Source organism: Platichthys flesus, chromosome 19 (assembly GCF_949316205.1).
Source record: "Platichthys flesus chromosome 19, fPlaFle2.1, whole genome shotgun sequence".
NCBI classification, from domain to species: domain Eukaryota; kingdom Metazoa; phylum Chordata; class Actinopteri; order Pleuronectiformes; family Pleuronectidae; genus Platichthys; species Platichthys flesus.
The window spans coordinates 15,261,736-15,327,334 of record NC_084963.1 but is presented as its reverse complement, the minus strand read 5'-3'; the positions used below and the strand labels follow the sequence as shown (position 1 = coordinate 15,327,334).

Genomic DNA, 65,599 nt, shown 5'->3' with positions numbered 1-65,599 from the left:
ATGGAGGTGTGTTTGGGCGCATGGCATCTGCATGTAGATCTGCGGGCGCTCCGTTAATGTTACACATGCAGCATGTGCCTCTGTCCAGACGACGTCTATTTCAGGAAACTTTCCGTTTCTTCCAGCCACATAATACCAAGCTGCATTCTGAACGTGTAACTACAAGCGTGGCCTCGTAGTATAAGAGTGTGGGTACTCCACTGCCCTGTCTGCAGTCCACACCTGTCTAAATGCTAAATGTGCATCGTGTGGAACCAACTCTGTGGTTGTCGTGTGCAAAACATTTATATCTATAGGTTATATGAGCAATTTATTTACACTTAATGCCGTGTTTTTTTGTACATTTTTTTGTACATGTCACACTCAATTTCATGTATTTTGAATGCATGTGTGTTAACAATCTGGCATCTACAGGCTTGCTTCCCCCAAACGTTGTTGTACTTGTACAGAAAACAGGATTCTCTGGAATCTTGACACAGAGTATTTTAAAGAGCGAAGCAACATGACAGACTGTGGGTGGTGGTTTGGTTCATGTTAAGTTATCGCAGGCTACTTAGTCTTGGATCTGCGGTGGTGGATGTTAATGGACTCGTACAATTGTGATTAATGGACGTAATCTGCAGGGAATATTTAATGACAGGGATTTGCAGTGGCTCAGGGTTGATATCAGGACACACACTGTGGCTCCAGATATTTTAAACTAAAACGTACATTATTATGATACTGGGCGTCAGCTTGTACAAGACGGTCTGGTTGAGTTAAAGGGAGCTGCTGCAGAATTCCCTTGATGATAGACGTCTAAGAACTATCATTTTGAAGCTTCACGGGAATTCTTCCTCTTTCAGGTCAGATGCACAAACTGTAATGCAGCCACACCGGTTACAGAGCTGTAAAGGATGAGGTTTAAAGATAAGGCAACGGGTTCAGACGGCTTATCTTCAAAACGCTGATAGAGGGAGCAGAGGCTTTGCCATCGCACAGCACTCTGTTAATATTTAACCAGTATATCTGCAGCATTGACGAGCAACTCTCAGAACCAGATCTCAGGGAAGTAATGACTGGGCAAAGTCCATCAATCATCACCCCGGAAAATATTAACACGACTGCTGGGATCCCTGACACATTTCTGACTTCCCTTCAGAAGAAGACTTTTCCTCATTTGGTTCCTGGTGGACGTGCAACTTGACAAAAAGTATTTCAGCAGTAAACCAAATCCTCACAAGTGCGTTTTAACTTTAGTCTTATACATATGAAGACATGTCCATAGTTGCATCAACGTTTAAATCACATTTTATTCAAAACATAACAAAGTTGGCAAATTTCTTTCCCGACATTGGTCCACTCTAAACATAGAAAGAAAGAAAAGAAAAGTATAACTATATTTGTGTTACCCCTTAATTGAGATGATGTTGGATGTTGGACATGGTTGAATGCACTTATCATAAGTCGTATTGTATAAAAGTGTCAGTTAAATGTAATGTAATGTAATATGACATAGCCTCTCACACTGTTAATTATCTCAACTAAATGTGTATCCCCAGGCCTAAACCGAATTCGAACCCAAGTTTTATTCCTCAAACAGCCACCAAAATAAGGTTGCTCACACACACACACACACACTCACAACTTCAGTGTCCCCACTGTAATGTAGTCAAATATGTACATTTATTACTTACTGCTCATTTGTGAGGATCAATTTGAGCATCGTTGATTTTAGCAGGATTACACAAGAGCTACAGAAGCGATTGGATTGACCCTTGGAGGGAGGGTGGGCTGTGAGCAGAAGAGCCCAGTCACTTTTGGAGCAGATTTCAGATCTTAGTTTACATGGAAGCTGATACCTTTTGCTGTGAAACCTCTTTGATGTCTGAAAGGTACAGACTCTGTGGATGATCAGATACGCAACAAAACAAAAACACAATGTCAGCTGGAACATTTCCTCACCAGATTGTAGCCACTGATCTTACTTTTCATAAAGGCCCATCTGATGTCGGCTGCTGGAGCTGGGGTTGGAAAGTTACCATGAACATTTATGCCAACATGATTGTTTCCAGAGGGAGGTGTTGTCATTTACTCTAATATATTTATCTGACAGCTTTAGTTCCAAGAAACCTTAAGATACTCTTGTGTGTAAAATATTTGTCTTCTGTGTTATTGATTCAAATATTTTAGTGCAAAAGTGCAAAAGTAAAGGATCTGAATTATTCTTCCACAACTTTACAAACAGCAACAACATACTGTAAAGGAATTACTTTAGGGGTAAGCAGTAATCTTTTTTAATGAATAGTTTGTATTAATGTAAACAGATATGATTAAGTCTACAGCAAATTCTACTTTTGTACAAGGAAATGCTAATTATCTTTTTTTTTCTTTTCCTTCTTTCCTGTACCAACTTCTGTTTTGTCAAGACTTTGAAGCTTGTTTTTGAACTCAGTCAGACAAACACTGAACTGAGTAGTTTGTGTTTTCAAGGATTTCAGGAATTCACACACTGGGGGGGGTTAGGTGAAGGATCCTGGAATGTTTTTCTCTTTCGTTACATTGCAAGATCATTTTGGTTATCTTTTATTATTATTTTTTGATATTTCTATAAAATTCTCAACAAATGATGCAGAGCTCTAGAGGACTCATATCTATGACTGTGTGAGATTCAGTTCATCTTGAGCGAAGGAGACTGTTGGGCCTTGGAGAAGGAACAGACTCTATTCTCATCTATTTTTTGACGAAATTGTCGTGCAACCCTTATGTGAATCCACAGAACAGCTCAAATCTGTGTTTTGATAATGTACATGTACACAGGAAACTGCATGCATGGAGTTATAAGCTAACAAAAAAAAAAAATCATAATCTTCGACATTTGCACAGAATAGCCTGGGTTCTTGAAAAAACTCCTCACAACCGTCTTCTTAGAACAGCTTCAAAAAAGAGTCTAGAGCTCTGACTGAAGGTTAGTACAGTGGAAACATGGTGAGGTTGTCATGGTTGTTCTCAGTTTCACATCTCGCCCCAGTCAACTGTTCCACGAATGCATGTGGCCTACACACAGACACGCACACACGCACGCACACAAACACACACACACACACACACACACACACACACAAACACACACACACACACACAAGTTTGTGCAACTATCCTCATTAGGACTTTGTACTGACTTGCATTCACTGTGGACAGCCACACCAAAAACGTTTCCCTAACTTTAACATCGACCAATGAACAAAAGTTCACATCTTATCTCGAACTACGATTTCGGAAATAATGGTTCTTGTTATGCATTTTCTCTCCAACAAAGTGTAAGCTCTGGGAACTGTTGGGTATCCCAATAATTGTGTGTGTGTCTCTCACACACACACACACACACACAAAGAGACTTTTGGTCCTACAAGCCTCCAGGTGTGTAGCTCTATCAGTCCGTGACCCAGTTAGTCACAGTGAAAACAATACTGACAAGATATCTAAAAATGAAATTAGACAGATCTAGCATTAGTCACATGCAGCTGAGCACATTTCACCCTGCAGCAGTGTACACACTGTAAACACTCAGATCGTTAATCAATAATCAGCATCCTGACTAAGCGACTCTTGCAGGAGCAACACATGGCGTGTGGCAGATTTGAACGCGTCTATCTCGATGACAATCGTTTTAACATCAGGCGACTAGAGGCCTTTGAACTTGAGTAGGCGGGTCAAAACCTTTTTATGGCGTCAAAGCACATTTTTTTTTTATATAGCGGCAAATCATAACAGAAGTTATCTAAAGGCACTTCTCATTCAGAGCAGGACTAGGCTTGACAATATATTGATAATAATAATAACCTTCTGCTCTAACAGATATTTTTTAATGGTGTAAACATCATTTTATAAAAACAGCTTTGATTATAGCCCAATTTCAATATTTACTTTTTTTTCAAACTTTCAATGTTGCTTATTTAGTCATGAATATTTTTGATAACAAAGGAATACTTCAGATTTGAAAGTAAGTTCACCGGAGGTGCCAGACAAAGGGCAAAGCAAATCTATAATTCAAAGAAATGGACTACATTGAAAGATAATGCTTAGTGCCATTATCTAATTGCTAATGTGTAATATGGGTCTCTCAATAATTGACATGGTTCACCCTGCTGCAGGGACTTCGGCTCTGATTAGGGAAAGTGAGTGGATGGGAGTCAGAGTGCTGCTGTCTGGGAGCAGACGATAAATTATTACAGATCAAACCATCACAGCTTCATTTATTCATTTCATAAAGAAACCTGTCGGGTCCTAGACTGTAACCAGGAACAACAGAGTCCCTGCTGCCTCACACACAAAGACATCCGACTGGTCCTTTCAGTCAGATATTAACTCTGCTGGAGACTGTGCTATCTTTATAGACTTTTTTCCTCTCACTTGTTAAAGCGTGGTCCTCCTTCAAACCTGAACCAACGGCCATATTGAAGGATCTACTCTCAGTTACTGTCGCTGACTTTCCATTTAAGTGAACCCGTCAGAAAATTGGCTGATCTTAAAAATGCGGCGTCCTTGATTTCAGGTATAAGATGTTAAACTGTGAACATGACCTCAACAGAGATTTGCAATTCAGAGCATGTTGGGTTTTTACAGGCTTTAACCACAAGGTGCTCACACACTATCATTGGTCATGAATTTGATCTCAGAGATATTTGGTTAGAACCGGTGTTGGTTTTCGTGAAGCTCACTGCTGACAAGAAACCAGAGCCATGATAGCGGTAAGCTCAGGTGGCACCTCGGCAAAGTCATGTTCCTTCGTTCAAATGAAAATGTTCTCCATGGTCAGATGGCTCAGTCATTTTAGGTAGTTCTTATCACACTGATGGTTGTTCAAATGTTTTCCTGTAAGTTTGAACTTGCACAAGATGGCAGAGTTTGTATCAGGGATATTTTGGCCTTAATTCTGGATAGCGGGAGAAAGTGGAGACAAAACCTCCACTTTGATATAGCGTCTATGGTTCAGGCAGGTCAGAACAGGACAAAGACAGCTAATAGCACATTGACTCACAGTACAGAGTAGTTTAACATACACAGTCACACAAAGTGGAGCGGTCAAGACACACCCAGCTCTACACACAAATGCATACACACGGATATCCTCATGAAAAATTAAAATCATTAGGTGAACGTCAAAGTCCCTGAGGGCAGATCTGAGCAGCTTTTAACAGGCTGGATTTTAGAAAGTGCTGAACGAGCTGCAGCGCCTCACATCACCAGGTAGTGTTCCAATTGTGTGTGGCTGCTACAGAGAAAATACTCTGCAACAAAGTCGTGCGGCCCAATGTCAGATAGAGGATGTTCTGCTGTAAAACCCTCAGGGCTCCTTTCCCACAATTTGAGTCATAAATCAAAGTCAAGCCTCAGTCAGATCAGGACACACCAACGTGATATACGTGTTTACAGATTCAAAGAGACTTTCCAAGTATATAAGTATATATAAGTAGTATTCATAAAATGAAAGCCTTCATAGAAATCTGAATAAAACACTATTATATACTCTTGTACTTTTATAGTCATACTATCTATAAAATGATACACTTCCATAGAAATGCACTCATTTGACCCACCTTTCAAGCTTTTCAGTTTATGGCCAGTATAGCCAAGGGCATGGAGCCGAAGAGAAAGATAAACTTACAACAAACACTGGATGTAACTTATCAACCTTGGTGAACTCTAATTCACAAAAAGGTAATTTGGTGTTTTAGTAAATGCATGTGTGAAATAAAAAACAATCCACCCAGCTATCAGGTTCGAGGTAAAGTAGTAATTCAAGAAATAGTTTAAGTGAAGTGCCAAACTCTCAGCCAGTGTTTATCTACATTCATACACAGATAGCTGTTTATAGAGATTTGCCTAAATGTTGTCTGGACCCGGCTGATTAGCAATTTCTATCAAATAATGATAGAATAAAAAAAATCACATTGGTGTAAAGGAATGTATTTTTCACATACATATCTTGGTAAATTGCTCTTATTGCCAACACTGGAAATGGAGCAACAGTTAAATCTTGCATATATCCCCCTGTATGGAGAATGCAGTAAAACCGCATCAGTAGATACCTGTCAGCACTGGACCGACACTCTAAAAGAACACGGCTCTTATCAAAAGTGGACACCTCGCTGGAATGACAGCTGATCAAATCTATATTTAGCTATCACAACACAGTTGGAGTTTTATAAGCATTTCAAATGTCAAAGGCCACGGAGGAGATGACCTCTGGGTTCGAATGCCTGCTGATTCATTGTGATCCTAATCCTGTTTTATCCAGCCGGACCCTAAAATAAACCCAGCGCTCTGAAGAATGAGCCGTAATCCCCATCAGCGAGCCAGTGTGCTCCCGTTCTGAGCCGGGCTGTTATGTCACAGTTCGAGCTGCACAGTTAAAACCATCATCAAATGAGAGCAGGTACAACACAGGGTATCAAGGGATTTTCAGAGGCTATTTGAATTCTCATCTCTGAAACATATAGTATAAACAAATGCATGACCCTTGTTTTGTGTAGGTTAAACACAAACCTACAGGCGCTACAGGATCATCCTCCTTCAATAATGAGTCTACCGTTTAAAATGAAAAGTTTAACATTTGAAAGAAATACAGCAGGCCCACTTAAAATATGAATTACAATACCGCATCTGTCATTTGGTGGCTAAATAAAAGTTGACTTCAGACATCATTTCATCAAATATTGACCTTGGCCTCACGAAATAAATAAATATATATATAAATACATTCACCTCTTTAACTGAGGAAGACCAGCTGCGGTTGCAACATGTCAGTAACATGTTCGTAACATGTCAGTAACATGTCAGTAACATGTGAGTCCACAAAAACGTTTAAAAAACAAACAGACAGTCACATATATATATATATATATATATATAGTCAGGGGCAGTTTGGCGTTCAGCATCTTGCCCAAGGACAGGGAATGGGGAAGACTGGGATAGAACCGCCAACCTTCTGGTTAGGGGACGACCCACTCTACTACCAGAGTTCATCAAGAGTCAGCAGCTGATTAACTTAGCAATCTTTTCAACAAACTCTCTGCAAGAAAGTGAAGTATATTTTCCAAAATGATTCAAAACTTGACAGGCAGTCAGTGACTGATACATATCCATATAGTGCATTTTGCACTATATGGATATGTATCCATATAGTGTATATACTATCTATATGGATAGTTTATTTTCAGAGAAATGGGACGCACATGCACATATGTGCAGTAAAGCAAAGTACAGCATGTCTTTTGGCAAACAAGTTGTTAATCTGGATTACCACTTCTATTCCAATTTGATGGACATATATGACTTGTACTATACATTCCCTAATGTATAGGCTGATTGAATTTGCTAGAATTTGCTCTAAGGAGCTTTCAACCAAAAAGCTCCCCAGGTCCAGATGGCCACTTGATGAGGTAAAGAAATTGGGGTTGCGATCTCTGTAGTATGTAGGAAGCAGCTTGAGCGAGTCATCTGGGAGGCCCAACATGCTACATGGCCTAAACACGGCCGCAATCCTCTTAGGCTCAGGTCCAAGTCGATGTACATCTCCAGCGATCTAATGAAATGTATTTCGCCATAATGCTCTCAATGTAAAGCGAACGAGGCCCGGCCATGTGCCGAGGATTACAAGTTCCAATCATTTGGGCTAAAAGGGAAATTACTGTACACAAAACAAAAGACATCAAAAGTAGAACGTCTCCAAACCCCAGCAGATGATTCAGTTTAATGCCGCTCTGCTTTCTTGGTTTTTAACAAGAGGTCAGACATGTGGCCTTGGGGCTTTCGTGTAATTGCTCTGCTTTTTTTTAAAGGGGACAATGGCATTAAACCTTTACATTGGAACAGATCAACTAAATGAGCCCTGCTGTTAATCTATTAAATAGGGATCCATTAGAGGAGATCACTCACCACCTCCATAGGCTGTAAACCCCCACATGTGTTAGTGTATACACGAGAGGTCACTGACACGGCCCGAACACATTAAACCCATTCTCATTTTACACACTTTCATTTTGATGACACATCTGATGGATGTCCGGAGATAATCACAACGATTAATGATTCTAATGGGATAATCGACCCCAATCCTCATGTGTCATGTATGTGACTCTGCAGCGCCATGCACGTAAAGAGCTTTATATAAGATGAGTATTCAAACTGGTGATCGCTCTGGATGTATGAGACACAGTTATGACATTTTGGGCCTTTAAATGCATTTCAATAAGTAAAAGAATAATTTAGTACCTGTTATGTGTCTGTGTATGTTTGTTAGCATGATGATTTAAAAACTATTTAATGGATTACCACAAGAACCCATTCAGTTTGGATGCAGCTCTGGATAAAGTGGTGGACCTGCTTTAGCTGTAAAATTACAGTTTTCATTTATACAATCAAATTTCTTGAAAACCATCAGATGATTGACACTTTATGGAGAGATTCAGTACAAAGAGATTTTGTCGATAGGCTGACTTTTCCTCCACTGTCACCATGAAACTCCCATTTGGGTTTTGGGTCAAAATCTGGTAGTTTAATTGTTATATAAGCTCCCAGTGCACAGGTAACAATGTACGTACTGAGTCGCCAGGTGTTAACATTTAGCTTGGAGCAGAACGTAGTGGGTAATGTTGTGTTTCCTGTTCAGCCTCATGTTACACAACTGATATGTTAAATCAACACAAATTTAAAGACAGGTTTAAAGACGAAACAGCGTCGGTGTGTCTGGTCGAGCAGAGCAGAACGTTCAGTGATGTTCGATGGATTCGATGACAGAAGCTAAGAAAATAAAGGTGTGGCTGAATGCACCTGATGATGTTATCAGGTGCTTTCAGGTTATTATATATGCCAGGTTGTCAGAGTACGACTGTTGCACAAGCCATTGGTAACGGAGCAGAATGTGCATCAACATAAAGTATTCACACAGTTTTACACATGCAGTCATCTTAAGGTCATGAACCACAACATTGCATGAATAAAATGAACGCTGAGATAGTTTCCACATTAGTTTGATGCATATTGGCCTCAGTCAAGTTGGACTGTACCACACAGGCTTTTCCTTCTGTTACTTGATATCTACTGCAGCATATTATACACATGCAGGAATAAGCAATGTTCAGTTATGTTTGCTGTAGTGTACAGTGCTATGTGCAAAGTCTATTGTTTATAGTGTGCGTCGAGCAATCCCTCAGGCAAGATATGTGAGGCGAGCATGCTGCACTGACAGCTCGGAGTCGAACTGCTTGGGTATGCGTTTTCTGAATTATCTTTAGCAAATAACTCTTGGAATCCTGACCGTCAGAATCCCCTGCCCAAACGTTCAGGTTTAAAAGTGAATTACATCAAATGAAAGTACAGCCTTTACGTCACAGTAATCTGAAGCTTACAGCACATGCAAAGAGCATTTACTCTACAGATAGAATAATCAGATAGAGCATGAAATTGACTATTTTTCAATTACACATGTCTAATGGGGGAGTGGAAAGTAGTGCGGAGTGCAGTGACAGGGTCGAGGCGGATGATTTAGATGCATGTTCGCGCAGCGCCAGGGACTCTACACCGAGAGCGGAGCCAATTCAAATATAGCACCGACTCTTGGGAAAAAGTTTCCTTGAAAAACATGATTAATGGCAGGCCAGCATGTTTCAGCGAGGCTGCATGGCGTGACTAATGCAAACAGGTTTTTCTCAGGCAACACAGTAACCGTTTGCTCAACTGGCATATTCGGAAATCACATTTTTATTTCAGCTCCTATTTGACCCCATGAAGTGAAAGGCACCATAGTCTGTGCTGCGCTGCTTCCAGGATACATATTTGCTCACAAGAAATTTACAAAATGACTGCACCCAATCACACTGTTACAATAATACTCTGAAGATTAATAAACCTTAATTTCTTTACAGTGAACAGAAACTGGGCTGTGGAAAGCCAGAGGGAGACTTGTTTTATTGCATCAGCAGGAGAGAGTTGGCTGAGCAAATCTGAGGCTGCTCTTTGAGTAAACAATGATATAACGCTGAGCAAATACTGACAGTATCACAATGTGTCGCAACACCATGACAGTTCTGAGAACTGTTGGCTAATTTTGGTTCATATGGAGGCAAGTCCCCATTGAACTGCCTGGAATGTCCACTTTACCCTGGGGAGGAATACCAAGTAGCTACAGTACCGTGTATGAAACACGTGCATAGATATAATAGTATTCTAACTATTTAAAACACATTTAGCATTTTTATATTTTTGGAAGGCTTAAGAGGCTGCAGCTCTGTGAGGCCTTGATTTGAAATAACTGACCCCAGAGTCGGAAGTTGCAACTAGCAGCACCAGTCAGTTCAGACTTTGGACTCGGACGGTCGGAGGAACCTCACCACCCCCGATTTAGAAATCCAAGATGGGCGCTTCGCCTGTCAACAGTAGTGAAAGCTGAAGTTTTTACCGTTTATTAGCACTTCTGTCTTTAAATTTGAAAATTGGACAAATTCATTTCATCATCTAACAAGGGGCACAGAGTGCATTTATAACACCGGATGAAGCTTAATACGTAAAGGTCTCACAGATCGGATGCAGCACTTCGGATCAGAGTTGGGGACGAACAAACCCCACTGTGGGATATTGCTATTCCCATTGACCCTAACCACTATCCCAGCTTTTAAAACCTAAAATCTGTATACACTGTTATCTGCAATTTACTTCCAACTCCCTCCGATTTGGGACACATGTAGGGAATGGGTTTACAGGACCAAACAGCAACAATCTCCCTCACCAAGTAGCGTATCGTCTCTTATCAATACCAGCTCTTATCTGTCTTCACCACAGGGAGAAACAGGGGTCATAAGAAGTACGGTCCACAACACAAGTGGTAGACAATTGTTCGAACTCTCAAAACTGATCTTTTAGAGTATTCCTATCCCCAGTTCCCTCTGGGGCAAGGACACTTGACTGATGACCTCCAAGTCCCCATTTAGCAACATCTCAGGGTGAAATTAGAGCTCAGCAATAGTCATAGGCGTTAATCCAGGGCAAGTTATTTCTATGTGGAAATCTCCCAGCTCTGTGCCAAATGACATCTAGTGTCTCGTCACACCTCCTCACATTCCTCATTGTCAAATTCACACGAATTGTTCCAAATTCCCAAAACCTTTGGCAGCTGAGGGAGTGGCAGGCTCCTCTGAACACACAACTGTTTACCCTGAGCAGGAATACTGAGAATCTGAAGCCGTGATCATCAGTGCCGGTCTTTCCTACAGGCGACATAGGCGGTTGCCTAGGGCGCCATTCAGAGGGGGGCGCCAAAAACTGCGCAAAGCAAAAAATAAAATAAAATAAAATATATATTTCTTTTGCTAGGCAGAGTTTTAGGCGCCCCCTTCTCTATGTGGTATGGCCAAAAATATTGTATTTAATTACTCTGACAGTAATTTAAGTAGTTTCATTAGAGAAATCAGTGAATGACAGCAGCACTCAGGTGGAACGTTTGGCACTGGAGCAGTTGCACCCCGTCCTGTCAGGTACAGTCTGGATGAGGAACTGAATGCTCCGTGTCGTTCCTGCTGCTGCTTCCATCCTGTATTCTACAGGTTAGTAGTTGGTGAGAGTCACCTACGTTAGCTCCTAAATCTTCGCTTGATCACCATGTCATTGAGACGTGTTGACTGGTAAAACTTAGAAACTCCGCTGGGCAGTGAGGAGAGACACTCGCGCACTAGGTGGGCGGGGCTACATTCGCCTGTATAGGTGTTTATTTTACCTGGACGTCGTCTTGCAGGCGCGTCGCGATAGTATATTGTTTACTTTACAGTGTGTAGTTCAGCTCCGACACACAGACTCTGTAATTCATGTATTCTTATTGTGCCTTATAAAGACCAGTTATAAGCTAATATTCAATAGGTCTATATTGTAAATGTTTATATTTCTTTATGAGTGATAATGTATATTAAGATGTTTGGAGGAAAGAGACACCATAATAATTGAATGTATGTTTTATGCACTTAAAAATGCAGTTACACTCAAAGAAATGCTTGTACTTGAAATTGTGTTTAATTTGAATAAGATACAGTCTGGATGAGGAACTGAAGCTCCGTGTCATTACTGTATTCTACAGATATACTTTGTTGCTGTCGTATCAATTTTGGGACCCATAACATATATCTCCAACCAATACTTTGACATTAAAAAAATTAATCTAACATCAGGGTAAAATGAGGCAAAAATTGAGGTACGAACCTCCTTGGTGTTGTCAGAACATGCTAGCACATTGAGGCTTATGGTTAGAGTGTGTGTGTCCAAGCAACTTCGACGAAGAAAGAAATAATTTTATAATAAGTTTTCGTGTGTGGGGGGGGGGGGGGGCGCCAGGAGTGAAGCTTGCCTAGAGCGCCAAATGTGCTAGGGCCGGCCCTGGTGATCATGACCGGATGAAACATCCAGTCGTCTCTGGGAGGATCGGATGCTATAGGCCCGAAATGTGCCCATTAAAAGCGTGCAGAGAGGACATGGACACAGAGGAGGATGAGACAACTGGGTCACCTGGCTGATGTCGAAAGACAAGACTGAGAGGACTTCAGGTTTACTTGCGATGCAAATGCAACTAAAAGTAGAACTTGTAGCCGAGTCATATTTTATTAAATTATCCCTGTTTAAAGGCTCTAATGATTTCTGCCCGCGTTACAGTTACTCTGTGGTACAGAGCCACAGGTTTCCCTTCAGATCTGGATGAAAAGATATTTATTATACAAATGTCTTCAGGAAACTTTTTGATTCTCAAAGTGAAACAAAAAGAGGTTAAAGTTTTTTATTGGTTGGAAGTGAAAGCTTCCTCCTGCAATAACGTTTACAGCTATTTAATTTTCTTTAACTCAGAGATTGTTTTCTGATAGCAAATGATGTTATGACGAGGTTTCTGCAATGTTCGGGTAATCGAATCAAAGTTTATTCAAGACCCAATAGGATGTCATTTAATACGTGTTTTGGGGTCATACTGGTCACAGAACGAGGAAAACAATGGAAAGTAGGAACAATATTGCCAACAATGACTTACTCTAGAAATGAAATGCTATATATGCAACATTTTTGTCACAACTTCTAAACTATATTTAGAATAATTCCTGCGATGTCACATCTTTTTAACACGACCTGAAATTATATATAGATATGTTGTAAAACTAACATATTGAAAAAAATGTAAGTTACATTTTTTCCTGCCCGAGTTTGTGTTGATAAGTGGTAGAAAAAGTAAACAGACCTATAACAATTCATTTACAACCTTAGACTGTAACTAAATATGGATATGACTGCTCCCCAAAAGTGATGCCAAAGCATCTTGATTGCCTCCTGGTGGCTGGCTGCAGTATAGGTGATAAATCCCAACACAGTTTTATCTAGTTATATATGAGACTTTTTTGTTGATTTACATTATCTGTCAATATTGAAATCCTCATTAAAATGTGATACCAGATTAATGAAAGTCTAAAGGCAATTTTTTGTTTGTGTTTACCTCAATCAGATTTCCAAGCCCTGCAGAAAACCTGAATAATCAATATTTAAGATTTTTGCTTTTTAAACGCAGCTTGTGAGAAAACCACATTCATCACACTGTTCATGCCCAACCAGTGTTGAACACAAAGTAAACACTGCCATCTGCTGGACTGAAACCATGGAAACGGTTTAAATGTGTGCTGTTTAAAAGGAACAAAAGGCTCACACACGCTTTTATCAAACAAAAGTTTTATTTGTCTTGAAAGTTACAGGTCATCCAATTTGCTCTTTTTTAAATCAAAATATGCTGATACAGTTTTTTACTGTATTAGTGGCCTACAAATACATAGTTGTACAGTTAATATGTGGCAACATTTCTTTAGGTTTATTATGCTGATTAAAATGTATGATTTCATTCACATTAGGCCTCATTTAATTAATTTAAATTTAAACTTTATGTAAGTTTCTGGGAAAGAACCGTGAAGTTTGGCTCTAATCAGTGGAGTAAAACACAAAGCTCATGGATTGTCCTTTTAGTTCCTAACCAGAGTTCAGTATTTACTTACTGATGGACTTCCATGAAGGATTTCGCTCCACTTAAACACCAGTGAATATTTATGACTAATTTATTATTGGAAACATTATTTTTCATTTGTCAGGGGTGAAGCCAGGGGTGGAACCAATGGGGCACTGAAATCTGATTGGCCCTCCAAGTGGCCCTGTTCTCTCAGTAGTCTTTAAAATATTAGTAAGTCACCTACCAACAATAAATATGATTTTTTATTTTTTTTTATTTCTAATCTTTTTCTGATAAGGAATTCTACTGGTCTTTGTAAATTTTGGCCCCTTATGTAAAACATTCCTAGATCCGCCACTGACTACTGAACTGTATGCATGTTATTTGTTTGCAGACACATACAAAATTTCTGCGTAGCTCAGCCGATCTCCTCTGAACAAAAGTCTCATAGTTGTTTCTTCTTCGCCTTTATTAAAGTGATCAGTCTATTTTAAATATTATTATTAACAAATAACACAAATAATATGGTTCTTTCCGAGAAACCTAGCAGAACTTTTGGAAATAAATCAAACAAAATTTACATTTTAATTGATCGATCTTTGTAACATTACAATGTCGAGGATGGAGGAACTGAACTATTTCAACACATATTGCATCTGAGTTTGATTCCCATGAACTCAGCGAATGTGAAGGATGTGGCCCGATGCCTTCCGACTATATGTGCCTTTGACATGTTACTGATTCAGTGGATTCATTTATACAATTTTACGATTAACTCTTATATGAATACTGCTGTTTAGGTCTCGATTACACATGTACTATTATGTCAATTCACACTTAAACTCAACAGCTACTTTTCCCTGGAACACACAATATATATTCACTCACACATCGGTGCCAGACTGGGGCGATTACACAAAATCAACCAATTGTTTTATTCTTTGGTGTAAATTTACCAAGTTTGTCTCTCACAGCCAGAATTGATTACATTCAGTGTGATTACCTTGGATTGTGAGTAATTTAGAGAGAACTTAAAAATGAGGGGACACCGAAGTTCATGACAGCTGGTGAGGCAGAGGAGGAGGTGAGGAAGAGGAGGAGGTGGAGGGGGTTCACAAGTCTATGATCGTTTTTTTCTGCTCTCGAAGTTTCTGAAGTTGGCTGGTCTGATCTTCATCTCCGCAAATTCAATCGAGTGTTCGTGGCCTTTCCAGTGGAACCAGTTGATCCCCTGTGAGAAAGAGGAGTCTGTCACTACATCATACATCCGACAATTCACCAACGTGGATCAAAGTCTTCTTTTGAATCTGAATTGTTAATCCTTAGAGGGATTATGTTGTCACCTCCATCCTTTTACTGGATGGTTTGTAGGATTGTAAGCAGGAATTAAACTTTGAGGAATTTGTCAATCACTCACACATATTTTGGAAACATCAGATAAAATGTTTTTAGGAATGCGATTACAACAAATACTAGTATATAAGATCATAAGTTGTATATCACTTTATTTACTAAAGATGGTATGATGGATATTTGGGTAAAATATTAAAAGTAGCACGTGAAAAGGCCTTTTATGGAGAAGTAGGGGAAGGCAGAAGCCCCGATAAAGAAGAATTGACTGAAACATCTAGTATCTTGGAAGAAGCAGAACTGGAATTTAAATAGGAAAAAGTGGATTTTTGAAATACTGGCATAAGAATGAGCAATCCATCATCTTGAGGGGTGATAGAAAAATATAAATAAAGTCCAGGAAACATGTTGGAACTGTACATACCTTACTGTGACTGCTGTCGCCGTATTTCCCCATGAGGTTGACGCGATGACAGTTTTTATACCAAAAGGCACCTTTATAGGACAAGGCGCAGTTGGTGACAGCGATATCGTTGTCGTTGTCATAGGTAGAGAACGGTCGACCCTGGTGGTAAGTCATGGAGTCACCTGCGAAAGATGGGAACTGATCAGTAAAGCTCATCCTTCTATCATTGATTCAATGCACAGAAACATGTGAGCTCAGTTCTACTGGAAAAACTAAGCAAGGCAAATAGACATTTTTGGAAATATACTTGTTCAATTTCTTTAGAGATGTGGATGAGAAGATAAAAAGCACTCTCATATCTGTGTGTTTAGTATGAGGCTTTGCATGAAGACTGGAAACAGGGAAACCGCTAACATGGCTCCATTTTCTAATCAAAATTTGCAGAAACTAACAACAGGATTTCCATGAAACTTGGAGGAAGGATGTGTCAGTAAAGAATCCAGTAAAATTTGGAATCAATCTGGATCAGGGGCTGGAACCAGTATTTATTGTTTACTTTCTCTCTAACATTGAGAGATTTTTTGGGGCATTTTTCAACATTTTCTTTATTTCTCAGAGAATACTTGAGGGGAAAAAAGTTTCCAAATAATTCATGATTTGCTAATCCAAATAAAAATCTCTGTCTCTGCTTTGTGTTGGGTGACCTACAGTGGAAGGAGACCTGCTACAGATCAACAGGGATGGTTCAAATTGATCCTTTTTCCTCACTTCCATCTTTCATCTCTTCAGCTGGCAATAAAGTATCATGCCACTTGTGCTTGATGATTTACTCTAAGCCTGTTTCCATTTAGTTATATTTGGCCTTTTCTTTCCTTGAGTTTCTGATGTTTCCAGTCAAGTATTTTGTTTTTGTGCAAAGCAGTTAAAACAGGTGGATGGAAACTCATATTTATTACAAAATGGATCTTCTCTCCTCACTCTTGAGAATAAAAAGCCCATGAGAAATTCTTCCCAAAATGTACAACTACTCATTGAAGTAGAACCTACCTGCTGTTCCACTGTATGCCCCTATGTAGATTTTATAACGTGTTCTTGGTTCTGCAAGCGTGAACTTGTCATACTGGGCGTAGGCTGATTCCCCTTTGTCCCTCAAGTCCACTCGCAGCTCATAATGACCAGAGGAAGTGATTTTATAAAGGTTGGAGAGACCTGCAACACAGATTTAACATGTCTGAGATGTTAATAAGAGAGAGGGAGAAAGGTGTGTAGTGTATAGGGTTAAACATCGGGGGTTCTTACCCAGCCAGAACTCATCATTCATGTTCCCAAAGCCAGCGGTATAGTTCTTCCAGTTCCTGAAGAACTCCAGCTTTCCATTCTGGCGTCTGAGGGCAACCTGCGGAGGACTAACTTTCATGAGTGTCACAACAATCGACCAAGCACGACCGAGGTCACTGTGATGCTGTATATAATTAAAAACAGGCATTGCATAACTGGTTTGATCAGATATGATTCAATATGAAACATGGTGTCAAAATGGTTGTTAAAAGTTTCCAGCGGGTTGATTTCCTCACCGTCCATCCTCCGCCATCTGTGACCATGTCACAGTAAACCTGGATGGGCTGGCCCTCCTCTCCTCCCACATAGATGGTGTATAGACCAGAGGTCGTCTCTCCATTCAGGTATATCTGAGCACAGTCCCTGGGTCGTCTGAACAACTGTCCAACTACAACGCACATATTAAAAAGAAATCATCTTCAAGACCTCAGAGGACACAGTTGCTTTATCTTTATCCCTGTTACAGGAAAATGCACAAGACTGGTGTTGAGAGAGAGAAAGGACCTTCGAGAGAAGAAGGTTGAGACAAGGAAAGAAAGGAAAAACAAAAGATTTTCCATCAGCAGCTGCTCAGGCAGAATGAAAAATAAGCGCAGGTGATGTGACTGGGGTATCGAATTGAATGAAAATAATTAAGGTTAGGAGAAGTTCTAACTCTCTACTGTGCATCTGGACTGTTGCATAACCCTTCAAGAGAGTAGCAACCACAAGGCTGAGGTTTAAATATTACCTAACTTAGGCAAAAGCAACTACAACACAGAATTTAAATACTGGTTGTATACTATTACTAATATAATACGTAATAAGTAAAAGCGCTGCATTCTAAATGATCACAAATTAATATAAAATTGTACATAAAAGGTCATCAACAGTATATGACTTATTCTGGTCCCTGTAACGATTTAACTTCACTGGACGTCAACTAAAGTAGTATTTATAAGCGTCACAAGTGGAAACAAATTGTTAAATCTTCTTTTATGATCTCATCATGTGTAGTTATGCAAAATCTTAATCTGAAAAAAGACACTATAGCTATTGCATAAATGTAGTGCACTAAAAAATGCAATATTTATCATTGAAATGGAATAGAATTTATACGTAGCATGAATTGAAAAATACAAGTACCTCAAAGTTGTACTTAGGTACAATACTTCAGTAAATGGTCTTATGTTCGAGCACTGCACACAAATGAATAGAAAAAGTACATGCATGATGTTTTCATGCTTACTGGTCGTGAAGACAGTGGCTACATGTCGACTCCTGTGGGGCCCAGCGATGGCCTGCAGTTTGACACTGTACTCTGTGGAACCACTGAGCTGAGCCATGCTGTAAGAGGAAGCTGTCGGGCTCAGCACCACTTCCTGAATCCAGAAATACGCAAGTAAACACAAAAAATGTACTAAAAAAGCAGGACAATTTTTGAGATTCTACAACAATTATTATAATATAATATCAAATCATATCATGTCTAGCAGCAATATTATATTATTATTGCTGCTAGTTGCTGTTGTTTTGTTTAATAACAATAACAACAGATCAGGTATCAGTTTCAATAAGGGTGTTAATTTATCATTGGAATAAACTCAATTATGTCTGCCAAGAGTTAAGGAAATCAATCTGAAAGTTAATGTCATGAATAGCATCCTCAGTAAAATAAACACAATCTTTGTGAAGTGAAGCCAGCATCGCTGACAGTGATTCAACTGATGCAGGTGCGAACGTACCCTGATCACACCATCAGCAGAAGAGAAGCTGAGTGTGTAACCGGTCACAGCAGCCTGCGGGGGTTTCCATGTCAGAGTAGCACTGTCAGTTTGGAGGTTTATAGCTGTCAGATCACGAGGAGGGTCCACATCTGCAAATACAGAGTCACACTGCAGATTAATTATTCATTCAAACTAAAATGACGTATTAATTTGGCTGTGTGCAGCATCAACATAGTGTAAAAGACAAGAAACCAGTTAGCAAAAGGTTTCATTTACACAATATAATAAATTTGGAGTCCGATATTCACTCTCTCAACTCTGTTAAGTTCTTCAGATGATTAAGGCTTAATCATTTTCACCAGTGCAAAAAGACACAAAGAGACAAAGTAGTGCACTTAATCCAGGAAGCCTTAAGGTGCTCTTAAGATACAAATCACTTTCTTAACATTTCAAGATTGGTTGTTTTTCAAAAATTTTTCCATTGTCATGGGGATAATTTAAGGATCTTGATCAGGCCAATCCAGAGGACTGATATTTCAAATTTTGCGTAATATGGTTCACCTAAAAGGATTTTAAAGGATGTGTTGAGCCTTGGCAGAGTTACAGAACATTCTCTACTGAGTCACATTTGCCCTCTGCAGCTGAAAAACAACACATGGTGACGGTTGAGAGTTAACCGTGAAGCTGTGGACCAGACGGGTAAACAATGAGCTGAAACGGAAACAGCTGTAGATTCAGGTGAAAACTATTTGTCGGTTCTTCACTGTGTGCCAACCCTTTATAATCACATTATTTTCACATTATTATCACATTCTCTCGATTTGCAGACATGTTTCTTCTCTAAACTGACCTGTGATGAATTCCGTGACAGCAGATCCACTCTTCTGAGCTTCTTTCATGGCATGAACTCCAACTGTGTATTGGGTTCCAGGAACTAAGGAGCCCATCTCAAACTCCACTGTGTTTCCAGAAACATGCTCCACCACCGGCGACACTGCAAGACAACGTACACCAGTTCATAAAATCACAGGATTAAGGACAAAAAAGAGAAATGCGAGTCACTGACCTACACTGCCACAATTGACAGAAGAAAGGCAATGTGTGAGGGAGAGTTTCTTTCAAAGATTACCCACCCATGCTGCATCCATTAGGAGCTAATGTTGATAAACAACATTACAGAAAAACAATCTCACCTGAATCTGCCCTGTAGGTGATGACGTAGCCATCGACTGTTGCCACAGACGGTTGCCACAGCAGCAGGGCCGATGTGTCTGTGACATTAACTGCAGTCAGGCCCTGAGGTCTGTCCAGAGCTGGAAGACACAAACAGGAACACAAAGAGGAAATGGCTTCAATTACATTTTCTAGAATCTGATGCCAATGCAGTTATGAGTTAGAGGGGCTGACGCAAAGGTTACGGACATCAAATGAGAAAGAAACAAAGCAAACCTGTGGTTACAGTGTCGGTGCTGGGGTCGCTTTCCTCCAGACCTTTCACAGCACTGACAGTCACCTGGTAGGTTTTGCCAGGGATCATGTTGGGCAGCACAGCCTCAAACACACTGCCGTCCACAGTCACTGTCATCGGGCTTCCTGTGGATTAGAGAGGCCCTGCATTTAATACATCACATATCAAAATAAAGGGCTCAAATCAGCTAGAAGAACGTATTCACACCCAACACCAAGCATCCTTACTCTTGTTGAGGGTTAAGGACAGAGGATGTTGCCCCTTGTTAAGCCCTATGATTTGCCCAAACTGTGATTCGTGAATATGGGCTAAAAATATAGATGATCGGCTCCCCTCATTGTTTGCCAATTCAATTCAATTCAGCCAATTTTTTACTATAAATTTTGCCATCAAGTTGCATATTTAGAGGGTGCATATAAGTGAGCGGCACTGTAGTTCCTAGTCATTGAGAACTTTTTATCTGTAAGAAGAAATGCAAAAACCTTGATCGCTATCTTACCTCCTTCAAAGGGCACATAGGCGATGCGGTAGTTATCAATAGGAGAGGGAGACATGGACCAGTGAACCACAGCAGAAGAATCTGTCACTTCAGAGAAATGAAGTCCCATTGGTGTGCTCAGGCCTGAATAGACAGACGCAGATAGGAAAACAGGAAAAGGAGAATTCAAGTGAATAAACTATTTCCAAAAACAGCTTTGGCTCAAGAGAACAACAATAAACTTAAGACAGTGTTTCCAGTAAACATGGAGCCTAAAGCAGAGGAAGGAGTCTGATTAGTAGCCCTGCGGGTTCAGTTCTCTGCAAAGCCAAACCACAGAGAGTTTAGATGTTAGTACAGAACAAAACAATCTGCAGTGTTGTTCATATACCTGTCTGAGCAACCCCAATAATAGGTTGGGAGCGTTGGTCCAATGTGACACCATAAAGCTCGATTTCATACTCAGTGCCACTCAAGAGTCCATTTAAAACCTTGGTTCGCTCGTCACCAATGACACTGTACTCCTTAGGATGGGACAGCCTTTTGCTGTCTCTTATTTTAATCACAAATCTGTCAAACATGTCTTCATCTGCCGCCCACGACAGACGGAAGCTGTCAGCAGTGATGTCGGAGACAAAGAGATGCTCCACCTCCGGCTCAGCCTCTGGTTGGACAAGGAAACAGAAGTTGTGTTGGTTTTGGTGTTTTCCCAGAAATAATCATCAACTTGTGAGAGACAGCCAAAGACATTGGCTCAGTTTGGAAGAGTTCAGCAGAAAGACAAGAAAGGTTTCCAGGTGGCAGACGTTTTTGTGCACCATCTGCCATGCTCTGGCATCCGTTAGTGTAAAAGAAAGACAATATGCTTTTTATTAGACGTTGATTAATGTGAGTTAACAGATTCACATTCTATTAAAGGCTCTAACTGACGTGTTGGAAGAATTTCAGGTAATTCTGGTTGAGACGAGGTCGCCATGCGTCCTCAAGGTCGAGGTGCATTCAGTGCATTCAAAGACAATGAAACAAATGAGATTAGAAGTTATATCAACAGACATTTCATGCTCAGATTGTCTGTTGATGTATCAGTGTTTTCCTACTTTCTGATCATTTTGCTTTTTGCTGTGTACAACCAAGAAAAATATGGAGGAAAACACCTTTAAAAATATGAAAACAAACTAATATGCCTGCTCATATTTTGGGAATAAGAATAAATGGTGAAAAAAATGGGAGCTCCACATCTCTTTCTCCCGGGGACCAAACTGCATACAAAGAAAATGCCCCCAACCAAAGGAATTGATAGATCAGAAAAGAGATGAGTTTTAAATCTGTGTTACATTAGGTAGGTGATCTGAAGCCTCACCATCGAAAGGTGGCATCAAATTCGAATTATATCAATAATCAAGCCAAATTCATTTTAAGAGATCTTAATAAAACCTTTACAATGTTAAATGATCATTAAAAGTACATTAATACCACAGAATTATACAATTTATAGAGCAGCCAAGTTGTGATGGTGAAACTTCAAATTCAGATCATAAAGTTAAATGAATTTCCATCAATACACAGTAGTTGCACATTTTAGTAAGAGGTGGGAGGGGCCTTGCAGTGAACTGTGGGTGGTACCTGTCACAGCCACTGTATTCAGAGGCCGAGAGAGAAGCCCTGACTCTGACACCCCCGTCAGCCTGAGCTCATATCCTATGCCGGTGATGAGGCCCCAGATGTCCAGGTGACTCTGGTTTCCCGGCACAGTGAACTCCTGAGGCTCCAGCAGCCAGCCGGAGTCTGTCACCACTATGTGAAAGTGGCTGAAGCCCCCAGTAGAGGGGGGTGAATCCTTCTGCTGCAGCTGCTGCTTCACCTCCCATGACACACGGAAGCCATAGGGGGTAATGTTGGAAATGGTCAAGTTTTCCACTTTAGGCAAAGAAGCTGGAGTGGAGCGGGTTTCATTGTTTTGTGAGCGGGAACAGATGTGGGAAAGGGAATAAGATTCCATTAGGAGCGTAACGTGTGCAATGGTTGCCTTGGCAAATCATAGAGTCTGTTCTTTCTGTGAGGTTTTATAGTTTATAGGGACAAAAATAGTCATCTATTAAAAATAGAATATCTCCTGAATTTAAAGGCTACAACACATTTAGGGCAAATTTGAAATGCATCGTACTGATTTATATGGCTGCCACAGACAGTGGAAAGATTGATACGTCTCCTTTCTCACCCAAAGGTGTTATAAAGTTTCATTCAGCGGCTTCGATTTTAGTTTTCAGTCGACGCCATGAAACCCTAACTCAGGTAAAAGGAGCGTGGCTCGGAGTGAATGAAAATGTGATGAAACATCGCCTATGATGCTTTGCTATTCATAAAGATGACATTCATCTCAACATGGGAAGACAAACGTTTCAGGTAGGAAAAATGAAATCGAAATTTGAGAGTGAGAAGTTTGCACTTCCTGAATAGAAATCAATTCAGACTTCTAGCACTCATCCTTTTCACTGCAACTCAACACACTCCCTGCCCAGGCTTCAGATTTTTATGAGGAATCTGAGAAACAAATTTTAGGATGATTTTGTGAAAGCTTTTACCAAAAGATAGTGTTTCTTTGACAGAATAGTATAAAGCAAACAAACTGTCCGTGTTTATTCATGTCTGAACTCTTTGGAGTTAACAAATTAAATCGTTTCATTCAAATCATAAAAAATGTAATCATAAATAATAGTGGCTTATGATGCAAGTCAAGTTTGACCTTAATGCATTTAAACCTACGAGTGATGGGAGTTGAAAATATGAGTAAAATACATAGTACCTGTGACGGCGTGGGTTAACACAGAGGGAGTGTGGCGCCCGTGAGAAATACCATACAGTTCAATGTCATAGCCTGTGGCATCCATCAAGTTCGAGACTGTAATGTTACGGATTTCACCAGGAAGTCTGAACTCCAGTGGATCAGACTGCTGCTCGGAGTCACTGACCCGGATAACAAAGCCATCAAAATGGCCTGACACAGTGCTCCAGGACAAGCTGAGATTATGTGGACTGGCAGACGAAGCAGCTATGGGCCCCAACTGTGGGAGATCCTCTGAATGAAAAACAGAACACGGCTTTTCAGTGAAGTTGTGTTGAGAACTACAACGCAACAATGTGTTTGGTACATGCAGTGTCTAGAAGCGCATGTGATGCAATACCTGTTGAAGCTACAGCAAATAGAGGATGTGTGTTCTGGCCACCAGTACTAGCGTACAGCTTTATGTTGTAGCTTGTGCTGGCTTTGAGCCCGGCCATGACTGTGGAGCGCACGTCTCCCGGCAGAGCGCGCCCCATTGCCTGAGAGGGCAAAGCAGACTCTCTGACTTCTACTATAAAGTTATCAAAAGGCTTCTCTCTTGTCCGCCACGACAGAAAGAATCTGTCTGAGGTAATGTTAGAAACAACTAGCCTGGACAAATCAGGCTCTTCAGCTACAGGGGAGAGAAAATATAGTATAAATTTACTTATTTATATTTGCAATAGAAGCTTGTATTTGTATCTTTTTAAATGTCCAGTATATGCATACAGGCCAGAGACAGAGAAAACAAATCAAAGTACCTGTTGATGCAACAATACTGACAGCACTGGTTCGGGATCCCTTGTACGTCCCATAGAGGTAGGCTATGTAATCAGTGCTGGGCCTGAGCTCTCTGACATTGATGGACTTATCATTGTGGGATATGTTATATTCCTTTGGCTCCATCAGCCAATCAGAATCAATTATCTCCAGGATAAAACCATCAAACTCTCCTTCAGTGGCGTTCCACAGGATAGAAAAGCTCTCTGACGTTAAGTTTGAGATATATAGTTTGCCAAGCACCGGCTGATTCACTAAAGAAAAAAAGCATTATTAGATTTTCATCAGAATCCTTCTGCAGAACACAAACGTCAAATGAAAATATAAAGAAAATCTGCGGCTGGTGGCTTATTGGTCTGATTCATCAAATGAAAAATATCTATAATGTGACAGGAAACTCACCACCACCAACTTGCATTCCCTACTAGTCTGAGTGGCTTCATACAGATATAAATACATGCAAAGGTTTTTGCATTAAATGCATATTAAAAGTTCCCCACCATTACTAACAGCTTGAATTTTTTTTTTCCCTTTAAACCTATTTTCTTTCATAAAACTGATAATGATGAGATGGACTACAATCATACTCCAAGAAGAAAGACACAAAAAGCCATCATGGTAAATAGCTGCAGAATATTGGCCTGCAAGTGTTGATTTAAACATGACAATTTGTGGTTAAGGAAGAAATTAAATAGCGCTAAAAGTATTTTTCATGCATTTGGAGCAAGATTTGTTCCGAGTACAGAATCAATAATATGGCAGGAGGGCAGTTTCCAGCAGAGTAGGACTGCCCCAGAGAAAGATAAACTGGCTATAACATCTCTTTACATGCAAACACTATATAGTCAGTAACATGCAAGCATGCAGAATACAATTTAGGCATCATTCAGATGTAAATCAAAAAGGCATTAGTGTTAACTGCAGATGAAATATTAGCATTTTACCTTGAGATGGACAAGAAGTTTTAATCATTTGCCACCTAGTAGTTCAAAAGGAAATTAGGATATTTACTTTTAAGTTCCGTGAAAATCACCTTTCTAAGAATCGACTAAACTAAATTATGTCAGCGTCATTCATACAAACTAACAGAGCTTAAACGCCACTGAAACTCACGCATACTGTGAGCACTTACTGAACACATTCACGGGCAAATGATCCTTCAAGGTTAATCGATTACACACTGAATGAGGGTTGATGGGAGGGGATGAGATGGTCACGCTGTCACTGGGTGACAGGCAGTGGAGGGTGGAAGTTTGCCTTTGCAATCATTGCAGCACATCAGCATCAAACCGGACCAGGATGCAGGGGATGATAGAGGGCGGGGGAGGGGGAATAGGGGCTTCATGCACTTTGGTAACTGGGATGGAGGCAGCAGTCCGGGGGTAAAGGGTGAACATTTGAGGGGCGTTTGCTTGGCTCAGTGATGAGGCACGGGCGCCAATCACCCTGCCCTCTCTCAGCGAGACAGAAACAGTGGCTGGAGGGTAAAGAAGGGTTCATGGCATGTTGGTTAGGAGGAAGCAGTTCAGTTCACTGTGCTGGACAGTCACAGGAATTAGGTTATTATGTTGCTCTTGATTCATGCAGCGAAATGTCGACCAAACAGGGTGGGTGTTGTATGTGGCTGTGTTTGCTTCACAAATTCTAACGGAAAGTGGTTAAAAATCCAAGGAAAGAAAGTTAAAAAGTTAAAGAGGATAAAAACTCTGCAACACTTGAAGTTGCAGGTACCTGTGGTGGCTTCACTGTACACAGGCTCAAGGAAGGAGCCCTGATACATCCCGTACAGGCCAACCAGGTAGCTGGTGTTGGGATTCAGCCCGGAGATATCCAGGCTGAAAGCGTCTCCAGACAGTGAGAGGTTCTGGCTTTCTGCGAAATTCTCCAAGTTTGTTACCTCAATGACAAAGCTGTCAAAGTCCCCAACTGTGGGGCTCCAGGACGCAGTGAAGCTGTCCCATGTAATGTCAGAGATGGTGAGGTTCACCACCATGGGCTTCAGGTCCTCTGGTAGATAAAAAGATCACAGTGGGTCAACTGAATGGCAAGATGGATTACAAACATAACTGTCACATAAGGTGCATTATTTATCATAAGGTACAAGAGATAATCAGGGCCACACTTTGAAATTTAAATGTAACTATTACATGACAGGATAAATCAAATTTAGTGGAAAAAGTTGGAATATTTCAAGAAAAAGTTGAAAATCTATGAAAATAAAGTCTCAAATTAGTTTATTTTATAAAATATAACATATTAAGTTGTATATTATCTATGTTTGAGAAAAATGTAAATCAGTATATGAATCTTCAAATATTGAAAATGTAAATTTTTCAAAACTCTTTCAAATAATCTTTCATTTATAATTTGAGACCTACCCAATTAAAATAATATTCTTGAAATCTGATTATTTTTACAAGACTCAGACTAAGAATAATACAAAATATCCACTTTGATATACCATGAAAAAACATTGATCATCAGGACTAACTTGAGTTGCATCAGGAATCTGGAAAATGTTTGACTTTAGTTTTGTAGAATGAAACCTTTATTATCAAAATAATATAACTAAAGGTTTAAAATATAACTTTCTTATAAATATTATTCCTTTTTTCTTGGAATATAAAAACTTATTTTTTATACTCTTGTAATGCTATTACTCTTGTAATAGCATTACAAGAGTATTCTTGAGATATTGCGGGAAAAAAAGTATAATATCATTACGACTCTTGAAATATGATAATTTTTCTCATTATTATGAATTGAATTTTAAAAATCTCTCGCTCAGTTTTTGGCCCTGAACGCCATTGTACATTCTACTCAGAGGTTTAAGCAGCACAAATATCATAAATATCATATATCAATATAAAAGTACAAATAAAATACAGTCATCTGTTGAAAAAACTTTTCTCATGCAGTCATCCTAAAATATTTAGAGCACAAAAATGAATTCATGAGATGATGGTGATGGGTTCTGATGAATGTAGGAAGTATCTGCTTCATGTACCTGTAGTGGCTAAAACTTTGAGAGGCAAAGATCGATTCCCATCCAAAAGCCCTTGTAATGTAACATCATAATGTGTTGAGGGGGTCAAGCCCTTTATTTCAGCCTTCCTCACATTTCCCGGTAATGTGGTCACATAAGCTTGTGTCACCCCTGATGGAGAACTGAGCTCCACCATAAAGCTGTCGAACGTCTCGTTGGGCGCCGACCAAGCCAGGCTTACACTAGCGGAGGTAACATTTGTGATTTTGAGGTTCCCAAGTACATTCAGGTTTGAGCTTTCCGCCCCTGAGCTCATCACAACAGTATCAGAGGTTGAAGGAGCCTCAGTGTTTACGGCTTGGAGGGGATCTGTGGTTTGAATTGTGTCATTATCCAGAGCAGACTGTGAGGTTGTTGTGGCTTCTTTAATACTCAGCGCAAGTACATCTGGGGAGGTAGGCTCGGATGCTACAGTGAAAAAAAGAAGGTTATGGTATTATATGTGTTACTGGCTCTGCTGAGAAGTGAACAAGAAGTGACCTGCAATGAAAAACTGGATTAACATGAAAACTTTTTTTTTGCACATAATAGAATAATGTACTGTGTATAATTCCATTCATGAGCTTACATGTCGACATGAGATTTCATCATATCTCGTCTCAAAAATTGATTATTATCATGTTTTTTTCCAGGATCCCTGTTTACATCATAAAGCAACAGCTAAGGCATTAACAGCACCTGAGTCGGTACTGTTAATTCTTTGAAGGTTCTGAGTAGCCCACCACAGTGGAGGTACACAGTAGTCTTCATGAAAAAGCCATGCACAGCCATTATGTTCCTGCTGAACTGAAGAGAGACTGTCGAGTCACTTGTTTGGCATGCGAGTGACGTGTGGTTTCATTTTCTCTGACTGGTAGAGAATCATTCAATTTTGAAAATGGGACAGAACTCAAAGAATGAGGTGGATGGAGATGGTGGCTTTCAGAGACAGAAGTGGTTGCATTTACAAGTTCAACTGCAGGAAGTAATGAGTGCAGCCAGTGCACTGTGACCCAATGTATCTGAAGGCAACAATGACTCAGGGAAAAGACTGTAGATTTCTTCCTGTGGTTGAATTTGTTCAAGCAACATTTTGCAGCAGTGCTGAAGCCTTGGATGATATAGATGAGGTTGAATGAGTTTATATGCATATGAAGGGTTTTGTCATCATACTGTATCAGGCTATAGGTTTACTGATGATGGTTAGCCAGCATGCAACTCACGTCACCACTCTGATCTCAGAAGCTATCTGAGTTCATCTGTCCGACCTGATATATACATCCGTCCTCAGAGATAAAATCACAAGCGGTCAGAATTTAGGTTGGTTTGTTAACACCTGACATTAATATGCGTCCTGAATGCGTCTACTGTGATCGGATCTCAAAGATGAGTCTGATTTATTATGAAACTGTAGTGGGTCAGAGGACATAAGTCATGAAGGCAGTGGCCCAGGATGCATTCAAATTCACACAGTGTAAATAATGTGGTGACATACATTCAAGACCACCAGCGAACATGGTCTGAGTGATGAGATCTCATGATGTACTCAGGACACATTTGAGTATTCATTTCATTCGGGGATTCAGACCTGAACCTAGGACTTGTGATCGGATCACTCAGAACGGATGTTAATGTCAGGTCAGCAAAATTTCCACTGAAAAGAGACGGTGACAAAAGTGTCAATATTCAGTCAAAGACAAGCTTATACCTGTGACTGCAACAGCTTCAAGTAGCGCAGATCTCTGGCTACTGGTTATTCCATAAAGTTTTATCTGATACTCTGTCGATGCTGCCAGGCCTTCAAGTCTAGAGCCAGTGGCATTTCCAGGAAGAGGGACCTCTTTCACTTCCCATAATCGCTGAGGGTCTTTATATTCTACTGCAAAGCTATCATAAAGGCTGTGAGCCTTAAGTCTCCATGAGAGGTCAAATCCATCAGACACGATGCCTGAAATAGTCAACGTTCCGAGCTCATCCTCAGGCTCCATCCCAGAGAACTGGGACTCAGAGGGCTCTAAATTCACAAAGCTAATCACATTGTCCTCCGAGCCTGTAGGAGTTAGCTCAGCGTCGTCTGAGTTGGCTAAATAAAATGTGAAAGAGGCTAAAAGAAAAACAAAAAAGCACAAATCAAGACAACATCGATTAGGTAGAGGTGCATCTCTTTTCTTTCTATTAATTGGCTGAAGATTATTTCTTTAATTTTGATTTGAAGATTGAATCCTTAAGATTAAGATTTAAGTCCTGATTGATTTAAAAGCACTACTGAGATTACTGGAGGTAAAAACCAAGGGAGGGTAAATGTAACATTAAACAATGATGACTGATTTGCAGAGTAGTTGTTTATCTAACAGCTCCCTGTGGCTGTTCCCTCTTCTTCTGTAAAAAAATGTATGATAACAAAATTACAAATATTGTTGTCTTGCCTTGTTGAAGCATTCTGAATGAATGATCATGGTCAGCAGGAACTTTAGTGACAAGCATTGCATTTCAATGGGTGCTTCACAATAAAAGTCATTCTGTAACACCAAATGAAGTCTTGTAACGTGAAGCAGCAGTACTTCATCAGAGTCCATAATGTTATGGACTCTGATACACGTTGGATTAAACACTGAGGTTTTTAAATCTATGAGTGAAATTATGCTGGATGACATACATTTTTCTTGTGAATTCCTTTTATCACAATTATTGATCCCCACACTCCTAAACTCACCAGCTAATAGGGAACCATCCCTTTTAAATGAATCAAAAACCTTGAAATTGAGAGGGACATAAAAGTATGTGTTGACATTGATTCAAAGATCCAATTGCGTCACAAATCATTCTCTTCCCACCTGTGGATGTAGACAGGATGACAGGCGTGCTCCTCTTGTGTCCCCTCTCTGCAGTCAACGTGAGAGTGTAGCCCATTCCAGGAGTCAGGCTGGTCACGACATAGCTTGTTGCAGTGGCCGGGATCTCCACCTCCTCGACCTGGCCATCTCTGGAGACGTATACCAGCCTGTAGCCACCGAACTTTGCTCTAGGTTTCTCCCACCTCAAAGTGAGGGAGGTCTCTGTGGACTGGTCTTCTTCAAAATCTCTGGGAGGATCGATGTCTGAGAGAAGTGACAAAAATAATATGAAGCCAATAAAGAAATGTTTAACTGCTTGTGAAGTCTGCTTGTGTTGCATACTCAACACAACTCATAAATAAAATTTCACTCTGTTTGTTTGGTTGGTCACTAAAAGGCTTCTGTGTTGAAGCTGTGCCATAACTGCACACATAACCTATGTGGCAGCTGACCGGGAGTGTCTCTCACCAGTTTCTGCATTTGTAGTGGCTGGGAGGCTCTCTCTCTCTGTCTTCATGGCAGTAACACCGATTCCATACTCCGCCCCTGGATTCAGCCCTGCCGAACAGAGAGACACAAGAAAAGTTACCCTTTGGCATGAGAGTTTTAAGTTTTGCGGTTTTGCATGGTCATACTTTATGAAGTTAATGTTCATCTATTTGACCCTTACCAGTGATGGTAGCTTTTGTGGTGTCTCCTGGTCCTCGCAGGAACACGTCCTCACCGTGAGTTGCTCCAGAGATCGGGGTGTACTTCACCCGATAGCTGCCGACATCAGCCCGACTGTTAGTCCACTCCAGAGTGATGCTGCTGTCTGTCTGAGAAATGGCCCGCAGGTGCCTTGGGGCATCCAGGGCTAAGATACAAATATAACAATCAAATAGTATTTTAATATTTGCACAGACCACAAATGTATTATTTCGGTAACTATGAGACATCGAGCCACAACGTTTTTCCGTATGAAAAACATCAATAAATATAAATAAAATAAAAAAAACTCATTAGCATGTTGTGTGGTTTCACTGAAGTTTATTTTGTAATATTTTTTGAATATTATATATAAAATCTGGTTTTCCAGTTAAAAGAAGAATATTAAATTATGCGTTAGACTTTGAATCTATATTTATATCTTTACAAATCTCAGTATTTTCCCTAAACTGTTAAGATCCCGGTGATTTAAGACATTTTTTGTTGTAATGTGCTTGTTATGTTTATGTTGTCAGGCCATGTGTGTTCTGTTATTGTCCGGAGACTCCGCCCTCTCCTGCTTCCCGCTGTTTTTCTCCCTCACCTGTTCCCTAACATCACCCTGATTGTTTGCCTGATTTGTTCACCTGTGTCTTGTCTTTGTTCCCACTTCTATGTAAGCCCAGTCTTTCGGTTGTCCCCTGTTGGATTGTTATCGTTTTTGTCTGTGAAGAAGCCATGCCAGGATACTGCAATTTTTTTAAGCTCTGTTTATCTGGTATGATTTTTTCATATGACTTTCTGTTTTTTTGCCTTTTTGGATCCTTGGTTTTCCTATTAAAAAAAATAAATAAGTATTTTTTGCATCTTGGTCCTTACTCTGAGAAAGCCTTACACTAAACAGCTTGAGATAGTGTTTTTTGGCAAATATAACAGCAATAGAACAGTGTAGGTGCAGAGAAATTCAGTGTTGCTCACTGGTATGTTTTGAATGATTTCTGGATAACTTATCTGTGTCACAAAGGAATACGATATGTAAGACTAGTGTTGATAGGATACAGTCATTGCTGGTTCTGGTCTTTGTACATTTGCTGAGAAAGACAAATATACAGAATATCCCCAGCCTTATTTATTTTACCTTCAATATTTACCACAATCAACTGTCTATGGTGTGTGTAGTGTGGGCCATTTTTTAAATAAGAAATATATATTTTTTCATATGCAGCTTTAAAGTAGATCAAATGGAAATATTTCTGCTATGACAAGCCTACCTGTAGTGAAATTGGTGGCGACAGGGTCACTGCTGATGTTTCCACTCCTGGAGGAGAGCGTCACTTTGTACTCAGTGTCTGGTCTCAGACCATCGATGTTGTATTGCTTGTCTGGGGGGGAAATCTCTGCACTGCTTTCGTCTGAGGGGTCGGAGGTGGGCCTGTAAAACATGGTGACCCTGTCCATAGGAACAACTGGCTGAGACCAGCTCACCAGTGCAGAGGAGTCCGTGACATCCTTCACCTCAACCTGCTGAGGGCCGTCAATCTCTGGGGGGGGAGGTCATGTGAGGATGGCAGGTGTTAAAAGTGAAAGATATGAGTGATACAGTGAGTGAGAGAAAATATGCAGGAGAAGTTATGTCCTTTACTATCCAATATATGGTAATAACATTACTGACAGTTAATTGTGGCATGCAATAAAAATGACACACAACCGTGAACATGGTTGACACAAATCAACTTTTAAAGTTGCACACAAAGCCATATGCAGCATTAAAAGGATGAGTTATGAGTGTGCGCCTTTTGTCTGATGGTCTTTTTAGTTGGGATTCATCAGAAATATTGAGGATTTGAGCAATTAGAGCTTCAACCTTCTGTTACCTGTTATCAAGGTAACTGAAAGCACTACACATTAAAAATAGTAAAGTTTGAGATATACAGATTCATGGGGTCTATGCTTTTGATGGAATACTACTCACCATTGATATATGCTATATATATAAGTTAATTAAATCAGCTGCTGGCTTCATATTTTAATTACCATACATATAAGAGTGAAATAAGCCTATTTCCCAAAATAAATGCACTATTCCAAAGCTTCTATGTCCATTTGACAGATTATTTGTCCAAAGTGACAAAAAAATGAGAGACAACACTAAACTGTAGTACAGTAGCAGAAGTTGAAGTAAGTGCTCTTGGTCATCAAGAGGTTCTTGAAGCCAAGGAGGGGATGCCCCCTGATGAGCATGGTCCACCATTTGGGAATCACAAAAGATAACAGTCTGGATTTTAAGGAGCATAAACCTGTATGACTGAATTGAAATAGAGTCACACTGCAGATTTGGCAAGCAATGCAGATTTGAGATTGATAAACTGGGACCAAAATGCTGCTATGAACTGGACCATGTGTAAAGCTTTCACTTTGCATGAAGAGAAGCCTGAAGTGCACAGCTTATCAAAACACTGATCTGGAGGAAAAGTTGCAAAGTGAAGCTTTTAAAATAATAAGTCAACTGGCTAACACACGTCTAAGTCTAAATAGGTGCAAGTCCAAGATTCTGTCTGTATGACAGAGAGAATAACTTCAAGTACACAAAAAAGCTTAAGCAAAACTCACCTTGGCTCTCTCATAAGACAAAAGCCTGAGCTTGGATCAACACAGGAAATAGTATCATAAAATATAATGTGGTTTCCTTACACTGTGCCTTTGTGTTTACCATCTGACAAATCTCCTGTGTTTACGTGTGGAGGAGACATCATTTTAAGTTTTGGGGCTTTCCTGAAAGGACCTCAGGCGGATACAAGAAATAGCCTCAGGTCTATCATTCATTTCTGGGAGCTGTGTCAAGTTTCAGCTTATACAAATACATGACATCAGAAAGGAAATGGTGCTAAACTCAGGGAGTCCATCGACACAGACTTGTAAACTTGATCACTTTTCCATGCACAAAGATGATTGCTTTGCCTGGCGTGTCGTACTGACTGCATTAGCTCCTGAAAATGAAACGTACGGAGAAATACAGCAATAAAAGTTTCAGCTAGAAGAGGACAAGAGCTAAGAGGAAGATTTAGAGAGAGAACTATGACATGGTCGTGCTTGACTGAAATTCAATTTGCTTGAGTTATTACACTTTACCTAAAATCTGTTAGATGGAACCACAGAGTGACAGCAGGGATTTCCTGATTTAACTTTTTCATTATGGAATTCCACTCTGTGACATTATAGTATTTTTTTAGTCCGAGCTCAAGTGATGTGGAAATTGTTTGTACCCAATCAAACTGCTGCCAGACAAAGCAGGAACATTTGCTGGATACTCAGGAGAGGTTTTTGAGCATCTCTGATTTACCAACTGACTTTAAATAATCCGTGTGCTGAGAAAATTTGTTTATTTTCCAGCGTGAAACTCACTGGTAGTGACTGTTTTGGATGCTTGGGGTCCTCTCGTGTTATTCTTGATGATGGTGATGGAGACTTCATACTCTTGTCCTGGTCCCAAGCCTGACTGGAGAAACTGGTTTTGAGAGGATGGAAGGGTGCTCACCACTTTTCCATTTTCTTCTTTCTGCAGAGACACATGATGCATAAACATCCACAAAGGAAATCAGGTAAGACATGTACTGACTGTGGTAGTTTTAATTATTCTACAAAGACCAGGCATTTAGATTCCTCCAATGCCTGAAGTTTTTGAAAAGAGGTTCTCTTAAAACGAATCAAGTTACTGCTGAAAAGTATAAACAAATAATATACTAAGTAGTTAAGATATATTTTGGGATTTTTCCTTTGAACCTGTCTATGTATGGAGAAAAGTAACACACATTTTAAAATTGGTAAAAACTCTGCAGAGCCTGAACACTTTAGGAGGACTTCTTATCAGCAAGCACTTTAATTTATTTTTAAAGTTACTGGCTTGTATTAGAAGCAAAAAAAGGATTTACCCCCAATACAAAGACGTCCAGATTTGCCCTCACTGAAGTTTTCCATATGTCAAAATAATTTTAATGGTTGGCAGTGAAATAAATCCATGTTTTGCTGACAGTTCCAATAAGCTGGCAGGGGCTGTCACTTCGCCCTTTTCCCCTGTCAGTTCATAAAATTCTCGGCAAGCCTTCAAATGTGATGTGCAGACTGACCGTGTTGCGGAAATAGATCTCCCAGCTATCAAAGGGGATGTCCAGCTGGTCCCACATTACTTCTACTGACGTCTCTCTCACTGATTTGAATTTTAAACCCTCTGGCTGTGGGAGAGCTGGAGGGACCAAAACAAGAATAATCAAAACAGTTATTCATCCTTTTTCCATATTGATTCTCAGTAAACCAGCAGAGTCTTTGACTGTGAGGTACCTGTGGCCACCCTGGCGCTGACAGGGACACTCCTCTTGTTGCTCAGGACAGCATAGACACTGATCAGATACTCGATGCCAGGTTCAAGCTCTTTGACAGTGGCGGAAGTTTTTTCCCCAGACACTGTGTTCTCCTGGAGAAGACCCCCGGGACTGGTCGGTACATACGTCACAAGGTATTCTGTCACCAACATGTCATTGGTCCAGGTCAGGTCCACTGTGTTAGCGGTGACCTCGCCGACAGTAAGGTCCTTTGGAGGAGACACTGGAAAATTGAAAAGAAATTACTGATGTTTTCTAAGAACCCCAATCACTAAATGTCCAACACTGAACGCTAATGTAAACTGCAGAGCCACATCTGGCTGTGGTGTTAAGAACTGCCTAAAAAGTGCAAGCAAAGTGCCGACAGCAACAACACACACGCTTAGAACCTTATTTTAAATTCACTGAAATAGTTTCTCAGGATGAGTGGTGAGTGAAGTTCGAGACTCGAAGGAAATTACATCATTCTGGATATGCTTATATACTACATCTTGTGACACATGGAAACACTAAGAAACTGGCAAAAACCTGTTCTTCTGTATATTTGGACCAAACTGAACGGAGCTTCTTACCTTCAAAGCAGTCCTCTCCTATGAACCCCTCATCACAGACGCACTGACCGTTCACACAGCGGCCTTTGTCTTGGCAGTTGTTGAGGCAGCTGATCTCTGTACAGCTCTCTCCTTTGTATCCACCCTCACATGTGCACTTCCCATTGATGCAGCGCCCCCTGTCGTTGCAGTTATCTGGACAGGCCAGCACAGAGCAGTCATTTCCAGAGTACCCCTCCTGACACATGCACTTGCCGTCAACGCAGTATCCTCTGGCCAGGCAGTCGTTGGGACAAGCCTTCTGACTGCAGTCTTCTCCAGTGAAGCCTTCGTCACAAACGCACTGACCATCGATGCAGCGGCCACGGTTCTGGCAGTTGCTAGGGCAGCTCAGAGCACCGCAGTCATCGCCGGTGAAGCCTACATGACAGGCGCAGCGTCCGTCGATGCACTCGCCGCGGCCGTAGCAGTTTGAGATGCAGGTCATGATGCTGCAGTCCTCGCCGGCGAAGCCTTCGTCGCAAACACACTGGCCGTTAACGCAGCGCCCTCTGTGCAGGCAGTCGCGGGGACAGGACAGCTCAGAGCAATCATCTCCCTGGAAACCAACATCGCATGCACATTGTCCATTTATGCACTGGCCTCTGTCGTTGCAGTTGTTCAGACATGCTAGCTGGCTGCAGTCTTCTCCTTGGTAGCCTACGTCGCAGATACACATTCCGTTGAAGCACGTCCCTCTGTCGTTACAGTCGTTGAGGCAGGTGAGTTTAGAGCAGTCCACTCCGCTGTAGCCGGCAGTGCAGACACATCGACCATCAACACAGAAACCGTTGCCTTGGCAGTTGTTAGGACAACTGCGTTCTCCGCAGTCCTCCCCGGCGTAGCCCTCGTCACAGTAGCAGGTACCGTTCACACAGCGCCCGTGGTCGTAGCAGTCTTTGGGACACATGAGCTCAGAGCAGTCAAGGCCAGTCCAGGGTTCGTCACACATGCAGTCTCCCTTGTCACAACGGCCTTGGCCTCTGCAGTTGTTCAGGCACTTGGTCTGAGAGCAGTCGTCCCCGAAGAAACCATCGGAGCAAACGCAAATGCCTTCCACACACAGGCCATAAGCTCCACAGTCCACAGGGCAGGGTTCGAGCGTGCAGTCCTCTCCAGAGAAGCCCTTGAAGCACTCACATTTTCCGTCAACGCAGCGTCCCCGGTCGTGGCAGTTACCGGGACACTCTGCCTCAGTGCAATTGGGTCCATTCCAGCCATGCTCACATACACAGCCACAAGTGTCAGTGCTGTAGTTTCCATGGCCGTTGCAGTAAGGTTTTGTTCCTAGTTCACCTATGATAAAGAAAGTAAAGGAATGTTTTTGATACAAATCAATGTAAGTCTCTTTTTCTTAGAATAAAATCAGCTTGAGAATTTTGTGTAATACACTTATACACTACCTTGTTATAACTCTTAACACTAAACACAAAACCAAGTAGATAGTTATAATAGTTTAGCATCAAGACTGGAAACAGATGGTTTAATCTGTGCAAAAATCCAAGTTTTATAGCAGAAAGTTATAGTTTATGGGAGGTTATGAGTGGGATTATTTCTTGTTTGAGTGCCATTACTCTGTCTTCCTACTCTCTGCAAGAGAGTGAACACCATTGTGTCCCAAAAGTCAAACCACTGCTTTAAGAATGTATCGTTTAGATGTTGTCTGAGGCTTATTTTTGGCAGTTACAAAAGAAGACTTATGACTTTCATTGATATTACAGCAGTTGTTGTCCTCTACTGTATGACGGAGAAATATACACCCCCTCATTGGATTTCAAAGAACTGTCGGACAAATAGATGGAACAGATGTGCGTTATACTGAAGGAGACTCATGGGTATTCTTAATGGAGCACTTTTCAAAGCAAATTCATAGAAATAATAGATTATTTTATTGTCGTTGCTGTAATATACAAATATGATATCCACACCACACAAATCACACCCACCTGCGACCTGTGCACTGCAGCAGGGCCTTTCGCTGTTGCACTGATCCCTCAAAACGGAAACTTCTCCCTCAAGCATCTCCAGGCGGCTCATGAGCTCTTTCAGGCCGGGCAGATCGTCAGCACAGCCGCACGCCTTCCGAGGTATATTGATGCGGTGGGTGAAGACAATCTGGTTCTCCCCGTCGACAGTGTGCTCAGTGATGTGATCCCCTGACGAAGCTGGCGAATCTTTGGGAAGAAGCTGTGTGCTCTCCGGTGCGTCCAGGTCCACTGAGCACAGAGAACTGGCAGGGACATTGATGTTGTAGACATGGTTGAAAACCACAGGATGGTCTGCACTGGGGAGGGTGACGTTATGTTCTTTAGGAGCTATCAAAGTCTGTCTTCGATGACGTATGATTTTCTTAACCAGCCCAGCCGTTGATAAGCTGAGCAGAAGGGTCAGGAGGAAGCAGCCCAGGATGCTTCTTCTACCCATGGTTGGTGTGAGGTCGTGAATTAAAAAAAATAAATATCAGCTTTAACCTCAGACAAAAGGCTGATCCAGGTTAATGGTGAAGGTTCTGGAAAACAGATAGACAAACAGACAAATGCAACTTCAATGTAATGTAGTTTTTAATGATTAATATTCAACATTAAAAAAAGACAAGCAAGACAATCGGTACACTGAAATTTGACAATTGACCACTATCAGCCTGGCAGCATTACTGCAGATGTATGTGTGTGTGAGAGTCTGATGCAAAGAAGAATTCAAAAACAGCTATTTGAGATTATTTGGGCTTTAAATTGGATACAACCCCTACATTCCCGATTAACAATGACACATTGCATCCAATGTGTCATTGTCAATCAGGAAGGAGAGAAAGAGAGTGAGGAGCTGAATGAATAAATGAATGCATATAGTTCAGACAGATTTGATCCGTAATGTATTTCATGATTAAGATTGTGTCATTTATATTTGGAGGTTCAGAATGATCAACGGGATAAGATTGTTTGTCCCGAAACTTCTCAAAATCCTGTGAAATTATTCAAGGATTACAAAGGGAAACTTTGGTGTTCACAATTCACCGGCATATTATGCATGCACATTCTCTCAAGCTGGATTACGGATGTGTCAGTGTTTCCAAAACTATCCAGCATTCTCACTCACGTCACATCCTGATTGGTCTTCCAGGAATTCCAAGAGAAAGCAGTCTGAAAATGCAGCACCTCCCGTTTATGATACAAGCTAAGCACAAACACATTGTCCTTCCAACATGGCAAAAGTAGCCAACCTCCAAACTTCACTAACAACAGAATACTGCTAGTCTCTACATCACCACACAACAGAGCTGAAGATACTAAAGCGTAACATTGAAACCAGCTGCTCTTTAGTCTGCACTGCGGAGATAAAATAAATAACAACAGTACTGAGCAAAATGCAAGAGACAGCCGTACCCAGCCTTGATAAATTGCCACGACTAATTCAATTTATTACTTGTAGAGTAGAGTAATAAATTAGGGAGACAGAAAACATGTATTGGTGATTAAGAAAGGACTTGATACAAAAGTATCCACACTTGTGTTGGCACATCAACTTCTTTCACATTACTGCTGCACATCAGCTATTTTAATGTTACAGTATATTAACACTGCTGTCTTTATACATATAATGGGGTAAAATAATGTGAAAACCTGAGAAGAATAATCCTGTAGACACTAATCCTATTCGCCCACGAATCGCTCAGATGACTTCATCAGCTGGACAGGAGGAACACTATAATTTGTGGGAGACAAACTCAAAATAATGACTAGCTTCATCCTGAGCGTGGGAAAGCCTCCCTCATTGCTGAGTTTCCAAAAGATCTGTCTGAGCACAGGAGAGAACCGGCTTCCTCTTAACTACTGGAAATAGCTTGATTTATTATTTTTATGATACAACGATATGATATCTTATTTAGTTAATATCTGTCTGTCTACTTGTGCCTCGTGTTTCTCGAGAACTGTTCCTCTTATCACCGTCACACTTTGTATGTTTTTTTTTAAGGGCTCAAGGAACTGCAGTGTCAAATTTTGTGCAACATTATACATTTAATATTAATAAACTTTGAATATACAGACAACCAGTGCAGTGTGGCTGCTGCGGCTTGGACTCATCAACAAAAGTGACGTTGGCTTTGTAACACCGGGTGTGTTCACGAAAATGGTCACTGATTCTCTAGTTCAGATGCAGCTTCACTGAATCTTGGATAAACAGGTAAACAACTCTTTTTGCAGCTGTGACTGTGGTCAGTTTCGCAGTTTCCATAAGCAATGATGCCGTTATCAATACAGACTCACAAAAAAAGCAAAGCTGCAAGGTAGATATGCACTGAACTCAAGATAATATCCAGTTATACAGAGGAGCTGTATGTGAGTACGCAAATGTCAGAGTGAGTTTCTCCTGACGATTTTCAAAACCTTTCCTGCCCATCGGTGTGTTGATTTTTGTAACACTCGACAGACGCAAAAAAGGAACACAAATACATATCTATGTCTAGCTTCTCTGTCTGTATCTATCTTATCTTTCTATCCATCTACCTGTCTATCCACCTCAAAGGCTGTTTGCCCTTTTGTTCACCCTTTTGTCAGCTGCTATGTCTGGGAGGCAGACAACTACACCTCTATAAAGGGGTTGCATCTCTGCTAGTGATAGATTTACGGATTTGGTGCAGATTCTTTTGCACGCGAGTTGCTGACACAGAAACCAGTGAGAAATGACTTCCATGGAGGAATCACTCATGCAGTTATAAAGTAGAAATGAAAAGGCATGTGGTGCACTCAAGAGTTCTCACGATATCGCCTGGAAACGATTTATTATTATTACATAGACAACGGTGATACTCAGCAGTCAGGTAACAAAGATGCACAAAAGTTTCAGCATCTCAGTGACTGCACTCCATCTTTTGTTTTATGTTTTTCCCCCTTGACAAGTTTATTTATAGGGACCTAATCCTCAAGAGGTACAAAATCAAAACAGGTCATGCTCCCTCCTTCAACAAGTTCCTGAATATATTCATCCTAACAAATCGAGGATTGTTGCATGAAGAAAGAAACAAACCTTGCCTCAGGAGTAAGCCAGTTTTCCTCTCCCTCTGATGAGCAGAGGTCAATACCATGCAAGATTTACTAGTAACCTTTAACTATATGGTTTGGCTGTATAGGCAACAATTTGACGTTGACCCTATTTGGGGCCGATGTCATTAATCTTCCCTCTTGCAAAAGTAACTTAGACATATTTAGATCAATTTGGAAAAAATACTTAAATCCATACAAACGATATACATCACTGCTTCACTTAACTTGTGTGTTTATTTTTTATCTGTCAATGAGGTTATGTTATCACCCCTGTGCGTTGTCAGCAGGATTATGAAATAAAACTACTGAATGGATTATCACAAATCTCGGTAGAAGGATGGGACATGGGCCAAGAGCAATCCCATAAAACTTTGGCATGGATCCGGACAAACCGGTAGGGCCAGGATGTTGATTTTTCGATTTCTTAAACATTGCAAGATTTCACAGGTATATGTGGGGAACTGATATCTATCATTGTGTGCAATTTGTTGCTACTGGATGGAATTTAAGGTTCAATGCATTCTTAGAAACAAATTGCACACCCTAATACAATCAATCTTTTTGTTTTGTTTTTATGCAGATCAGAGATCCTGATGATAGGATGTTTCCTCAATAGGTGAATCATGTTTTTCTTTTACCAATACAAAACAAACGCCATTACTTTCCCCGCAGTGCCTTTAAACTGATGAAGTCACGATATAGGTACAAAGACAGACTCCTCATCAATCATCTCTTCTCTTCCTCTTTATTGTCCTGACCTTTGACCTCACCTCTGACCTCTCTCTCTTCATGTGCCTATACCAGTATTATATACTCCTTCAAGTCCTCAATTAAGGCACAGGTATAAAACTAAGCTCGAGTTTCACACTCGGACATCTGGTGAGTGCAAAGGAAAAGGCAGGTAAGAGCTGGTGTTTCAAATCTGAAAACTAGGTCTCGTAATGTGTTTCTGATCTGCCTCTAGTAAACTTTACAAGACACAAGGTTGGAGGTAAAGAATCCTCAGCTTCCCTCTAACTACATATGTTTGGAGTTAAGATGCTCTCGGCCACTTCAAAAGTGCCTTAATTAACTTTTATATATTTATTGTAAATCAGCCTGAATATTATTTAGCGGTGCTAACCAACTTAGATGTCAAAGAGTGATGGAAAATTTGCAGAGAAGACAAAGCCTACATTTATTAATAATCAATTATTTATCATTTCAATTGAGTACTTCCAATCTACGTAAACAATTTTTAAACGTGTTGTATTGATGAGTGTTTGTGTTTCCTAATCTGAAATTAATGCTTTGTTTTACTTGAATTATATCAGATATTTGTGTCCTTGTTTGAGAAAGGTGCTTTGAAATGAAATCTGTAAATATTTTTCATTTCAAGACATATTTAATCATATGTGAACTGATCCGTGTGTTGCCAGAAAACTTATTTCAATTTTTATATTCATTATTATAATTCATTAAGATCATTCATTTATTTTATATTTATGTAACTTTTTATGTAGCTATAGTCTACACCTTCACATGACAGTACAGGATCAAAGAATACATGGACCCAGGTGGATGGATGGACTGAATAAAAAGTGATAGCAAACTAAATTTTTGTCATCTAAATTTATGATAAAAATGCATAAATGCCGAAATAATCCATAAGCTTCTTAGCTACAGTTTATCAGATTATGAATACAGAACCTCCTTCAGCAGTTTCATTTACTGTAGTTTATAGATATATGATGTCTACAGACAGCTCACACCAGATTAAAATAAGTAAAATAGGGCAGTTGTCATGTTACCGTGTGGAGCACGCAAGAATCAAAAATATTCAAGTCATGAAATTTCAAACTCTTAATATCTTCTAAGCAGTATTTTTGATGGAACTGTATTCAGAGTTTTGAGCATATCCTAAAGCTGCAGATATGCCGTTTAGACAAAGGTGTTTTTATAGCCAAGAAAAGGCATTAATCTGTCATTGAAAGCTGACCTATGGGTTGCCCGAGGACATTTCTTTTTCGGCTATTGGGACGTGGTAAGGAAATCTGGAGAGAAAATTGAAATAAATATAACCTGTTCACTAAGCTATAATCCAGAGTTGCTGCATCTTCAGTGCTCTTTCCCCTCCTGGCAGCGGGAAGGGAACTTTTCCGCGTGGAAAAGAGAAACTGGGAATGTTGGCTCTGGACTTACGACATCTGTTTTGCTTAGTCAAAGAAAAAAAAAAGCCTTGAGATTCTGTGTCCTGTGTCCAGACAAGAGCTACTTCTAATAAAACTGGAAGCACAACTGCATGCTGCTTTATTTAAGGGTTAATTTGATCATCTCCATGTGTGTCATCATCCAGATGAAAGTCTGAATCTGGTGACAAAACAGTGAGGATTCTACTCAGATTCAAAACGTCCACATTAATGAGAACAATACACAGACAACATGTCTGGACACACTTCTGATGGGAATTATTTGTGGCCAAGAGCAGCTTGTCCGGACCCTGGTCAGCGGTGAACATAAATTAAGTGCATCTGCTTTATTAGTTTATATTTTCCAGGAATGGCACAAGTCTGAATGTCAAAGCATCTGGAACAGCTGGAAATCGTCTCAGAAAAATAATAATTAGACTCGTTACTTCAGTGGATAAAACAATAACAGAAATTGCAACACCTCGTTAACAGATTGCAAATTTCCCCTCTGCTGCAAATCAGATATCCTCAAACGATCCGTTGGGAATTATAAATGTATCTAATTGTGTCCCCAGGTGAGTCTGAACAGGATTCTGAAGTATGGGGTCTCTCTACAGTTTAAGACCAATTTTGTGAGAAAGTGATTTTCTTTGAGCAGAAATGATTGAATTATTTTGGTTACAGCTTAAAACATTTGAGGGTTTGCAGTTTTTTTGTGCAAGCATGTTCATACATTTATTGTTTTTGGGGATTTGGACCCTACAAAAAAATACAAAAATAACAGCTTTGTTTTTTGTTTTGCATTAGCATGCAAAATTGAACACAGTAAATCATGGTGGTGGTTAATGGTCAAGAAAATAGGAGCAGATTTAATAAGCTAGGGACAGCTGTCAGTGCTCATTCCCCTGACAACCAACACACCTGAATCTAGACAGATTTACAAGGTTAACAGTGCTAACCTGCAGTTATATAATATAAACACATTTTAGTACTCTGTCCTGTAAAATCAGGACTTTACTTCATAACTACTGGCTTAAGATAAAAACATACGTTATCGGACAAATAACCCTACACAATGCCCTCACTAACCCTCACTGTCATAACTTCAAGGCTGCACAACGACACCCCTGTTTCGCTCTGGAATTTGGGACAGTCAAAAAAAAAGTCCAACATTTTTACATAAAATGCAGAGGCGTGTGAAGTTGAATTACGATCTACCCCCTGGCTCTTTGTGTAGAGGTCACACAGAGGGAAACAGTGTAGCGAAAGCCCTGAGGGATCTCCAGCAAATAAACCAGCTGTCCCTCTCACAGGGGTTTGTTCAGCGAGACACCTTTTTCACACTCTGCTGCACACACACTTCCCAGGACGCACAGCAGACAAGATGCAAAACATCCTGGCCCCCATATCTGCAGATGTGTCATGATGTGAATTTTAGATAGGAGTTGTGGGAAGTGGGATGAGTCTGTACATGAGAAGAAATGAGTGATTATAATCTTCTTCAGCTGAAATATTCATTTTAGCTGAATGTGGACTGGAAATGTTGACTCAACCCCACCACACAAAGGATATAACAGACGTTTAAACCCTGTAAACCACGAGACTTTGATTTCAATTAAGCAGCGCTAATGAGCTGAGCGGATGAGGTCTTCTTTCCTCCTTGCCCACACTCACAAATCCTGTCGCATCACCCACTCTCGCCAACGTTTCATCTCAATAATGGAAAAATTGCACACAATGAAAAGTTAACTGCACTGCTCAAGGTAATGTGATGAATCATCAGGCTGCAAACCCTCAGCCGACTCAGGGATACTAAACAACTTAGTCAGATGCAGAGTTTTTGTGGGGTTTTTGGGAACCGGTCTACAACCTTGACCTTATCCGTGAGAAGGATTTTGGAGCGTGCTGGTCCTTCTACTACGGTTATCAAGGCTGTGGATAACTCTTTCTTATCCCGCAGCAGTCAGTCATCATCTCTGATCGTGCCAATGGCTGCTGTGTGTGTCTAACTGAGGAAGAAGTTGCACTACACACCAGGAATGTACTTCTAATAAGCTATAATCGATGCCAGTCCAAAATCTGGTATTGTAGTAATATGTGCTAGAGAAAATCTACAACAATAGTATCAGCAAATGATGTATGTGACTATAGATGTTTTTATTTTTAAGTGGAAAATTCTTATTAAAGTTAAAGAAAATTAAACTTCAAAAGCACGAGCAAACAAATTAAAAAAGTCAAGAAAAATGACTTTTGCTGCATGAAATACAAGGAAAGTTTAATCTATAAATAGTTTTTCTTACCTGTACAAGAACAATCTACTTTTTTCTTCACACGCCCCGGCAAGTAAGATGAGGTGGTCCTTTGAGTCTTCACGCCTTTAGTGAAGCCATGAAAACAACACTGTTGTTTCACTGCTGTCTCGCAGTTCTCCAGCAAGGTGGCAGCTCTGTCAGTCGTCTTTCTGTCAGTCGTCTTTCTGCCAGCTGCTTATCCTCCCCTCAGCTCTCACAGCTCCTTCACTGACAGAGAGGGAGAGCGAGAGAGTGGGTTTAAATGTCTTTTAAAGTGTGAGTGTTTGGGTCTGACCCCCATTGCTTTTTAACTCCATCCCTTAAATAGCCGTCATTCTCCCTCCCTCCACAGTCCCTTCTTCCCTCCCTCTACTGCAACTAATGGCTGCGGTGCTCGGCTGCTGCCTTTAAATAAGATGCCAGTGTGAGTGGGAGCCATGAAAGAGCATGCGGTGCTTGTGGTCGAGCCGGAAAATTAGAGGGGAAAGATTGGGAATGAGAGGAAAGTGAATTCAGACTGTAGACAGCAGACAGACGTTTCCCTTCAACCGTATTAACTTGAAAATAATGATTTATGATTCTAGTCTGCATAAAAGAAGGTTGGAAAAATAATCCTGAACTGTGCTCATTTTCTCAGATTTCATGTCATTTATCAGGAAATCCCCCCTCAATCTTCTAAAGTCCTTATTTTCATATTTCAGACTAATCCCTCAGCTCATAAAGAATCACAGTGTGAATCCTCCTCCAGATATGTCATAGTGATGGATGGATCATTTCATATTTTAAGCAATCTTAACTGAACTGAAGGAATAAATACATTTCAGATTCTCCTATTGACTAGTAAGTAAATATACAACTGGTAAAACATTAAAACAAATATAAAGTAAAAGGGGATATGTAACAGCGAGGAAATGTTTCCCTGCTCAAACAGTTGTTTTCTTGCACAAACACTGTTACATTTTTATGCATTTAACAGATGTGAAGAGCAGGAAACAGATTAAATGAAAGATAGTTGCTGTGAGGGAATATGTGATAAGTTGAACCTGAATGTAAAACTGTGAGACTACTTGAAGATCAGCTGGTGACACAGGCAAAATGCCACCATACGGACTCAAGACTCCACACGGTTTAATCTTAATGATTAAATGAGGCTAAGGCAAGCATCAGCTTAAATCCTTAAAGTGAGCCTGTGTGGGAAACAAATAAGCAGTACCTGTTGTTGTTTTTGTTTGTTTGTAGTGAATACGGATATATGAAAACCTAACGGGTTGATACAAGACATGCATTTCTATTGGAGGCAAGTTACAATGTTCATTTTGTGAGGTCCAGTCTGAGCAACTCAGGTCATGGACTCCAACAGCAACATTAAAACTCTGCACCAGCTACTTCAGCAACAGTGCATTTAAACTTGGCAATGTCACACAACTTGAAGACTGTCTGAGGTTTCCCTTGAACACTGTGCACAGAAACAATGACAGAAGGACTTAAAAACACAGAGACAGCTGATGTCGCAAATGTCTTTATAATGCATCCAATTGTTGTTAAGACATTTAACGCAAACTTTTTTTTTGTTAGAAGGCTTACGCAAAACTTGATTTCCACCAAATCCTGTAGCCTGGAAAATGTTGGCCCAGATGCAGATGAAGGGAAGATCCACATCCACACTCATTTTTTTACATTTTCACATTTCTTATGCAATTCTTATGCAATTCTAGTAGTGGAGAGTCAGTTGTCATTTCAGTTCAAATGTATTGGTATTGAATACTTTATTGAGCCCTTAATAAAGTATTCAAGTATCAAAGTACTTCACTCTTTCCCTCACATACTGAAGGCAATTCTGTTTGTTGAGTTATTTCAGTTTGGACTGAAGCAGTGGACCAACAGACAGACGTTGCCATCGAGCCATGCTTGTAGCGAGACTAATAAAGGCCTGCACTCTGAAAATAAAATGTTACATAAACAGAGGAAGGAGGTTAAAAAAGGACAGTGAATGATAACTAATGCGATGGTCAAAATACAAGCTGATTTGTGTCAACTGCTGTTGCTGTTATAATCTCAGTTGTCGCAATAATGGAAATTAAGGCCACAGTTGATGGATGCTTTGATTATCAACTGGATAGTTATATATTTTTTCTAATAATGTAGATTCCATACAGGGTCTTGGGGATGTGAACAAGCCGTTACATAGTGTATGTAAATATGTATTTTTTAATGTGTCTTTGAAGTTGGAGATTTAACCTGCACGTATGAATGTAAAAATAAAACAGAGAAAAAACAAGAGAAGAATCAAAGAATCTAAATAATGGAAAGAAACAATAACTCTGATCAAGCAATTAGAACTAAGTGGATTTGTCACTTTTAATTGCTGGGTGGCAAACAAAGCCACAAAAATACAAAGACTCCAAGTGTCCGTGCTATCCAAAACAGGAAGCATGTGCATGTCTCAAACAGAGTTCAACAACGTCTTAACAGTCTTCTTAAGGATGATCAAATCATAAAATCTGCCACCATTCATCAAATCAAGTATTCTGCTGAGCTTCAGGAGACCCCAGGGATCTGGTGTGAGGGAGGGTCTTTGAAGAATGAGAACATGTGTGTGGAACGAAGTAAATAGGTCACACTATGGCCCCTTTCAATATAAAGCTTCACATGTGTTTCACACGCACTGCACACTGCAATACAGCCCATGTGGTTCAGACACAAACCAATGAACATTCGCTGGATATTGCTGCTGATACTATAAGCAAATGTCAGTTTGTCACAATAGGAAAATAAAGAGAAAGATGAAATAAGACACTTGAGTGATGATGTTTGCTTCCTAACAAGGATTACACACGTCTGTGTGAAGCAGTTTAGCAGATGATCATGGGGGGGCAGTATCACAAACTAGTGTAATTTGGGGTTTCAGATCACCACAGCAATGATGGAGTTTTAAATATTGGAGCTTGTTCACCTGATCTACTGTTGAGCAGTAGATCTTTTTCTGTTGTTAAATACTGTCTCAATTTTCTGCTATTGGTCTGAAAGTCTGAACTAAATAGTGGTCTCACAGAGCAAACACTCCAAATAATGGTTCCAGACTGAAACCACCTTGGTCGGACTAAATCTTGGTTCGTTGGTCAGGACCGTGGTCCGAGGCACCTTTCATACCTGTTATTTTGGTTTGAACTGAGAAGGAACAGACCAAGAAGTTAAGAGTGAAAGCTCCCTTAGTCTAGACCAAAGTGATGGACAGACCCTCAACTCTAATGGTCAAACACAGTCATGAGTAAATCTGCTCAACAGATGTTTCTCTGAGGAGACTCATAGAAGACCAAAACCAATGACTGTTAAAACAACACAGGTGTTCTTTTGTTGGAAATTAAAGTAGGCGTTACTGAAACTTATGTTTCACAATTTAAAAAGGATCCAATACCTATTCTGAACTTTGATTCAACATATGGCCATACAATATGGGCTCGAAGAAGAATTCAGCTATAGCTTCAACATAGCAGAGATAAATGTGAAGTAAGAGAAAATTTAAGTATAGGATTTAAGAACATCCTAAATACACAGCAACAAAGGAAATACAATTTTGATTAATACTTTTTTTTAGAATTTTTAAGAAAAGTTCACTGGTTCAACTCTCTCAAATATAGATGAGAATGTTTTTAAGGGTCATGTGACATTGTGCTATTCAGTCTTGTGCAGAGGACAGTGGAGTTTAATTTCCAATAGATCAAATATATCAAATAATAACTTGATAATCTTTGAGTTCACATAAAATGTTAAGTTGTTGTTTGTAAGAACTCCATACTCTGTGATGTTATATCGAAGGAAGATGTATGTGTTTATAAATGAGGGATGTCTCGTAATCCCAGTACGTATGGGCTAAATGCATTATAGAAATAAAATATGGATGTTTCAAAACACTGGATGTTCAAATAGAACATGTCAAAGATTAAATTAAAATAGTTGAAATAAGACGGCCAGAGATAAATCTGACCACCCTGCCAAAAAGGTTACCGATGTTGATGAAACTTACATAGTGTTTATTTATGTAGGATTTTGGATGTACAATTCAACCTTCAAGTGGCTGTAATTTAGGAGGTATACTGTATGTTCTGTTTGATCTTTTCTAGTTAAAGACTACAAAACTGAGGAGGAAACAACAGGGAGCAGTATGACTCAGAAAAAAGTTGCTGTGTTAATGTTTTGTGCCGTAATTTTATGCTGTAATAGAATCTCTGGACTTTTTTTTTGATGCAGGAGCTTTCTTCTGAAATGCATCAATAGAAAATCATATCTTAATACAGTGTTGATAAAAAAATATTAAACCCAACTTGAAGGTTCTCGTGGTCTGCCTCCCTCGTCTCCATGCACAGTTTAGATTTATATTTCCAGCTGTGAATTTCCTTAATGACAGATTCCATTGCACTGAAAAGGGATGTTCAGTGACTTGGAAATGTCTTATAAACATCACTGCACTTGTGCCTTTCAATCAACATTTCTTGAAGTTGCTCTGAGTTTTTTGTTCTATTTTGCCATGATACTGACTCATCAAAAGTTGTACCTTCAAGGCACAGCCTTGGTCTCAATGAGTCCTTTACAGAGTCAAGTCAAGCCAAGTTTGCCTTTCATATAAAGTACGCATCAAGAGATTTCAACATTCAGGTGAGGAGTAACATTTGAGCAGAGCATGCAGGAAGCAGGAAATTATTTCATTATTCCAACTTTTTTGTTTACAGCACATCAACACTGGCATTTTCCCTTTTGTCATAAAGCTTTTGACTCTCGTTGTCAACATCATCACAGTATAGAAATGCCATCGATATGTGTGCTAACTCGTATCTAACTAGGGAGCAAATGTCCCTGTTAGCTGAAAATGAGAAGCAGCTAACTGAAACTTTACATTGATCTTTGCAAATAAGAGTTAGCATTGTAACTCAGAAAATCTGTATACTTTGCCCACTTCAATGTCTGGGCTCAAAAGCATGCAAACAAATCTTCATATAAATACTCATACTGAAAGGTACAAAACACCAGAATATAAAGAAAGAATTAGATTTTGATTAATACAAATTTTGTATTTTTTGGAAGAGCAATCCTTAATTGTGGTTAAATTCAAGACAAGACTAATACCACAACAAATAAACGACCAAAAACAAAAAAAAAAACAATTAGATCATAGTCCAAGATAACATTGTGCCAAATGTGCTTCACTAGACTTTAGGATTTAGCGTTTTTTTCCAGTGGGCTCAGTAGATTTATTATCAACACACTGTCAGTAACTCATAAACACAAAGAAGCTACTTCTCAGATGACCTCATTACATTTAATGACCCACTACAACTTTTACAATAACATGACAAACTACATCTGCCAGCGCTTGGTTTCAAAATCCCAGCTGGTCAACTGATGAGAGCAAGCTACAAGTGCACGACATCACTACAGAATAAATCAAATACTCTCAAATGACTTAATATTGGCAGTTCGAGGTGAGCAATTTTAGAGCTGTGTTTCATGAAACCTCAAATATTGTTAAACATCATATCACATTAAAAAGCTCAACACTTGTGAGATGAGTGACATAAACCAAAACCAGAAAGACAGAGAACTCTGCATCCTCAAATGTAGTAATACATCCTCATCGGTCTAAACCTGAGTCAGCTACAGTTCACGAGCAGACACTGAGCAGACCAGAGATGTCACAGCTCACACAAACATTAACTAATATGGCTCTGAAGGCATCACAAATCTCTCTCAGGTCACTCCTGAGGCTTGCAGGGTGATCTGCTGCCAAGAGCTTCTGACTGCAGTCCCTTCTGAGGGCGCCTTCAACCAAAACCGCAGACCGGAATCTGTGCATGGAGTTCCCATTTGCTTTGTTGTCTCAGAGGGGTCGCTCTAATAAGCTTGTGCTGGTTGCAGATTAGAGGATCTGCATGTCCAGGCATTAGTTTAAGGATTAGAGGGACACTGGTAAGTGATTTGGACTGAACGTGACCCTCTGTCAACAGCTGTTTTTGCTGTGTTGAGTTAGACGTTAATCAACAACAAAGCCTGGTATCCTTAATAGGATCAGTGATGAGTCAATCATTGCTGTAGGTAATAGTGTTGTTATTAGAAGAATTACATTGCTTTTATCTTATATACAGCACAAAAAAACCATTTCATTGTGCTTGGAGTTTGGCTCAGTGTAGCGGGTTTTGACTTGACTCTACCTTGACTTTGACTTAACTGTACCTTGACTCTTCTCACCTGAAACTTTTGTAAAACGTTTGAGCACTTTCACACCTATGTTTGGTCAAGACTTTCAGATGTTTCAGTCCAAATCAAAACAACTATTGTGAAGGTGCTTTGGCCCAAGGACTAGACCGACGGACCAACATTTTACGCAGAGCATGGGTTGGTTTATTTGCAGTTTAAAAACAGCATTAAACAATAGAAGAAGTCAAAGAAACGTTTCGAAGATATAATTATTGAATAACAAACTCATGTACTTCGCCTGAAGTTGGTGACGCTGGTAGTGATAGTATAATGAAATTACAGTAGCCCTAACCCTACCAAAATTCTTCTAATTAACCAATTCCTTCATTTTCAACTTTTAAAAGAATAGCCTATCCCCCAAACACCAATATCTGATGTATGTATTGTCTGTCTATAAATGAATCAATGTCATGTATAGGTAGAAACATTCCATGGTGCTGACCGCAGGGAATATGCATGTCAAACTTAAAATATAAATGCAATCGCTAAGTTACAATGTAAAACAAAAACTTTGTGTATTAAATGTAAATAACATAGCAAAGACATTAACCTTGGTTTGGACCTTAGTCCAGACTTCAAGGTGTGAATATGTCCTTATACTACCACTCAAGTTTAAGAGGTATAATGTTTATCAACTTACCTTTGTCAATTAACATGAAATACAAAGTACAGCTTAGACTGATGGAAAAGTCTATAAAAACTTAAAACCTTTGCTTATTGATGTTGTATACAAACTTCATTACGATATGTCCTAACCGAAATGTCTATATAAAATAGAGACATTTAAAAATCCATCTCACAGATGAAGAATGTTACTGTACAAATGAAAATTGAGTTTCTTTAATGTTGGCAATAGTTCGGAGGATCACTTAAGTTGGAAGGCTTCATCCTCTGGACATTATGATGGCCTGCAGAAAACGACTGTCATCCCGAGAGTCCCAAAAATAATTTAATTGGCGAAATTATTCAGAAAACTAACTAGTCATTATTTGAAGACCTTGATATTCTTAAAATAGTGCCCCATCATTAAAACTAAAGTAATGGGGTTCCAGTCAACACAATATAATTTCCAAAATAATCTTAGAAATGAATTTTCTCCTTTCGATCAGTTAATTTGTTGAGAAGGAGAAAGATATTACGATCATCAATTAAAACAGACAAAGGAATAGAAAGCAGCCATTGACTGCGTTATGAGGGTCTTTTGTCTTCTTTTGCCATTTCAGTGAACTCAGTGTTGTAAAGGTGTTTGGAGCCTATTAACCACACAGTTTCATGAAAGCACAGCAGATAATTCAGCGTGTAGATATCAACCGTCTCATCTAGAATTTTATAATAAACCCATAACTTCTGCATTGGCTGTGATTGCTTGATTATAAATAACCTTATAATTTTCTTTACTAGAAATTGTCACAAAGTACAAAGTTTTCATGACTTGTCTTTGATGTATTTTTCTGACAATCACAACTACTCCAGATAGTATGCAGTGCTATTATCAGAGTAGCAGTGAAGCTTTCCAATTCAAGGACACAGAGAAAACTGCATTTTCCCCTAAACAAATCTTCTTAAGCATTTAGAGCAAGCATTACACACTGCCGCAAATTATATCATCAAAGTCCCAAAAATCTCCCAGGGTGAAGCTGCAAATGTGTCAACTAAGATATCATGCTTAACAATTATGCCATGGCCCCAGTTTGTGTTGACTGTCTTGGACAGTAATTGTCTCTCGGGTATCGATGACATTCATGCCAGCTTCAGTCCTGGTAAATCTCTGTTCTGCTTAGCATATTTCTATGAACAATGTAGCTTTGAACTTTTAAAAAACAGTCAGCTAGAGGGTTATTTTAATATTCATCAATGTAGTTTCTCCTTTCCTTTTTGACAAGTGACCCGAGCAATGTGGGCAGCTTAATGTTGTGGTTTTAAAACATGTCGTTTTGTGCTGAGTTTATCCTTCAGAAGTCGTGGCATCCAGCTGAGTACAGTCTCAGATAAGTTATAACCGGTGCTCTCTGCAGAGCTGTGTTGTGTTTGCAGCAGTGTTCGTTTTCCAGGCCTGCCTCATTCCATCCAGCTGACATTTCCACCACTGTGGGAGATGGCTGGCCTTCACAGAGGCTACTCAGTCTGGCCTTAGTTAGCAGCTACTCAGTGCAGGAACTTTGCTGCCTCCACACTTGGATGACAACACATGGAAAATGTGTGGGAGCACGAAAAGATTGTTCTCATTCCCGTGACTTTTTCATTGTGAGGTCCTAGTTCTGCATACATAAGAGTAGTCAATTAAATCGCTGTGGTAAGTCTGTAAAGAAATGTTTAATGATAACAAATTTCTTATCTAAGGCCAATTTCTCAAACTTAATTGATGTTATGGCGCCAAAACTTGTGACAAAATCCCACAAACAAAAAACAAAAACACAATGCTTTGTTTGAACAGTAAATGCATGGCATTGTGGAGTGAAATAAGGCAGCACTAACACGCAACAACTGCAGCACTGGTCTGGGATCAGACAGAGCTAAATCGTTTTCGCCAGGCTATTGCTGAGTGATGTGCAGATGAACCAGGCAGTCTTCAATACGTTTCAACACTGGCTCTGCAGCAGGGAGAGCACAAAACATATCAAATATAGTCCGCTAAAATAAATACATAGAGAGACAGTATATGTTTCATACTAGCTCCCAGGCCACATTAAAGCAGCACACAGCATTTATGTGAAGGACAACGATGTCTGCAACTGATCATTAAAGAGTTCTATAAAAGCAGGTTATGGATGCATAAATTAGATATTCTGTCAGATAGAGAAAATTAAATTTGGTTTCTCTTTATAATTAACAACGTAAATAAAACCTGTACACAACGTGGCAAATACAGACATGGAGATGGTATTTTGCAGTTGATGTTCATCCGGAGGAAAGAGATATCCTAAATACAAAATCTGGACCACCAACCCCACATCACACATTCATCCCCTGGCACAGGAGTCAGTCCTAGATTTGTTCCATTGCTAAACCGAGGGAAGTGGGGAGGACTTAACTAAACATTAGAGATGCTTTCTTGACAGTAACAAATAATCCACCAGAAATGTCGGTTTCCTTGTATTTTAAGGGCCATTTTATCTCTTGCTTGACAATGTTGAGTTGTAGCAAAAGACAAGTACGAGTGTTTTTGTGGAGCCCTCTGCATAGGCCCCACAACATCATCTGTCTCGCTCCATCCATGTTTTTTTAGGGTTAGGGTTCATTTCCTCGTTTGCACATTCAATAACAAGGCACATATGGGAGAGCATTATTTTGCTGAAGTTTGCATTGGGAGAAGTTTAGGATCCCCATTGAACAGGAGTTTATTGCCCAAAACCTTTGCTAAAACTGCTTGTTCTGATCAAGAGATAGCAATCTCCTACATTCAAATATTTCACTACATCATCAACTGAGAAAAAACTACCCATTGTATTTAAAACAATGCCTGCAGGACATTCAGACAACTGTCCCACTGTCTTATCAGTTCCCAGCTCTGAAACATTTTCACTATATTAATCACTCACTGTCCATACAAAAAAATTGAAATTGTCATTCCATTATATTAAGCAGGATGTTAAAATGAAGACCACATATCCATAAATCTAAGGTTCAAACTTACAATCCCCAAATCGCTAAATACGGGTTGGAACAGAAGGTTACAATCTTCCAGTAGCCCTTTGTCCTCATCAGGTTACAGCATAATATATAAAAATGTAGCCTAGAAAAAAGTAGGATTGCAGAACTAGATCATTCATCAGGGAAATTAAACTCTGCTTAATACTGTGGAATGCACCGGATAAAATGTGATAGTGATAATGACTTATTGACTATTTGAACAACTAATTGTCTTTCAGTGCTGCTTCTGTTTTTTTGTCTTACCACCTATTTATCCTTCTCCAACAAGAAGGTTGCCGGTTCAAACCCCACTCTCTCCCATCTGCATGCCGAAGTGTCCTTGGCAAGATACTGAACCCCTAAATGGCCCCTCATGAATGTTGAGTGTACTAATTGTAAGTCGCTTTGGACAAAAGCGTCAGCCAAATGACATGTAATGTAATGTAATGTAATGTAATGGATCCATTAGATTCAAATATAAACGCTGGACTCTCTTTACCTGTTGTCAGATCAACATTAATGATGGCTGTTTTTCATATTCAAACTCGGAGTAAGCGTACGCAGATATGAGAGTCAACAAGACGACAGAAGCTGAAGTCTGAGGAAGTCAAAGATGCCACAGGAGGAGACTTTGGCATGGTCAATGCGTGACATTTTGATACTAATTGCATAAAATATTGTAGGAAACATTAACACATGAACACACAAACATGAGGTGCAACCTAATATTTACCGGATGAGTCTTGCCATTTACACAAATGTGGTGTGTAGCACACATATTTAGAGAAGGGAGAAAAAGAAAAACTCACTGTCAATCAACAGATGGTATTTCCCGGAACAACTCATACAACTGCCTTAAGAGATATACACTGGTTCCATGTATTATTTTTTCCCTTCAATACTACTCAGTCAACATTGTAGAAAAACTAAAAAGCATAATCTAAAGACATAGTCTGTTTAGAATTGATTTACCATATTTTTACCCATGTGAATAATCCTAAATCAGGAAGCATGCAGGACAAAAGGAAACTCGCTATTGTTTTGCCATTTTTACAGAAAAAATATTTCTCTTGTATAATGTGAATACCAAGCTGAGACACATCTGTCATTTCCAGCAGACTGTCGTCACTGTTGGAGATAAATATGAGCTAAGATGAAGATGATTTTAAAATGGAGCAGCTGCTTTGTGATCTAAACACAACAGATACTGCACACAGCCAGGAAAAATGAACAGTGATGTAATGCTTTTCAGGCCATTGGAAAACCTGGTCAAACTCCTGCATAAACATGACTATGTTAAGTTAAACATTACTGTGCCGAGTGTCCATTAATAGGATTAATTATTATGGAAAGTAATCCAAACTTATAAAAAATGCTAATATCACAACGCTGTCACATAAACATTTTAGAACAAGAACAATTGATACAATTTTGATTGTCATCAAAAGACTTATTGGTGACTGCAGTCATCTTTAGACTACACCCCATCTTTAGACCCCCATCACATGAAAGATAGATGACAAAAATGTTACCATGAATTTACATTATATAAATAAAGTCAATCTCTCAAGTATTGTGCACTGTTTATTGTAGCACTGTGTGCACTGTCCCTCTCTTTCTCTAACAGAAACAGCAGTAGGACTGACATTCTGCAACTGTGGAACAAATCACAGCCACAACTTGGTGCAAGTGAACATTCAATGGACTGGGAAGCAGCAAACCACCCAGTCTTTCTGCAGAGCGTGAGTGACGTGCTTCCAAATATGAAGTCAGATGGTGGTGAGGGTCAGTAGAGGAGATCAGTACCACAGACGTTTGTGACGAAGAAAGCAGTTGAAGAGATCACCTTCAGATAAACTTCACTGAAGCTGAACTTTCAGCAGGAGATGAAAGAAATCCTAATACTCCACAAAACTCTGAGCCGTGAGATGTGGCGTGTAACCACAACCAAGACATCCGACATGCACAGTGTTTTGTTTGGTACATCTATTGGCATACTCTTCTCCGGTCTGCCTCACTCATGTCTCACCCCATCAAACCCAAACTCTACAAATGGTGCACCAGCTGTTCTTTCCAAGAACATCAGGTCAATGAGGGACATTTCTGATGGTTAACGTGGGGAAGAGCTACTCATTACCCACGCCTCCATCAAAACCCCAAACCAGACCAACCAAACGATCTGCTGTGACCATAGATGTGGGCGACTGTGGGAGGTACAACATTTTTGTAAATGTTACTCATAGAATACATGGCAAACACACTTACCACACCACGCAATTCATTTCAAAGTCAATTTAAACTTCAGGCAGACATAAATGGTAAACCTATTTACTGGTAAAGGCATTTAAAAGACAGAAACATGGGAATATCATTAGTTTTGAATAAATTCGGCCATAAACCAAAGTCAACAATATTTTGACCTTCTGATGGCTGTATGTGACATTTTTAAGAATCGAAAAATTGATTCCATTCCTCCTTATTGGCACATGAAGGTCTGTAGCTAAATTAATATTATTCCATGCAATAGTTATTGTGACATTTCCCCTAGAACGACACGTTGCATTGGAGTAATTGAGTCAGGGCATAACCAAGGAAATTATGATTCATCCCTGATTGAATATGAATGTCTGGACACAACATCATGGTAATCCATCTCGTAATTGTTGAGTCTGGAACCATGATGGTCCAGGTTCTACCAAGAGCCATGCTGCTCGTCAGTCAATACTTCGTTAGAGACCTAAAATCAACTTAGCTATGCAAAACGCTTCCATCATTAGAGCTGCATTGAATACCTGATAAGTCATTCATTCAATAGAAAGAAAGAGAATGACAAATTATTCTAAATCATATAGAATTTATATTTCAGTTACAGAAATGAATGATTTCAGGCTCTCAAAGATTTTCTCTGTTTTCTAACAATGTGCATTTAACTTCAACCTTTGTTTTGAAGTGTTGGTCAAATAAATGAAGATGTGACCTTGAACTTTAGTAGAAATGTCCAATCCAACTCTTCTGAGATTTGATTGGACCCAACTGCTAATCAAGCAAATACTCAGAACATTAGAATTGACCGCAGCAGTTTGACCTCTGACACACTTCAAGGGTTGTATTTGGCATCCGTTTTTGTTTGCCAAAACTCCCATTTGTCTCCCGGAGAATGTGACTCTGGGTCTCTGAAACCATGGTGAGCAAAATACAAACATCACAAACAGTACGACTGATATGGGGAAAGCTCAGTGATGCAGGAAGATTGAACGGTGGAAGTCGTTGTTCTAAAACAGATGTGCTGAAAAATCTGCCAGCTGCTGTTTTCAGCAACCCTTAAACAAAACCCAAAGTGGCATTACAGCTGTGAGCTACTTTGTCCATGTTTTCTAGTTATTAGCATTACAAGACATCAAGTGCTGTAAAACATTCTCTTCCGCTTTTCTTAATCCTACTAATATTTTTAAATCCTTATATTTGATGTTGAAAACCAGAAGTTTGGTGATGAAATGTTTTTAGTTTAGTAATACAAATGTAAATGTTATGTGAAAGATACATGTTGCTTTTCAAGGGCTAATATATTTAAAATCCACAAGAATAAAAGAAAGTAGCACTCTAAAATGCTATCAATGTGCATTTACAGTATCACTGTATCACAGTATATACAGAAAAGAGCAACCAACCAAAGATCATCTGGGGTTTGCATTCAATACTTCATTAAAAAAACACAAAATGCAGTTAAAAGGTTCAAAGACAGGGACATACATACATCTACTAGTTTGTAAATACACCAAGTACTTTTTTCAGCTCTATGTCAATGAGCCTGCTGTCTAAGACTGTGCATTATGTTAACTAACAAGAAGTTTGTCTATTTAACTGAAACACCAGAGTAAGACAAATCAGTCATCATTTAGCACTTACTGTATTACACTTAAGCTCAGATCCAACTGAAGCAGATGATAGTCCTGTAGTAGAAGCTTCCATCAGCGAGGTGGAACAGAAAGACAAGCACACGGACTAAGGTCTGAGAGCTTCAAACACGCTCTAGTATCACAGCAGGAGAGGTTTTATCCACCGCGCTGTGATGTTTTTAAAATAAAAAAATATACAAGTAAACGATAATTTTTTGTTGAGCGGAACAAATTGGTAATGTTTGTTGGTGTTCTCAGTGTGGAACAGTGGTTGATATGTACACGGGTCATCCGCCTCCCTGCAGGAAGTCTGCAAAATAAAGGAGCCAAAATCAATACTGGTAATAAGCCATCAACTGAACAAAAGAGGTCATTGCCTCCAGACTGAGACAGATTAGAGCTGGCGTGCTTGTCTGGGTACAGTGGTCTGAACACTCCACAACACTGCCAAGGAAGTTTACGACCAACCATCTCCTTTTATTAGATGTCCTGTATAATCTATTGTCTCTATGACTTTACTGGGACACATAAAGATGGCATTTTTTTTTTATTGTTTTTCTTCTTGTTTTCATATAAACACATGATAACCTAAGTCCCATCATACTACAGAGCTTTTAATTCCCTTAAAATATTGTGGGTATTTTATTTATGATTTTTCCATTACAATATAGCCTGTTTAAGTAATTTTTACAAAATCTTGCATGTAAGCACATTTAAGATTCAATCTTCTCATGATAACAAGATTCTTATAAAAAATTGCTTTAATGGTGTTTCACTCCTGCAAAAGAGTTCACTTTAGAAATTAAGCTTTCTTGTTGAAAACGTTGTTTCATCTTTCGTGAAAAACGATCTCATTTAAATAATATTTTGTGTGAGTGACAAGTTGTTATGGTTAAATAACAACTTGTTAGAATATGAAACATAAGTAGAAAATATTTTGTGGAAACATTTTAAATACATCTATTTCTTTTAGTTTGTCCTTGGTCTGGCAAGTGCCACATATAATGCCCTATTCAAGTCAATCCTCTCGAATAACCTAATTTAGATTAGATTAGATTAGATTTCTTTATTTATCCACACAATGGGGAAATTCACTTGTTACAGCAGTAATAGAAAAACAGAAATTAAAGTAACAGTGTCGAAGCACTGTAAAAAAAAAAAAGAAAGAGATCACAATATGTACACTTCTAAAACTACACATAATAAGAGTATGAAACAAACAACCTGCAAAAACAGACACTGTACAAAAAGCAGGTGCTGGGGATAAAGTGGAATGATGTTAAGTGTTATTGTAATGAACATAGAAAATATGAAACAGTAGTTACCATGATACAGAAAATAATTAAAAATAATTAGAAAGTAAGTGACCATAATATAAATAATACTACAAGATAGCATACTGGAAATATGAATATTGCACTGTAACCATTTTAAGTGACCATGATATAAATATAGATGTTAAGTGTTGAATATTATGATGTGAGAGGTTTAGTGGAGAAAAAGATAATAGACAGGGACTACAACATTATCAGGTGGTGCTGGTGTTGTAGAGCCTGACTGCAGCCGGGATGAAGGACCTGCGGAACCTCTCCTTCTTACACCGTGGGTGTAACAGTCTGCTGCTGAAGGAGCTGCTCTGGGACCCCACAATGTCATGCAGGGGGTGAGAGGTGTTGCCCATGATGGACGCCAGCTTGGCTAACATCCTTCTGTCCCCCACTTCCTCAATGGAGTCCAGAGGACAGCACAGGACAGAGCTTGCTCTTCTTATCAGTCTGTTGAGCCTGCTCCTGTCTCTGTCCGTGCTACCCCCCCTCCAGCAGACCACAGCGTAGAAGATGGCTGAGGCCACCACAGAGTCATAAAAAGTCCTGAGGAGAGCCCTGCACACTCCGAAAGACCTCAGCCTCCTCAGCAGATGAAGGCGGCTCTGGCCCTTCTTATAGAGGGCATGTGTGTTGTCCGACCAGTCCAGTTTGTTGTTGAGGTGAACACCCAGGAATTTGTAGTTCTTCACCACCTCTATGTCCAATCCCTGGATGTTCACTGGTGTTAAGTTTGATGCTTTTTGTAGTTTTAATTCTGATTAAACGTCGACAGCTCCTGGCTTATGAGGTATTATGTATGTATGTTTATTTCCTATTTTTTATAGAAGATGTCGAAGTAAAAGGAAATCACACACTCACAAGAAGAAGGAAAAGTCCTGTGTTCATTCTGTCAAAACATTTTTTGGATTCAGGTTGTTTAGAGGTCAGCGATAAAGCTGACATGGATACTTTACTGGCATCTTTGATTTGTTTTCTTCAGAGGCTTCCCAGAAGGGATCTTGGGAAACTAATCATTTGGCCACTGATTTATGTTGTTGCCGAAAAACAAAAGTGTTTGGAAGTTCTCAGAACTTGCTAGCCAGTACTAACACTTATGTAATTTCCAGGACCAAAATAAGACTTTCCCTCTTTCACTGTAAATGTTGGATGTTATTCTACCTCAGGGTGGGAGGTGATGAGTAAATCAGGACTATTTCACCAGTTTTCCTCTCTTGTGAAATCTGAGGATGTTAAATGTTTCCTCAGAGTGTCTTCAGTTGAATTCACATTCCCATTAGAAATACTTGGACAATTTTCATCCTTATTTCAATGCATTAGTCATGAGAGTTGCAGTATAGTGCCCATAATGCTCCAGAATGATTCTATCGCTGCAGCAGAGGCCAAAACTGGTCAAATAGCTCAGTTTGCTATTATGGCTTCAACAGAAACACCTTTCAGTCACTTTAAATGGAGTGGCATTGTGCCTTGCCAAACTATATCTTTGTTCAGGCAAAGCTCAACTTTTCAAGCAACAGTGCAGGCACCAGCCAATCAAATCGTGTTTTAACAAAAGCTTAAGTGCAGGTGTTAGCCAATCAAATATATACAGGTCGTGCCTGAAGTCAAAGATTGTCTGGAAAGAGGATGCAGCGGCAGTTGGTGAATCTGGTATCTGATCATCTGGTTTTGGATTTTATTTTCTGTATACTTCCCTTTAGCATTGCGTTGGTAGCTGACCTGGAATGTTAGCACAACAGCCAGCTATGCTGTGTATCCCAAGCAGGAAACGGATTCATTGCTGGTGTTTTGACAATCGCGCCACCACCAAGCATAGAGAACGACAACTGCTAAGCCTTTATGCAATGAGTATGTATGATTCCTGTTTTTGACATTAGTAATATTCTGGAAGTAAGGACATTATTACTACATTTATTATTGAACTCATTCATTCTGGTCAATCTACAAGAAATCAGTTGTTGACATTTTGTATCAATATATCAAATACATTCATGTGAAAATTATGTAAAATAAAAAAATCCAAACATTTGCTGGTTCTAGCATCTCAAATGTGAGCATTAGTGGTTTTCTTAGTTCAGACCATGGTCATTTAAATATTTTGGGATTTTGGACAGCAAGCTGGACAAATCAAACAAAATAAAAATGTTTGTGGAAGGCATCAAAGCCATTCCTCTAATCGGCTTCACACTTGGCATGTGTATGGGGTCTGAACCAGATTTAAGTTTCAGAATAGCTATAATAACATTAACTATCTGCTATCTGATTGTATCCACTATGGTCACATCCACTAGTAAAGCAACAGTTATCACAAGCTATGAATCAGAAGCTTCTCAAATTTACCTGTACGTTTTCAAAATTGGTGAATTGCTAACAAAAAATAAACAAAGGAGAAATAAATGGTTTGTTTGTCGTTGAGCTGAACTATTTTGGGTCATTTGCTGACCAGGAACCAGCCCTGGGAGTGTATCCCAAGTAATAAAAAGCTGTATTATGCATCAGTGCAAGAGCATAGTTCATGTAGCACCATTAGCATTATGTAACTAGAGCCAAGTGAGCTCAACAAGAAAACAGGACCGCACACAACGCTGCTGCCAAGTGCTTCAGGATTCTCCTCCTCTGAGAATAAAATCATGGAAAAGCCTTAACAGGTTGTGCTTTGTTATATGAAGATATTGTCACCAATTTAGTCCAGACCTTGGGAATAACTGCAGGCTGTTAATGTAAAATTTGTACTTGAGGTTTTTACATTATGCTGTTAAATTCAGGTTCACAAACTAAATCTGGCTACTGTGGCAAGCTAGTTTTCATTGTTTTTAAAGGGATCAAGACAGGTTTTTTTTATATTCTCAATGATTTAAATAAATCTTAAATCCTGACTGTTCAATGTTTTCATTTTCTGGACTGTGTTTATCATCGGTTTCCAGGGAAACTTCTGACGGAGCAAAGTGAGCATAAATGCAAATCTTTTCAAAAGCGGCTGACAGGAGTCCTGACTCTGCATTTTTGGCCATTCAGTAAACTTTGAGTCTAACAATAACAGTGCTGCCTGTGCTGGATGTGATTAAGAGTACATGGTGCAGAGCCGACTGAACTGTTCACATAAGTTATCCAGCATGGCCGGACGCCAGCAGTAGCAGAGTTTAAGATGTCTCACATGCAGGATTCATTGGTGTTGGACTGCAGACGTGTATTTTGGCACAAATTTAACAACTGTAATTTACAATGTTAGATGTCATTAATCTTTTACTTTCAAAGACAATAAACTTGGTCAGAAAAAGCAGAAACCTTTAAAGGTTATTAAAAAAAGAAAACCAAGACCAGCATCAGCTTGGTGATGAAAGCAATCTAATAAATCAGGGAGTTGTGAGATGACATCATCACATGAAGCTGATACACTATTCTGGGGTGATCATGGGAAATCACAGATGTAAATGACTCTATGACACCAGGTTTGTGAGCTTCTCTTCAATTCAGGATTAAAGAACCCTAATAAATGCTAGAACGGTTTAGAAATTGTAATTCATAAGCTATTAATTCTAACAACTTTTCGATTGGCAAATTGTGAAATGTCCCTCCGATTGGATTTTATCCTTACAAGTGACAATACTTGTTCTTTAATGGTGCTGTTCTACATGTTGGCCTCATTAGTAGTCAATTCTGTAATGGGTTTCAAATAGTAACTTCGTGTTGGAACAACAAAAAAATTTAATTATCTTTAACTGAGAAATGATTCTGAATCAAATCAAATTATCAGAATATTCTTCCACTTCATCCATGAAAATGCACTGGGTGAGTACATGTAACACACTTTTGCTATTTGTTTAGAAACACTGTAAAAGTTTGTAGCCCTTGCTAAAGTAATGGGTGTATTTGCATTTTTGATAATAATATAATGTACAGATTCATAATTCATGTGAAGTTTGTGTATTCATGTGTTTAAAAATGCATAAATATGGTTAAAATACAAAGGTTAAAAAGTTTAAAATCTACATGAAGTATGTGTTAAAAATATAAGTTCATGTCATCTCATGTCGTGTTCTAAAAGGAAAAAGAGTAAGTTCATCTGAGACTGTGTTCAAGTGTAATTACGTTGTTTACACAATATTTGTTTTAACAGTTGTCGATCACAAAAGTCTTTGCTGTGTTTGGCTTGTGCAGAGCTTGGAGACTCCGGCCAATCGCGGGAGCAGTCTGACGTGAGGGGGTGGGATTTAGACTCTGTGGGGGTTCCGGAAAAAAGAAGGAAAAGAGGGAGACACGAGTTAGCCCAACGGCGTCGAAGTTTTTTTTAGAGGCTGAAAGCTCTTGTTTGTAGGTCAACGGATTGTTACCTGATAAAAGTCTGATAGCCCTGTCAAGAGGATCTGCGCCCTCTGGTGTGGACGAGAGCTGTCGGACGGAATCGTACGAGTGGACTGTGAGTTTCGGCTGCGCCTGCCGGCGAGCCGCCATCCCCTGTTTCCCCACGGACTGTCGGGAGCGCAGGGACTGTTGTCGGGAGCCGTGAGTAACTAGATTTGCACGTGCCTTTTATTTTGCTTTCAGAAAGCGAAGCGGCCAGTGTGTTTTGGGCCTCAACGCACACAAGCAACGGAACAGGCCTGCAACGGGGTTTCGGGATAGCTTTTCCCAGACTGTTGTGGACTGTGGTGTGTGTGTGTGTGGGTTCATTGCATTATTCGCTGGCTTTATGATTTAAAACGGGTATCATTTCTGTTGAACGTTAATTGTATTGTCACTGAACCCAAGTGATTATTGCCTATTTTTATTTTTCTATTTTGAACTAAAAAAATCCTCTAACTAAAGAAGGTATTTACATTTAAAGTGCTATTGTGTGTGTTTTTCATTTACTAAATTCTTATTTTATTTATTAAGCAAAACAAAAAAGGGAATATCATAAGTTTAACTTGGGCCCCGCCCCATAGGTACATGAGACGGGTGTTACAAGTTTATAACAACATATAACAATACACTCCTGATCAAAATCTTAAGATCAGTTAAAAAATTGCATGAATTTGCATTTTGCACTGTTGAATCTTAGGAAGTTTCTAAGTAGAGCTTCAAAATGCAAAAAGAAGAAATGGGAACAAGAGCCCAAAAGTTGTGAGCAGGCAATTTATTGAAAACAATTTAACTGAAGTAG

At 39.6% G+C, this 65,599-nt stretch overlaps 2 protein-coding genes across 2 annotated transcripts; both read right to left on the bottom strand.

Moving 5' to 3' along the window:
* Positions 1–13,717: 13,717 nt before the first annotated feature.
* Positions 13,718–45,586, bottom strand: LOC133975475 (tenascin-like). The gene is made up of 23 exons (XM_062413433.1): positions 45,366–45,586; positions 37,802–38,364; positions 35,838–37,151; positions 35,225–35,488; positions 35,014–35,129; positions 34,292–34,445; positions 32,161–32,430; positions 30,873–31,058; positions 30,671–30,760; positions 30,203–30,466; positions 26,075–26,350; positions 21,134–21,406; positions 20,764–20,886; positions 20,246–20,389; positions 19,990–20,109; positions 19,647–19,790; positions 18,815–18,945; positions 18,319–18,451; positions 17,327–17,478; positions 17,052–17,148; positions 16,800–16,961; positions 15,771–15,934; positions 13,718–15,227 (listed from the first exon to the last, which is right to left on the bottom strand). Exons 2-23 carry the CDS (start codon positions 38,277–38,279, stop codon positions 15,117–15,119), a joined length of 5,166 nt encoding a protein of 1,721 aa, XP_062269417.1. The 5' UTR covers positions 38,280–38,364; positions 45,366–45,586; the 3' UTR covers positions 13,718–15,116.
* On the bottom strand, positions 22,756–26,033 carry LOC133975476 (tenascin-like). Its single transcript, XM_062413434.1, has 3 exons — positions 24,325–26,033; positions 23,925–24,197; positions 22,756–23,818 (listed from the first exon to the last, which is right to left on the bottom strand). The coding sequence occupies exons 1-3, from the start codon at positions 24,467–24,469 to the stop codon at positions 23,502–23,504; spliced, it is 735 nt and encodes a 244-aa protein (XP_062269418.1). The 5' UTR covers positions 24,470–26,033; the 3' UTR covers positions 22,756–23,501.
* Positions 45,587–65,599: the final 20,013 nt, after the last annotated feature.

Excerpts from the sequence above, each read along its gene's own strand:
- LOC133975476 (XM_062413434.1), bottom strand. The coding sequence starts at position 24,469 with ATGGAGCCAAAGGAATATAACATATCCCACAATGATAAGTCCATCAAT. Across the intron at positions 24,198-24,324 it reads CAGTATTGTTGCATCAACAG|CTGAAGAGCCTGATTTGTCC; the intron begins GTACTTTGATTT and ends TCTCCCCTGTAG. Across the intron at positions 23,819-23,924 it reads ATTTGCTGTAGCTTCAACAG|AGGATCTCCCACAGTTGGGG; the intron begins GTATTGCATCAC and ends TTTTTCATTCAG.
- LOC133975475 (XM_062413433.1), bottom strand. The coding sequence starts at position 38,279 with ATGGGTAGAAGAAGCATCCTGGGCTGCTTCCTCCTGACCCTTCTGCTC. Across the intron at positions 19,791-19,989 it reads CACCTACAGGGCAGATTCAG|TGTCGCCGGTGGTGGAGCAT; the intron begins GTGAGATTGTTT and ends GTTGTCTTGCAG. Across the intron at positions 15,935-16,799 it reads GGCATACAGTGGAACAGCAG|GTGACTCCATGACTTACCAC; the intron begins GTAGGTTCTACT and ends CATCTTTCGCAG.